Raw genomic sequence first — 72,089 nt, forward strand, 5'->3', positions numbered from 1 at the left:
AAAGTCTAAACTGAAGGGCTTCGGTTGTAGAAATGACCATTTCTTTATTATTGTTGAGATATTTACAATATTCGACGAGCGTTCTTGCTGCAACTGTCACGAGTATGGGGACTGCCCCGCGCACGTCACCTTCCCCTGGTCAAGAAACCTAGCGCGTAGCAGAACGGGCTCATGAAGCAGGAATCAGTTTCATGAAACTCAGTTTGTGAAACTTGGTTGGTTCTGGGAGGTTTTTCTTGGGAAAGGATTAGTTTGTAACAATTTTTTGAATCAATGTTCGACAATTTATTAATTTTTTATTGTAAATCAAAGTTCCCCATGACGAAAGCTTGCTGTTATACCAAAGCCGCTTATGTTTCAAACAATATATTCCGACCAAAAGTGCGATTGCAAAACCGGATTCGTATAGGATATGATAATTTATACCGGAACACCTACAGTTTTGACTAGTCCTATCAAGGGCATTGGGAAATCTGGAGCAATAGTCTTGGAACTCTTAAAGCCATATTTAGGAAAGGGCCATACGCTTTATGTAGACAACTTTTACTCAAGTCCCGCATTATTCAACCTATTACACGACAATCGCACAAATGCATGCGAGACAGCAACAAGAAGACGGCAAGGAATGCCCAAGATCGATGATAAATTGAAGAAAGGAGAAGCGCGTCATTAAAATTTTTTTTCATCTAATTGACATTTGTGTATGGAACGCGTACTGTCTTTATAAGCATAAAAGGAACGAAAACATATCCATGGTGCAGTTTCAATTGCACTTAATAAAACAAATGATTGATAAATATCATAATGATTATATAAATAATCAAAGGAGAAAAACTGATCAACCAATACGACTAACAGAGAGACACTTCCCATCATTATATAGCTCAGTTGCGGAGTTTGCAGTAAAAACGACAAACGATCTGATTCACGATATGAATGCAAAGACTGCAGTAATTTTTGATGTGTTTATAATTTTGTTTATAATCTTGTATATAATCATATAATCTGTATATAATTTTTATAAATTTTACTTATATAATTGATAGAATTTTATATAACTATCTCTTAATATTAAAGTTACAAACAACACTTGAAAAAAAGCAATGTTTTATTAAGCATAGATCATATATAAGGTTAAGAAAGCCTTCACACAAAGGAGGACCGATCATGTGCTATGTGCGCGTTTTCGGAGGGGCACCTCGTACAGCGGGAGTGTCGCTTGGGTCATGGATTAGGAGCCTAAAACGCGCCTAAAAGGGCCCAAACGCGACCAGAAGGAAGACTAGTTTCGAGTCATTCGTCTACGTGGAAACTCTAGCGAGATCGAGTCTTAATTCTCCTTCGAGCAAAACGATCTAGTAGGTAGTAGATATCAGATCAAAAGCCCCCGCCGATTCAGTGCGACAAACTGAGAGCGCTATAGAGTTCGCGAAACACTTATTCACATACATTTGTAATAAAACCAAAACATGTAATATATTAGTTTTTACCAGTTTATTTTGGTTACAAAACTCAATTATTTCCACTTCCTACTCCGAAGCAGTAGTTGGTATTAACCCACGAAGATATACATACCTTTACCGCTCAAGGTATATCTACAATTTTTCTTGCAAAAACTTATGAGGCATCCTAACTCCAATTTCCCCAAATCCTATCCTGATCTCTAGATAGCCACCCGTGCCCGGAATAAGCATTGGCTGGTCTACGCATCTCCCTTATAAAAATCCCAATCGCATCCAACCTCCGGCCACGAAAACCTGCCTGGCCCTAGGCTCGTTACAAAGACAAGGAGAATATTTGCCAAAGTCCAGACGCTTAATTTCAGTCACTTTCAATATCAGAAATACGAAAAAGTTGCCAAGTCAGCAACTGCAAGAAAAATAGAAGCAATAATTGTTGTATGTATTGTAAAAAGATCGTGTGTGGAAAATGCGCAACCAAAATCAGTATGTTTGTAAAAAATGTGCTCAATAAATATGATTGCCGTATACCGTTAATATTATTGTTAACATTTCCGTGATAATTTAAAAAAAAAAAGACTTCTAACTTATGCGTATTACTTTTTAAAATATGTATTTTTGTTCACCCATCAAACTGACGGGTGCTTGCACAGGTACATATACATATAAGATAAAATTTAATCAAGGAACAGATAGAGACTTAGGCTCGCAGAATTGCAGAAACAAAATATATATTTCAGCAAGATAATGCAGCTGTGCATATCGCTCGCATAGTAAACAATTATTTTGAAACAAAAAATGTAAAGGTTTTAAATTAGTCAGTAAGGTCTCCTGACCTAAGCATTATCGAGAATATTTGGCGAAATCTCAGCCAAACATCATATGAAGGTAGAATGCGGTATAATAGTGTCTGAATTGAAATCTACAATTTTAGAAGTTTGGAAAAGCTTAATATAATATATAGAATAATTGAATTGGTACTAAAACTTATGACGCTTATAAACAAACTATATTATTTCATTTCATTTTAATGTTTTTGTTATTTCATATTCAAAGTGTCTTATCATTTTGTCCACGAAAAACCTCGTTTTTTTTGTATAAATAACAAATGGTTCGAACGATTTATTTAATTTCTTCATATATTACGTTAAAACTAGTATCTTATTTTGTTGTGTACTCATTTTCCACGTATATCTACAAATAGGTGATATTATAACGCACTTGTTCGGGCCCACTTGAGACGCATCCGATCAGCCTATCTTTCGGATATTTGATCCCTTTTACCTGCGCTTATTACGTACGCCGTTATAATTGAGGGCCTTTCTGGAAAAAGGGCCCATGGATCTTTCCGGCAAACCGTTTCTAACTAACTGCCAAATGTTTAAAAATGTTCCCCTAAAATTTTATGTCAATATTCCAACAACTGAGATAACTGCAGTGCTGTTTGTTTATTGGTCTCTGTTCCGTAGCTCGGCAACTGTTCACACGCCCGGTTTTTGTTTCAGTCCGCGACGATGAAATTATCGTGTTACAGTATTTGCTCACTGTTAGTTGTTCGGTAGAATGTTAGTTGTAGAATTACAGTGAAAGTAGTGTACTGCAACGTATTAAATTATCAATAAGTAATTTTTGAGTTAATATTTTGTGATCTGAAGAAAGTGAAATGAAGTTGAACATAAGAAAAGGCAGAAAAATATACTGTGATAATAGTTATACGAAAGAAGTTAAAAGGAGAAGAACGAATGATGAATAATATATTAGAAGCAGTGGAATTATAGTAAGAAAAGAAATTCGCATCAATTGACTCTTGTTGTCAGAAAAAATGTTACTGCAAGTTAAACTCTGTTCAACAGGCGGATCTATTTAATATTTTTACAATGAACAAAGCAAAGAATTACAGGACAGCTATTTAGCACGATGTATGGAGAGAAAGAAAAAAAAAACTTTACCGCAAAATAACGGCAAATCCTAAGATCTATCGTAATAATACGTGGAAATATGAACTATTTATTGAAGGAGCTAAAATTGAAATTTGTCGTACAATCCTATGTAAGATTTTTCAAATGTCGATGAAAAGATTAAAAGGTATACAAGAAAAGATATTAGTACATGATACCTTTGAAAAAAAGCGAGAAACATAACCGGAATATGACCGATCACACAAAACTGAGGCACATGTTTGGAATTTAGTAAAGGAACATTTAAGAACGATTCCTACTTGGAAAGTAGGTAAAGTCAATATCAAAATATTATGTACTCAAAATATGCGGCTCGCTGGATATAAACTAGAACGTCCCAAATGTTTATAAACAACGAAAAACTGTTCCATACCAAGGTCGAAATGAAAGCATACTCTGTTAATATGTTTAGAAATTCCTCAGTATTTTTCATCATCTACCAACGATTGAAGATTACATTACAATATTATATAAATTTGTACCTATGGGACGCGGAAAAAAATTAAACGAGTTCGAAAAAAAGCAAATTCTGGAACTAAAACAGCAACAATTATCTGTAGCGAAAATATCGAAACTAATAAAAAGAAGCCGTAAAGTAATACATAATTTCTTAAAAAATGATGAGGATTATGGCAAAAGGAAAAGTACTAGTTGGCCGTCATCGTTATCCGATCGTGATAAGCGAGCAATTTTGCGTATAGCTTCCAACTCGCAGTTAACAACAAAGCAAATAATGGAAAAATCTGGTGTTAATGCGAGTGTTTCAAGTATGCGTCGAGTTCTACTATCATGCAAAAATATAAAGAGGCTAAAATTGAAGAAGAATGGGGAGAAGAAGGAGAATGAATAGTGTTCAATACATAAATTTAATCAAAGAACAAATAAATAATCATGCAGAGCGCATTTCTAGACTTAATTTCATCTTTCAACAAGATAATGCATTGGTACATACATCAAGATTGGTCCAATCATATTTTAATGAAAATAATATATCTGTTTTGCCGTGGCCTGCCCGCTCCCCGGACCTTAATATTATTGAAAATTGCTGGGTACAACACGTACAAGAATTAAAAAATGCGATTGTACACGAATGTGATATCTTAAATCAAAATTATATACGAAATCTTTATAAATCGATACCAAATCGTATAGTGGAAGTAATAGAAAACCATGGGGGATGTACCTATTATTAAATAAGTATATAAGTAATTATTGTTAGTTAAAATTTATGTTGATTATTAGTTTCTTATTGTATACATGTGCTATCATTTCGCTCTTAAAAAATATATATATACATTGCAAACTTTTTCTAAATTCGACCCTGACCGTCCTTTCGAGTCAAATCGACGAATGTACGACGCTAAAATAATTTTGGCCACGGATCGCTTATTCATTATACAACGGTTGACCGGTCGTTCCCGCGTTTCAAGCCCCTACGAGGATTTGCACGCGTCGAAATCGATCGTGGCCCGAAATTCGCTGCCCCCTTAGAATTGAACGATAGCATCAAAATCGATCCTCAGTGTTCTATGCGATTTATAATAATATTATGAATAACATCGAGAGAGTCGAGAATAGCCCGTAAGCTCGTGGCACGGTGATATTCGACTCGAAATTTGGCCACGATGCAATATCGTCGAGAAACGGTTGCTCGTGTCGATTACCGACGTAGAAGACACGTGCTTTCCGTTTCGCGAGCTCTCTCGAGACACCAAATGCCTATCGCACCGAATAATTATTCCAGCCGAGAGAAAGTTACCGAGCCACAGAAATGTGGCTGACAATGAGACATACCAAAAGACTCACCAGAAATTTCCAACTATGAATACAGCCTCTGGTCCGTATACTAGTCCTGATGTATCTTCAGGACCGCCGTATGAACTAACGTGGTATCAAATTCTCACTGTTACTAATTACTGATTACTGATTACTGATTACTAATTACTAATTACTGATTACTAATTACTAATTCCTAATTCCTAATTCCTAATTACTAATTACTAATTACTAATTACTAATTACTAATATCCATCAACTACTCGACACTATGTCCCACGAGACAATGATCCTCGTTTTCAGCGGCTCGATCCCACGGCCAGAAGCGACGCACCCCCTCTGCCGTAACTCGGAGCTCGGTACGGCGCACAAACCCTACGCGCACCTGGTGTTGCTCAGGACTGCACCATTCGGTTCTTGGCCCCTAATAATCCCGATTCCGCGAAATATTTCATTTATGCCTTAATTGAGCAAGATATATTTCTCAGAAAATTGTCAGAAAATATATTTATCGCATATTTGTTGGGAAAGAATGTTGAAAACAAATTCAATAGACTCAATAAATGAAAAAGAAGTTTAACTTCTTAAGATTTATAAAATACAGAAACTATCTTTTTAAATTTCTAATAATAATGAGTTTTTTCCGTGATTTTATTGAAAGACTTACAAATCACGTTACAAATAAAAATGAAAAAGATACAGAAATCACACATACCAAAACAAAAAAATAAACTATAATATATATAAAACTCGACCAAATTATACAAAAACAATAAATAATCGACTGCCTAAGTATATTTCTTCATTTAAAGTAATTCAGTAATTCAAACAATTTTCGTCTTGTTTCTATTACTGTGCACCGTAATTGGATTAATGTATTTGTTTTCTGCGTGCGTTGATTAGTGAGCCCTCTGATGGCAAACTACGTGTTACATTTAACGTTACTTTTATGATTCGTAAAATATGAATACGCTACACATGATTATGTATACTCAAACATGTATAATAAATTATGATACCTACAGGCCGTACAATTTTCGAAGTTCAGTATTTACCTAGAGCTAATCACAGTAATTATATTAGTCCACAGAAATCGACGCACAGTAACCAGATGAATGTGCAGAAATTGACACATGATAACTAGAAAAGGCTCAGTAACCATCACACAGTAATTAACTTTTCATTTTCAAAAGGACACAGTAACTCGATCGAAAACTGTTTCTTATATTTTGATAAAATAAATCAAGATAAGATTCGTATTTATATTTTTATAAATAATCAATATATATCTTCAATGTTTTATATAACAAGTACGATATAGGTAAGAAAAATCTTTAATCTGTCGAGAACTCCGGCCGTCACTTTAATGAGCATAGTAATTGACACATTTATCTTATCCGAGTATCACACGGAACTAAAAAATAACAGTTATGAAACCTATATAATATTGGTTGTAAAGAATCAATTCAAACTTTTGAATGAGACATTTTCGGTTCTCCATAATTCTTTCACGAATCTAAACCGATATATCATAACTGTTTTCAACCTCTTATTTATGACGGAATATTGTAAAGTTTGCAAAGAATGTAAAAGTTTGAATTTCCATTCGTGCGTGATTCTCTATCTGCTTACATTCTATATCGTTGGTCAGTCGCTGGGTCTTTGACTAGACTCTACACGATGTTCGGCAACGCGATTGTTCGATGTGGCAGAAGTTATTCGATGATTTACAGTTGCACACAAAAGTGTTCGTCCAGCAGAATCAAATATGTTCAATTCAATTTTATTAGTATTTACATATCGTTATTTCAGAATGTGTTTTGACAATTAAAGAACATTTCTTAGTCATCAAAACTGTATAGGAGTAAATAAACACGAACCTTTTTTCTTTGAGTAAATAGAACATATTTATTATATGGTAGAAATATTAGGTAATAAAAGTCTACGAATAGTTGCGGGATAAATTGCGTAAATACTCTATTATTGAAACAAATGACAAACTGAAACATCTGAATACTGAATATTAACCGTAGGATACCTTAATAACCGATTATCAAGGAGTGCAATAAGTTCAATTAGAAAATTAGTTTGCAAATATGAGTCGCAATAAAAAATGAAGAGAAACGATCATTGAAGAGCGGGAAATGATCATTAATTTATTTAAAAAATAAAAATCGTTAAGGGAAATTGCAAGCATGGTTGGGAAATCACATTCCATAATACATTGTAAGAAAATACAAAGAAGAAGGATGTATCGTTAATAAAAGCTGTGTACGGGAAGAATCAAGAAATTAGAAACTAAAGAAAGAAATTTTATTTTAAGAAAAATAAAAGCGGAACCTACTACAAGTGCAACAAGTATTGCAAAAGAATTACGAGAAATCAATGGAATTGATGTACATGCTGAAACGATTCGTCGTACATTACATCGAAATAATTCTCATGCGTATTCGCAAAACGTAGATCGTTCATAAGTGAAACTAATCGTAAGAAACGATTGCAATTTCCAAAAAGTATGTTGGTAAACCGACGTCGTTTTGGGAAGTGTACGAACACTTTTGTGAGCAACTATATGTATGTATATATTTCAGCAAGATAATGCAGTTATATATACCGCTCGTGTAGTAAAAAATTATTTTCGTTTTAAATTAGCCAGCAAGGTCTCCTGACTTATGCATTATAGAGAATGTTTATGGGAATCTCAGCCGAACGTTATATGAAGGAAAGCGCTCGCCAGAGCAACTCGTGCAAGAAACTCGCAGATGAACATCCGCCTTAACTTTTGTCGCCGTGAATGAACACGTTGCTGAGCGTCGAACCTCTAACTTCAGAGACCCAGCGACTGACCAAAAGCATGCAATCTAAGCAGATGGGGAATCTAGCATTATTTACAATTCTAATTTTTTTAGTTTTAATACGAACTATATTTTTGATGCAAATAGATTGTAGAGATTATCTTGATGAAAATGATTCCACACGACATCGTTCTGACTATCTTCAATAATATTACAATTTTTATCACTACACATTACGTATAAGTAAACAATGTTCAATTACACTCAAGTTTGGACTCATTTTCATTGACAAAAGCTCCTCAATTAATTCATAACATTTTAAATTACAGTGCATTAAAAATGTAAAAGTTTAAATTTACATTCGTGTTTGGTTCTCCGTTTGAATTGTATGCCTTTCGTCAGTCATTGGTTCTTTGATATTCGAGACTGAAATCGAACCTTTCAAGCCACTCAACACCCTGCAACACGTTTATTCGAGCTGACCTTCGAATAAAAGGTACATACAGATAAAAGACGAAAATTTTATTCGACGCTACGACTACAGAAGGTATAAACCTTCCTCGCATACATTCTTGTCCAACAAAATTATTTATTCGATACTCGGTGAATAAAAAAGCTCTTTATTTTTATCTTTTATTCGTTATTTGAAATTTTTATTTAGATAAACATCTTGTCCACCTGTGTTAGACTGCAGTCGCAGTGACCGACTTAGTCTAATGGACCACAGTTTGACAAAATATTTACGTAAATAAAAATTTTGAATAACGCATATGTAATAAAAGAATTTGTATTCATTATTCGAAGCGCATTTATTCGTCGCATGGAACACAATTCTCATCTTTCAGTAATTTGAATTGATATTTTTCATAAAAAATGAAAATCTAAATATCATTGTACAAACTACTATTTATTCTACATTTATGATTCATGCATGTAACATTTTATGTAATATGTACAATGTTTTGTATGTAAGTAATGCCCAACTCTGCTAGGCCGATGTTTGCTCTTCGCTATTTCGATCATCTACAATTTTCAGTTTTTTCATTTATGTAACAAACTCACCCTTGCAACGTGCAACACGATTCGTTTTAGAAATATTAATACAATAAAGAATCGTTTTACTGTTAGTGAGCCTTTTACCCTCATTGACGGTAGCTCATGAAACATCTTCATGTCAAATATAATGTATATATGTACCTTCGAAAAGATTGGCCGCGCTCATTCCGCAGGCAACAAGCAACGTCATTTTTCTTGCTTCCTGGTCAATTTCACATTTACTTTAGATGAGAGGGAAGCCGTAGCGAGGTAACGTCGTTTATATACGGTGGCATTAAAAATATCCGAATGCGTTTCGAAAACAAATGAGTTATTACGGTTTATTATTTAGACTTCGGTACTTCGTAAGAATCTCGATGTATGAGCCGGCTCCGCCTGCTCGCGTATACGTGTTCCTATCTGCATTGTCTCTTCTCGCGTCATAGTCATTTCTCCGACAGCTTGATTTTTCTCGTTGGGCCAACGAAAATGAGAAAAGAACCTCCACGTGCACTTGAGGGTGCCTTTCCCCGAACCGTATTCGAGGACGAGAGCATTAGCTAGAAATTACGCTACAAGACAAAGTTTCTTTCTACCATTCTCACCGTAAACGAATGTTTCCAAGATATGGCATAGTATACGGTGTACCTCGTCACATTTTATTTCTTTCGCGAAATCATTTCCAAAGAAGCGCCCACCTCTGATATGCTACTGAATTTTGTCTGTTTCTTTTCGTCGCAAAGTGTGAAGCAGTAATGCAAAGAGTGTCCGATGTCACGTGGAATGCCGCATGTACGAATTTACGAAACAATCTAATATATTCAGAACACTGTTTGCAATACAGGGTGTCCCAAAAATGTTTCGTAATCCGGAAATGGAAGGTTCCTGGGGTCATTTGAAATAACTTTTTCCTTAGCGAAAAAGCAATCAGCGATTTCGTTTACGAGTTATTAACGAAAAACACTGACTAATCAGAGATGAGCTCGCTGCTAGGCCACTAAGTGGCCGAGCCAATCAGCGGAACTGGGTTTCGAACTTTGCTCGCCTCCCGTTATCTAAGCTCCGCTCTCATTGATCAGTGTTTTTTGTTAAAAACTCGTAAACAAAGCTGCGGATTGCAATTTCGCTAAGAAATGCGAGACATTTTTGAGGCACCCTGTATATTGTAGGGTTTTTTCCCGGTATGAAAGGTAAAATGATTAAGAGCTAATGTCGTCAAATACTGAATAAATAGGACAGATGTCCGCAGAGTGTTTGGGCAGCTTCGAGAGACCTGAGTTTATTTCTCGAAGGCTGCGTAGCTGATATATAAAGCGCGCGCGCGTGCGAGAGAGAGAGAGGATGAGTGAGACAGAGTATGTGCAAGAGAGAGAATGGTACGATAATGAAAGGAAGAGATCGGCGAGGGTAGCCTGTGACCGAGTGAATTCCTGCGTGTCGTTGCCGTTGTCGAGATCATAGTCGTTATTGTTGTCGTGGTTGTCGCCGTTGTTGAAATCATTGTTGTTGTTTTCATTGTTGTAATTGTTCGTGAGGCTGATCGAATCAGTTGATGATGTTATGAGTTATAACGAATTAAAGATGGCAAAAATCGCAGTTTTATCACGACTATGACCAAAAACTGGAAGAGATCTACAGTTTCTTAAATCTTTCAACGCTTGTAGCTCGACTTGTAGCTCGATCTACGAGAGGCATTTTTTTAAATTTTTGTTATAGGCTCGAATAAAAAAGTTAAAAAAACAAGTTTTTTTATATTTTTTTTGTCATTCCAAGTAATAGCAAAATATAAAAAAAGCATTTTGGTCATCGTCTGGTAGACTAATTCCGCTATCATTTGAACAAAATTCAAGTAACTTAGTTCAGTTTTCAAAAAGTTATTGCGTTTCGAAAGGTGTTCGAACACTTTTGTGGCCCACTCTATGTATTGAGTTCGCAAGAAAGTACTTTCGGTTTGCACCAGTAGATAGTGTTATGTTCGTATCGTCATTCTTCTGTTAAGGTTATAATATTTTTGTTTTCAGATTTGGTAGTTGACACTTTTAGGTTACTATAGAAACAAATTTCGTGTGGTTTTCTTTACAACTAATAGTTTGCAATCAATTTTAACATGGAGTGCAAAAATGAACATTTGCGACACATTTTACTTTTTTATTTTCATAAAGGCAAGAATGGCAAGGCTCACAAAGAGATATGCGAAGTTTATGGCGTCGATTGCTTAACAGAACGCACGTGTCAGAATTGGTTCAACAAATTTTGTTCTGAAGATTTTTCACTTGAAGATGAACAACGTTCTGATCTACCTTCTGAAGTTTACGATGATAAAATCAAAGACATAATTGAATCGAATCGTTATATAACTGTACGGGAAATTGCAAAGAGGTTAAATGCATCGCACACAACTATGTGTTTTTAACATAGGATGTCTTGGACTTGTTAAAAAGCTCGATATTTGGATTCTGTATGAATTGAAAAAAATTCACTTAACGCAACGAATCAATATTTGCGATATGCATTTTAAACTTAACGCAATCGACCCTTTTTTGAAACGAATTATCACTGGTGATGAAAAATGGATCATTTACGATAACATTAATCCAAATAGTTCATGGTTCAAACGTAATGAACCAGTATAAACCATATCGAATGCTGTGAATTCCATCAGAAAAAGATTATGCTGTCAATTTGATGGGACTATAAAGGTGTTGTGTATTTTGAGCTGCTTCCAAGCAACCAAACGATCAACTCAGATGTTTACTGCCAACAAACTTATGAAATTGGAGGAGGCAATCAAAGTGAAAAGGCCAGAATTGGCAAATCGCAAAGGAATCGTGTTCCACGACGACAATGCGAGGTCTCACACATCTTTAGCAACACGTACAAATTTATTGGAGCTTGGTTGGGTAGTGATGTCGCATCCTCCATATAGCCCCGATCTTGCACCATCGGGGATTATCATTTATATCGAAGTTTGCAAAACTTTTTAAATGTTAAAAATTCCAATAAGAACGATAACCTTAAATCGCACTTGATTGAATTTTTTACTGATAAGGACCAGAAGTTTTATGAATGCGGAATCATGAAGTTACCAGAAAGATGGCAAACGAAAATGGTCATCGAACGGAATGGAAAGTATTTAACCGATTAAAGTTCAATTCTTGTATAGAAAAAATTGAGTTTTATTTCATATTAAAATACCGAAATTACTTTCCTGCCAAATCAATATTATTCTCGGGGAATGGTCTTATCTTTAATACTCGGCAAAATCAATATTTCGTCGATTCTTTTGTTGTGTCATTACTTTTAACCACAGTTTCAAATACAAAAGAAGCAGAAAGAATTGTGTAATATAATAGAAAGGACCTAGCGTTAATTGCGTTAAACATGGTTCTCCGAAAGAAATAAGATCCGGCGAATAAGCTGAGTACTTCTCGGTACTGATAGTTCTTTTCGGCTGTAATTGTCTCCCCAGTTCGAAGGAATGAGTATTGAATTACTCCAGTCACATTCCACCAAACTGTTATTAAAATTTTCCGTGGATTCACAGACGTTTTTGGTCTTCCACGCGGTTCATTTTGTAGGGAAAAATCACAAGACCGAAAGTTTTCAAACCAACGCTGCACTTTTCGATCGTTAACAGTATTCTCCCTAAGCCTGGTGTCTATTGCGTGCAGCTTTTGCAGCATTATTACCAAGTTTATACTCATATAAAAAAATTACACACACACACACATGCGCGCGCGCGCGAATACCGGTTGAATTCATATCCTTACGAAATTCAAAACAAATAATAAAATGGAACACTTTTGAGCAAGTCTTCTTTGTTGAAATGTGACTTTGGCAATGCACGATAAGGGCTATAAACGAGATTATGTCAATAACAAAAGCATAACGAAAACAGGGAAACAAACGTTTACATGTTATGAAAATCCGATATTTCATATGCACTAACCTAATATTTATTGAATAACACAGTTTGGAAATATGTCCTTCTATCCCGCATGATATTATACAGGAAGAACTTACTAAGCACAGTATCCGACTGTCATCCCAGATCAATTTTATTAGGGCAGGTATAAATGACCCTGCATACTCCCACATATTAAACTTCCGTAGGCAATGTTTTATTCACTGAGAAGATGTTGAAAACTTACCTGAAGCTTATCTGCTTCCTATGCAAGGAGGAGGGGCCCTTAGCCAAATTTTACGAAAACACAGATGCCTGTCATCAGACACTGAATAATATTCCATTGCGGCAAGATCCCATAGCTCTGCCAAATAATGCATCATTGAATGTGAATGCGATTCAAGCTGTGGATAAAGTTTCATCGGCCCAAGATTAAATCTTTTTTCGTCGGTAAATAAAATGAAATTGTGAAACAACGACGACAATAATGATTTGGGCCGGAATTGGTTACAGAGGCAAAATTGATATGAATTTCATTAATGGAAAAATGAACAGTAAAATGTATATAGATTTAACATCTAAACAAGTACACAAACATGCAGATAGGATCATAAAAGGAAATTTTATCTTTCAGCATGACAATGCTGCCGTGCATCAAGCTAAAATTGTAAAAGCATATTTTACGAATCAAAATATTGCAGTTTTGCCATGGCCTGCACGCTCTCCCAACTTAGACATAATGAAGAATTGTTAGGGTGAATTAGCACATGCCGTATACAAGTATGCAAGACAATATAATAATAATCACGAATTAAAAGAATCCATCGTGAAAGAAAGGGACAATTTATTCCAAGAGACAATAAAAAAACTGTTCAAATGATTACCAAATGGAATAATTGAAGTCATTGAGAATAAAGGCAGTTATACTAATTACTACTTTTAATGTAAACTGTGTTTCTAAAATAAATTTATATGTGGATTTTGTAAATGTGCTATTATTTCGACCCTTGTGTTTACACGTTATTTCGACGAACTACGGATGTCAGCGAGAACGATTTTGTTTACTAACATGTTCCTTCCTTTTGTGTCATAACCTTTAAATACTTGTAACGAACAGAGGATCTTCCCACGAATTTTTTATATTTCTTTCTGAAGGCATACGCCAGGCTGGCGCCAGCCTGGCTTCGCCAGCTTTGCTCCCAAAAAGATGCCTTTAACAAAACAGGAGCTCGCACCGCTTATTTTGAAACTTAATTCTAAATACTAAATACTAAATACTAAATACTAAATACTAAATACTGAAATGATTGAATGATAAGATGATGATGAGGTAGGGTGGTGATGTTATTTACACGATGGTGGATGAGATGAGAATGAGGTGGAGTTGCGATGATTTTATTTACATATAGGATAGATGTAAAGATGAGGTTGGGGGGAGAGCGAGGATGAAGTGAAATGAAATGAAGTTGATGACTTATTAGATAACTTATGAACTAGTTCGATTCTTAGGAACTGTCGCGTCAAGATCGTCGTGATGATTTACAATTAATCGCCATTGTACATGATTCTTTGTCAGTGTTAGGAGTGGCCGTTCAATAACAGTAATAACAATTGCACTTGCTCACTCCGCAGGTAACCGTAGTGATTTAAATCTATCGGCTATCCACCAGTATTTCTTATAATCTAATCTTTCCGTTTCTATGAGATCTTTATGCGAGATAGTTGCGCTGTATCGGTACCCTAGTTCAAGTGTAATTGGATCATGCTCCTGTTGAGAGGGTTTCTCGGATGTAAATGTCACATCCGGGTGTGCTATAGAGAATATTAGGCTATTGTTCGTGACGTGTTTTGTATTGGCAAAATAGTTTCGTGTTATTTTGATTATGAAATTATCAATTCTATGGATGTTAGCTTTATTGTATATGGTTTCATTATTTATGTGTCTTGTATAGTTTGAGTGTGCTAATCTGTATAATCCCAGGCAAGCTCTGAGGCTTCGCCTTTCGAAGATGCGTATTTCTTCCATTATAGAGACAGCGATATTGTACCATATCTCGCAGCCATACGTTATGATGGGCCTAATTAGGAGTTGGTAGCAGATTAATTTTGCTCTCCGGCTAAGTGTGCGGGAGTGGAATAGCCTTGCGCACCCGCCGGAAGCTTTTCTCGCTTTTTGATGCTGTGTTTGTGGGTGATTGTTTAATAGGAATCTACTATCTATAGCTAGGCCTAGATATTTGACTGTTCCTTTATGTGGGATTTTGGCACCAGTTTGTGGGTTGCCTATGAGATGAAACGACTTATAGTTCTTGAGTTGATAACATATTGCTCCATTAAGGATGGGCCTGAATAATATGGTTTCGCATTTCTCTGTATTTACTTTTAGTTTCCAGGATTTGTAATAAGTAAAGATACTATTGATTGCGTTTTGGAGGACTGCTTGCACCTTTTGGGGGTTTGTCCCTGCGTGGTATACTATCAGGTCATCAGTGTAAGCTATCATGGAGCATTTTGTTCGCTCCGGGCCAAATAAATTCTGGACGTCACTCGTGAATATATTAAATAGGATTGGTGAATTTATGGTGCCTTGTTGAAAGCCACAGAAGTTTTAAATGGGCGTGAAAGAGTATCGTTGGGTAAACTTACTCTAAAAGATCTGCCTCTTATCATATTTTTTATTAATTTAATTAGGATCAGCGGAAATTCTTTGCGTTTTAGTTTGTAAATCAATCTATATAACCAGACTGTATCAAAAGCTTTCTCGAGATCAACTAAACAGGCACCTATGCAGGAACCACTGCTCAGGGCAAGATTGACGTCGGAGGATAATTTGTTAATCGCGTGAATTGTGGATATTGATTCTCGGGAATTAAGCTTTTGCTATTGCAGATATCTAGAGTCCTGTCGTTGATGATGGGTTTGTAGACTTTCCTATGTTCTGTCTGGATAAGAAGGATCTTTGCCTTTTTTAGCAATGGAGATAATCTTAGCATAGATAGTCTTCCAGGAATGTGCTGAGGTTTAAGAAGTTGTTGAATAGGATTGTGGATGCCCGTGTGATATAGTTGGGGAGCTTTTTTAAAACAAAGTTTGGAATTTGGTCGTTCCCAGCCGATTTTTTATTGTTCAGTTTTTTGAATTTGTTTCTTACTTCATGAAAATTTGTGAAGTATGTTGGCATAGTGTCTGGTTGTAAAGGGGTTAAGGCCGAATTTGTTTCGGTGAAGAAGGCTACGGTGTTAGGAATAATCTTGGAAAAGTTAATCTGCACGGAAAAGTGTGCAAAATAATATTCCATTTTGTTTCGTTCCGGAGCTCTTTGGAACTCAAAAAATATTCCTTGTGAATTGTAAAAAATGGTTACAATTCCTATTAATGAATTCAGCATTATTATTCTTTTAAATTATAAACATTATTCTTTAATACAAAGTGTCATTCTTATCAAAAAATCGTGTTAAATATTTTAAAAAAGAATCAAAGTAAAAATATTGAGTAGTATTGTCACAGAATATCACATTAAAGAGAACCAATTTTGGTCGTGAAAAATACTGATTTAAAAATATCCAGGTTTCAATGTTTATTACTCTTATAATATTTATTAAATTTTGTTCATTTCTTCACTTCCGAAGTCCATAGACATTTAAGAAGCAAAGCTTTATATTTTAGGTAAAGTGAGAAGAGAAAATTGTTATCAATTGGTGAGAAGATCATTGGCAACTTTCATCAAGATTGAATTGAAAATCTTAAGGAAGACTGCATGCGGCGCCGGACGCGAACGCAGGCTCGCGGATCGCCTCCTACTATGTATTTGTATATAACGGTCAATACAAAATTAACATCGTTGTATAAAATAATTCGTAAATATAAGTGTTAAAAAGAATATTGTAAGAAATAAACGACAATTTTGTGTAGACAGTATTTAAAAATAATTTTCTACCTTTACGTGTTTCTTCTCGCGATCCTGTTTAATTTAATTGTCCCAACTACAGCGTGTTTCAAAAGATATGAAACTTTCCCTCTCATTTTTCTACGCGTAAGTAAAAATTTTTTAAAAATCGCTGTTAACCCGTAGTTTATAACAAAATTTTTAAATGTACGTTTTGTAGATTTCGTTAACTGATATGCATGTTGAAAATTTCATCGAAATCGATTAACATTGTTATGAGATACAAACAATGAAATATAACAAAGATCGCAGTTTTTTAGAACTTTCGACCAGTAATTCTCAGAAATCTCGTGATTTTTACATCTTTTTATGTCCATAGCTTGTCTCTGCGTTAACCGATTTCGATTAAATATTCAGCATGAATCTAAGTTACCGAGATTTACAAAATCCATTTTTTAAATTTTCGTTATAGGCTCAGATAAAAAAGTTGAAAAAATCCATCAATTTTTAATTTTTTTATTAACATTTAAAAACAGTTTTTTAGCTATCTTCGAGTAATTTCTCCAACACCTCAAAATAATTTCGATCGCTTAGCCAATTATAAAGAAGTAATTTCGTTTTAAGAAGTGTTTCAATATTTTCGTGATCCATCGTCTCATATTATATATGCTAAATATTCATTTAGCATACGAATATTAGCATATCATGGTAATCTTGTACTTCGTGCGAAGGAAGATATTCTGACTTGTTTCTTACAAGTACAATTAGCGATAAAAAGATAGCATGCTTTAAAGATAAGTAATTTCTATGTCTTTAATATTACATTCAACGTTTTCTTTTTATACAAACTTGCAAAAGACCACTATAAACACACACAAATGAAATATAATTAAATTCCGCTAGTACAAACAATTTTATTTGAAGAAATAGAATTTTTATGGGAATATGGTGCGACATACTGATGGCACATTCAACTAAAAAAAAATTATATATAGCAATGAATCAACGAATGATATTTAATGCTTAATATTTTGTGGCTCCTACTTTACATTTATTAACAGACATCATTATCTTTGGCAAAGATTTATAGACTTTTTTTAATAGTTCTTTGTTTTAGTTGCTCCCACTCATTTTGAATACGGTTTTTCCATACCGCAAGGTTTTGAAATCGTCTGCTGTTGAGGACTGTATCTCTCTATACGAACCACATTATGGACAAAGCTGGGTAGGTAAATTAATTACAAGCGTTTCTCTGACGACACGTGAATCTATTTGACAGATGACTAACGATGGAAAAGTACACTGAAGTATGTAGTATAAACGCATGTAGTAGAAAGGATTATAGTATCTTCAACGATGACACTTGGATGTATTGTTTTATTAGTAACTAAAGTGGCGCCAATATATGTACCTGCTAATTTTAGCGATTGTTAGGCCTTGGGTAAAAATATAACTGGAACCTTTACTATGGAGCTTTCGAATGATCGAAATTGGAATTTTCCTCGTCATATAAGGTATTCGCGACAAATTCGATCAGCATTTTTCTAACAAACGATAAGTGTATGAATAAAACGAAAGAGGAAAAGTTTAATATTTCATATGCTCAATAAGATGTATGATAGCGATTTTTTATTCGTACAATATTTTTCGAGAAACGAAGGTGGTCTTCAATTCTTTAAATTGAATGATATACATTTTTTTATTCGACATGGAAGCGGTTGTCAAGTCAAATTCAAACATTTTACACACCATGGCCTTTAAGGTCACACAAGGTCAGAAATGAAGAAAATATATTGAAAAATGCTGAATATTGTGCTTACTACTGTGTTGTTTCGACGTATTAATAATACACTTCTGAGCTCTTTCGGTTACGTTCCTAGTATGTACAGTATTTTGTGCAAGAATCAGTGACAATTTCTCATATCCTTGAAACTGTCGCTCTAAGAAAAGTAGTCTATTCAATCAAGTCTATTTAATGTCAAAAATAAGAACCTATGTTAATTCCAAATTGTACCTGAAAATATGTTTCCTTCCTAATTTTTGGATTTTTAGTTTTTCACAAATGAGCATTATAAAAATTGCTCATCGTGGTATTGTCAAAACTTGATTCATCAGTTCACAAAATTTTTCTATAAAAATTACAATTTTTATATTATTTATTATAATACACAGACCTTGAATTGTCTGATATTTAAGCGGTTTATAGTCATACAATGAATCGATGAAATGGAATATAGTCTGGATAGTCTGGCCATTTTTCTTGTGGTTGCACATGGATCTTCTTGAAAATCCGAAAGTACTTCCAAATGTTTGCTTTCGAGAAGTTTCAGTCGAGTACAACTTTTTCTTTGCAACGAATGCCTTCCTTATTAAAACGCTTGTAAATATTGACAAATTAATTTTTACTTGCTTGTAATTTATCCGGATATCTTTGTTTGTACATCAATTTACTTCGCCTCTTACTTTTATTACACTCAAAATAATGTTTAACATATTTATTTGATCTTATTTTAAATAATGATATATAGCTATAAATATTATTGAACACTTTAAACGTGATATTCTTCGCTATATCATGCACAAATTACAGCTGAAACTACGCAATCAGGATAACGCTTACGTCTGTAATACGGAAAATATAAATAAATATTGAAATAGTTAATACAAATCACATTGAACATGATATGTAGTAGCCAAGTAGTCAATTCAATACAGTAGTAAGCACAATATTCAGCATTTTTCAATTTATTTTCTTTATTCCTGATATGCGTAACCTTAAAGGTCATAGTGTGTGACATGTTTGAATTTGGCTTGACAACCGCTTTCATGCTGAGTAAACCATCGTTTCTAAAAAAATATTGCTCGTACAAAAAATCGGTATCATTTTTCTTATTTGTCGCGAAACTAAATTTAACGCGAACATTCTGTATAAGGCAACTTTGCAAAGAGCAACGAACAATAATAATTATCAATATCCTTGATTCCGCAGGAGTTGGGGGATATAGAAAATAGTCAGGAGAAAGTTATAACCTGACCGAAGGCCTAACGTCCACTGAAATTCGCAAGCACTTTGTAAATACCGATGCACTTATATACCTCAATATGGACGGTTGCTGATAAAAAAAGAACAAGTCAAATATTTGTCCAAGAACTAAACCTGTCATAAGTTTCAATAATTTCTACAGATTTCGATGAAATTTCCAGCATGCTAATCAGTTATTGGAATGTATAAAATTCATTGTTGTAAATTAAGAAAAAATTTAAGAATGCAATTTTACAGTTATTTTCTGTCGTTATAAATGTTTGTAATTTCTGCAAAATTTTTTTGACTCTTATTTCAATTTTTTAAAATTAACATCTTAAAAGAAGTCCGAACATTTGTGAACGCCATCGCATACATTGCAATCCTATGAGAAGCTTATGTAGCTTACTACTTCTTTCGTCCTTTCCTAATTTGTTGGTATCTCGATGTTGTGAGCCGTTCTTGTTCTGTTTACCTATCGCGTGCACGCGTTTTCATCTGTTGTCACAAATTGTCTGCTAGCCATTTCTCTAACAGCTTAAACCTTCTCGTCGGATACTTGAAGGTTCCATAAAATAACATTTCCCCGAACCGCTGTCAAACAAGAAAGGAGTGTCTCAAAACTACGCTGCAGGACACAGTTTTTTTTACCATTGTCATCTTAAACGAAAGTTTCGAGGATATTACACAGCATATGGTGTAACTCGACGTATTTTATTTCCTTTCATGAAACCATGTTTAAGTAAACGCTAGACCTTTTCTGATATATTATAGAATTTTGTCTGTTTCCTTTGTGTTAGAAATTGTGGTATAAAATAATAAGGAAGAAGAATGATTGATGATATACATTTTTTTTTCATAGGAATAAAAGCCGAGAACATCAAAGACCCAGCGACTGACAAAAGGCATATAATATAATCTAAGGTTGATGGGGAATCAAGCATTAGTGACAATTCTAATTTTTATGGTTTTAATACGAATCATATTTTTAATTCGGATTACGTATCTTCAATAGTATTACAATTTTATCGCATATCATTACGTATTAGTAAAAAATGTTCGATTACACTTGAGTTTGAACTCATTTTCATTGGGAAAAGCTCCTCAATTAATTCATAATACTTTAAATTTCAGTATATTAAAAATGTAAAAGTTTAAATTTTCATTCTTGCGTGGTTCCCCGTTTGCTTACATTGTATGCCTTTCGTCAGTCACTGGTTCTTTGATATTCGAGACTGAAGTCGAGCCTCTCAAGCCACTCGTCCCGGCAACACGTTTATTCGAGCTGACCTTCGAATAAAAAAGACACATAGACATAAAATATGAAAATTGTATTCGACACTACGAATAAATGCGCTTTGAATAAAAAAAGGTTCATTACTCGTCGGATAAATTCTTGTCGAATGAAATTATTTATTCGGTACTCGTCGAATAAAAATACTTTTTTTATCCGAATGTTCAAATAACAAATCAAATTTTGTATCTTTTATTCGTTATTCAATATTTTTATTTAAATAAACATTTAGATAAACAACAACGTCGGTCGTTGCTAAAAAATCATTGAGTAAAGATCCAATGCACTTCCACTTCCAATACATACATTTCTTATTCAATGTGTATTTATGCCTGGTGTCGAATAAAATTTTTATGTTTCATCTCTATCTTCATTTAAAGGTTACCAATAAATCATCGAATAACTTTTGCTAGATCGAACGAACGAGTTTCTAAACATCGCCTAGAGTCCCCAATGTCAAAGACCCAGCGACTGACCAACGGCATATAATGTAAGCAGATAGAGAATCACAAATGGAGACACACAAATGGAAATTCAAACTTTTACATTCTTCAATATTCCGTCACAAATAAGAGGTTGGAAACATTTATGATATATCGACTTCGGTTCGTGAAAAAATTATGGAGAACAGATAAAGTCTCATTCAAAAGTTTGGTTTATTTAGAACCGATAGTACGCGGGTTTCATAATTGTTATTTTCCACTTCTGTGTGATAAACAGATGAGGTAAATGTGTTATTTATTGTGTTCATTAAAGCGACGTCCGAAGTTTTCGACGGATTAAAAATTTGTTTACCTGTATCTCACTTCTTAAAACATTTAAAATATATATTGATGTTCATTATATAAATACGAATTTAATCGTAATTGAAATATATGATCAGATCACAGATCAGTCACAGATCAATTCGATTAACTCCACTTTTTGAAGTATTTTAAATTTAAGTGTCGAAGCATTTTGTTCAGTCATAATTTTTTTTATTTGTAATAAATTTCCCAAATAATATAGAGTAACATCATTAAATAACAAAATTTGTTGGTCACCGAATAATAAATTATTTATTTCAGCCAATAACAATTACACCAAGGCTATTCTACCTTATTCGTTCTACGCGTTTTTATATGAAAAACTACATTTGTATTTATACATTATACAATGTTTATTTCAATTTTTATTTTAGAGAGAATTTGGAAAAACAATGTACATATTTCATCACAATTCGCCACTTTCTGTTCCATAGAGTTAATCGACTTGGCTAGTAAACGGCTCATATAAAGAACACAAAATATTTAAGAAAATATGAAATTTAATTTTCGATCGTGTTATCGTGCCCTTAAAAAATGAAAAATTAATTACTATGTGTTAGTTACTGAGCCTATTCTAGTTGTCATGTGTCAATTTCTGCACACTCATCCAGTTATTGTGTGTCGATTTCTGTGCACGGATATAATTTTACTGTAATCAGCTCTAGGTAAATACTGAACTTTGAAAATTGTATGGCCTGTAGGTATCATAATTTATTATATGTGTTTCAGTATACACATAATCACGTGAAGCGAATTCACATTTCACGGACAAAAAATAGTAACATTAAATGTAACACGTAGTTTGCCATAAGAGTGACCAACGTACGCATAAAGAAAGACATTAATCCAGTTACAGTGCACAATACTATAAATAATTAAAAGCACATTACTATAAATAAAAAAGAAATATTTAGATACTCGATTGTTTATTATTTTTCTGTAATTTGGTCGAGTTTTATGTATATTATAGTTTATTTTTTTGTTCTGAAAGGTATGATTTTTGCACCTTTTTCATCTTTATTTGCAACGTAATTTGTAAGTCTTTCAACAAAATCAAGGCAAGAACACTTTATCATTAGAAATTTAAAAAGATAATTTCTGTATTTTATAGATCTTAAGAAGTTAAACTTCCTTTTCATTTATCGAGTCTACCAAATTTGTTTTCATGATTCTTTTCTGACAAATACGCGAATCCTATATTGTTCAATTAATACATAAACTAAAATTTTTTGAAATTGTGACATGCAGCATTCCTTTACGCGCGGAATCGGAGTCGTTAGGGGCCCGGAGCCGAGAGTCGAATGGCGCGGCCCTGAGCAACGCCGGGTGCGCGTAGAGTTTGTGCTTTGTACCGAGACGCGAGTTACGAGAGTGGAGAAGGTCTCGTTTCTGGCTAGGGAATCGATCCGCTGAAAACTAGGATCACTGTCGCGTAGATCGTAGCGTTGGGTATTTGGTTCGAGTTTGCGTAAGGGTGAGAATTCGATATGAGGTTAGTTCATACCGAGAAAGGTAGTCGTTGGAAATCATAGGGTAACATTCGATATAATAAAGGCAATACTGGCAATACATGACACCGGCCGATCCTGAAGATACATACATGAGGACTAGTGTACCGACCAGGGGCTATATTCATAGTTGGAAATTTCTCTCTCTAGTCAGTTTTTAGGTAAGTCTCATTCTCCTTATAAATTTCTTTGTTTACGTTTTGGTGGCTCGGCTGGAGCAATTATTTGGTGCGATAGACGTATAGCGACTCGAAAAAGCACGTGAAGCGGGACACACGTGGCTTCCACATCGGTAATCGATGCGGGGAATCGGTTCTCGCAGATATTGCGTCACGGTCATACTTCGGGTCGAATATCACCATGCCACTAGCCAAGTGGCTTCGGGTATTCGATCTTCATAAAAATATCGATTCTCGGAATTGATTCACCAAAAAATCGAATCTCGGAAAATCAATACAATGAATTGAATTTGTAGCTTTCAGCGCAAAGTTGTATAAACATTGAAATCGTTAAATTTGCAAATATATAATTTATACCTGAAACAAGGGAAAAGAAAGAATTAAATGGAATTTTAATGTTATCTTTATCGTTATTTATTAGCCATTTATTTAGCGACAAAGCATTAAAAAACAACAAATTTTGTAGATTTTTCGGTGATATTTTGTTGCGTTCGTTAACTATTATATTACCAGCCATTGAAAATAGTGTCTCAGATAGAACAGGATCTTTACTGTATTTAATAATCGAGTGCTTCAAACAATATATGTGCATAACGACCGTAAACTATCCGAACTGTTTCTATTTTGTTGTGGAGTTTGTGATTGTTTCTTTTCCATTAAAATATCCATATTTATAGCGACAATTCTATCATTAATTTGTTTAATTGCGAAAATGCTAGTGGGTTGTTAAAACGTTGGCATTTAAACTGAGTGTCTAGAAGTGTAGACGTTGCTAAAATAGCAACTTGTTCAATGGTACGAAATCTTTTAATCAAGCTTTTTGAAAGAGTTTTAAATGATTCTTTAGCAGTGGTTGAACTTAACACAGTTTGCAGCGAATTAATGCTTTGTTTTAAACATTTATTAACTATCTTAATGATCACATATGGGTGACACTAATTTTTTACCAATTTTGAAAATTCATTTTCGTTGTTATATGTTCGAACGAAATGAATTTGACTAGGATGTTCCGGATGCGAAGAAGTTGCTTTGACTTTGGGGGAATTTTAGTGGTTGATCGTTGGCGCTGAACGTGTTAATTAGTTTTTTTGCAAGTTGACAATTGTCAGCTGACAGCATCAAAAACGAACCGGGAAACTTTAACAGACATGAACTTATATTACTGAAGAGATGAATAAATTGTTACAACTTGCAATACAATCGAACTATCGAATCCAAAGGGAAACATTAAATCCTTTGAGTTATAGAAATTTTGAGTAAGAGAGTTTTAATAAACGAAGATTCGAGATAGAGAGCTTTTGCTTTACTACACTCTTTATAGATTGCTGATCAATGGCATTATCTATTGAGGTTAATTCAGAGAATACATTTTCCTCAATATCTTTAGATCTTTTGCCAAAACTGCATAGAACATTGACTGCTGCCCTGGCTTGTTTAGTTATTACTGATTGCCCGTATGGAACTAACTCTCTTCTTCATTAACATCTTCAACTACGTCACCATCTAATGTACCTTGGTCAACAAATTCAGTAATTCCTGAATCTGTCAATAATTTAATGATAGAAACTTGATCATATCACAATGTACGAAATCCTGAAAGATTACGTTTTTGATGTTATAGTGAGACGAAATTTATTCCTATTCGACTTCCAAGTTATTACTCGTAGGAAGTGCGAATTGTTGTTCGTAATTTTCTTCCGTATCAAAGGAAAATCTACATGTTTTAAAGCAACTGGTAATTGTTTCTTCTCTATTACATTCCTGCATGATTTATCCACTATTCTCATTGCTTGTAGGATGGTGATGGAGGTCTTCTTCCCTTTATCTATGTCTGTTATGATAGTTTCTACAGCCTCTTTCCTGTACAGAGTTTAAAAATTTTTAATAATTTCTTGGTTTAGTGCTAATTTCTTTCTAGAGGCTTGCAAGACTGCGTTCCGCTTTTCTTACAATGTTTCTTATAATTTTTCTTCACAATGTGTAAGCTTATATTGTTAACTTATATTATTTACTTATACAACTCGTGGCAAAAGTTTCCGATCAAGCTGGTTGATACAAAATTTTACGAAAAACTGTCGTGTTTGGGGACATTAAAATGTTGTGTACAATTAATTTTTTGTGTATAATTAAAATCGATCAGGAATGTGGGGGATAATAATCAACCACAAAATAACACAATCTTGCACGGAAAAAAGTTTCCGATCAGGGAAAAACTTGGAAATAAGTTTCCGATCGAAGGTGTAATTAATATTTTGTAACATTGTCCTGTGCTCGAATAACAGCTTTAATACGCCGTAGCATTAATGTGATTAAGTTTCTGCAATCTAATAGTGAAATTTCTTGATTTGGCCTGTCTTTATGGCCTGTCGAAATTCATCTTTACTTTGTGGCTTTAAGGTCGGGACTATTCGCGGGCTATTGTATTGTTTTGATGTTATTTTGTAGTAAATAATTCTTCACTATTTTACTGTGGTGGCAGCTAGCGTTGTCGTCTTGAAAGGTAAAGTCGGCAGAATCTCCAAACATATTTTCTATGCTTTGGATTAAAATATGTTCCAAGATATGAATGTATGTTTCTGAATTAACATCGTGATAAAGGATACACAATTTTCCCACTACTTTCGCTAATATACAGCTCCATATCATGTGTTAATGTGGAAATTTTTCTTGATAGTTTAAACAATCTTCATTAAACTTTTCATTTGTTCTTCTCCAAACAAATGTTCCTGCATCATCTCCAAGGCATACACGTGACTCGTCACTGAATATTATTTTCGACCAGACGTCTAATGTCCAATTCCTACATTCTTTACACTATTGCAAGCGTTTCTTTCTCTGTGCCTTTGTAAGCAAGGGTTTTGTTTTAGTTTTTCGATATATGAAAACTGTATTGTTTAATCGATTCTTAACTGTATGATCCGAGACATTTGTTATCCATTGTTTAGTTAATTGTTTTGAAGTGGTTCTTCTCATATTCTTTAGAATATTACGTAGTTTTCTATCGTCTCGTTTAGTAGTTCCACGAGGATGTGACGTAAACTTTCACACTTAGATATATGAAAAACTTTATTTCATTCAAGCGGGTTACGCTTGAATGTATAATACAGTAAATGGACACAGTACAAAATAATAACGACGGACAGCAATTCGGTGTGTATGGGTCAAGACCCTGATTCCAACTCAATGGCCTGTCTTTGATGTGCGGTGATTTTATACGCCCTCTTATCTCGCTCCACGTGGATCGTAGTCGGCTGCTCCTTTAACCGGATGTTGATATAATGACGTAACGGGGTGCGTAGGGTGTCACACCATCCTGCTCCACTTGGGGCACCTGCTTATCTCGCTCCACGTGGGGCAGCTTCTTATCTTGCTCCAGGTGGATCGTAGTCGGCTTGACCTTAACCGGATGTTATTATAATGGTGTAACGGGCCGCGTAGCCTGTCACAAGGACGACCAGAATTCTTACGATTTGAAAAACTTCCTATCTCATCGTATTTCTTCTTTGTATTCTTCTGTGTATTCCCCTCCTTGAGAAGCTCAATTATTCTTCTTTTTATGTTGTTTGAATATAATTTACACGTGATGGCATAATGCACACTTCTGACTTGCTTGTTCACTACGTGAAACACTACTAACTAATTAATGCATAACATGTAAGAGCGTTTGTTTACATTTTCGCAGATTCGTCTTGTGTTTATAATTAACTATCGACGCTTCTAGCATTGTTGAAACTAACTATTTCAGTCATAATCGGAAACTTATTTCCAAGACTTTCCCTGATCGGAACATTTTTTCTGTGCAAGATTTTGTTTTCCCTCTATATCGTCAGTGAAAATAAATGAAAGTTTGTGTTATTTTGTGGTTAATTATTTCTTATAAAACTCCACTACATTCCTGATCGATTTTAATTATACACAATAACATTTTAATGTCCCCAAACACGACAGTTTTTCGTAAAATTTTGTATCAACCTGTTTGATCGTAAACTTTCTGCCACAGCTTTTTGCCAACTTCGCTTTATGGGTATGTCTTAATTTTATTTTTAGATATCTAAAACTATCTTTTGAATTGTATAACTTTTATTACCTGATAAGTTTTATACTTATTATTGGGATTATGGAATGAAAATGAATATGATTCTAATACTTTGCTTAAAAGGACTTTATTTATTCTCTTTAATGAGAGAAGGTATATGAGCGAAACCGATCGAGCGATCAAACTCTACTGACTGTCCGGTAAGAAGAAACGCTTGTTTTATACCCTTTTTGGGTTCGTCGTGTCCACCAATCAGAGACGTTTTATTTGTCGCGTCTTACATTGTATACGTGACGGTTAGGGCACGAAGTACATCAAAAGGTACCGGCGATGATGTATCGCGGCATCTAATATATATAGATTACGTCACCGTCGCTGCCCGCTGACGGAGCCGACGAAATGTAAACCGATATCTTAACTGAAGATATTTTACTAAGTAAACTATAGATTAATTTTTGTTCGAGGCTAAAATTTCAACACGCCCCCTCAAAAATTAAACAAGAAAGAAATACTTGATTTATATGTAACAAAAAATATGTATGTCTAATATTCTTATATTTATTAACTAGATATGATATACCTTCTCTCTTCTGGGGAAATACAATATGGTCCAACATTTGTTGCTGAGGGTCAAGGGAAACCCAGAAAAACCTGACCAGACCATTTACTTCTTATAATAATTGAACACAAAAAAATTATATTATTGTACGCCCATTCCAACTCTCATTTGGATGAACTTCTGTCCTGGAAGTGGCTTGGTCAGCATATCTGCCAATTGGTGACCTGTTGGAATATATTTTAATATTATCACTTTATTCTCTACCTGCTCTCTGGTGAAGTGATATTTAATATCGATATGTTTTGATCTTTTGTGACCAGTTGGATTGTTTGCAATACTAATACAACCATTATTGTCTTCATAGATTACTATGGATTCTGACATATTTACTTTGATACTGATTGCTAAAGATTTTAACCATAATGCTTCTTTAACTGCTTCAAACAAAGCCATGTATTCAGCCTCAGTTGAAGAAGCCGCGACTGATGATTGCTTTTTCGTATTCCAACTAATTGTACATTTTTCAAACAATTTAAATATATATCCTGTTGTGCTTTTTCTATCGCACATATCGTCTCCACCCCAATCTGAATCAGCATACCCTGTCAAGATGTTATCATATGTACCTCTTGTGTACGTTAGCTTGATGTCTGTCGTGCCTTTCAAATATCTTAAAACTCTTTTAAGACATATCCATAATTCCTTATTCCTTTTATTTGTATATCTGCTCAAAATGCTCACAGCTACACATAGATCAGGTCGCGTACAGATCATAATATACATCAAACAACCAATAACATTTCGACAAGGTGCCTCATATTGTTCGTCTGAATTCAGGGCTTCATAACTAAGCTTACTTTCAAGTGGAGTATTTATGGATTTACAATTATCCATATTAAATTTCTTTAATACTTTTCTAATATAAGTACTTTGGTCTAGAGTTATATTTTCTCCAGTCTTTTCAATTCTAATACCAAGAACCAATTTAATTTGACCAAGGTCCAGCATTGAAAACCTGTTCATTAAGTAATCTTTGAAGCTATTCATTGTTACGATATTTGCTGTCGTAATTACCAAATCATCGACATATAAAATTACATAGATATTTTTAGAAATATCTTTTTTATCTAAAACATAAATACAGTGATCAACTGGGGAATTCTGAAAATCTATTTCTTTAAGAGCCTTTTCGAATTCTTCAAACCAACATCTTGCTGCTTGTTTCAATCCATATAAGGCTTTATTTAATTTACAAACTTGATTCTGTTTGCTTTCAATTCCCTCAGGTACTCTCATATAAATTTCCTCTTTTAATATACCGTTCAAAAACGCGGTTTTTACATCCATATGATGGATTAATAGATTATATTGATTAGCATAAGCAATTATAAATCTGAAACTTGAAATCCTTGCAACCGGAGCAAAGGTTTCATTATAATCTACTAAATACCTTTGGCTAAACCCTTTTGCAACCAACCGAGCTTTATATCTTAATGGATTTCCAAATTCATCATCTTTTATCGTAAATACCCATTTACAATCTACTATATTTCTATTGCTAGGCCTTGATACTAATGTCCAAGTTTTATTTAGCATAAGAGGATTAATTTCTTTTCTAATAGCTTGTTCCCATTGTTCCCTATCATTTCTGTTATTTATTTCCTGATATGATGCAGGGATTTCACAAACTACCGATTGTGCACACATCATATAATCAATCGGCATGTCCTCCTCATCATATGAAATGTGCGGTTTCCTTTTAATCCTATCACTCCTTCTTGGTTCTGATAACATTCTTTTATTGCTATTTTTACTATCTGTATTTGTATTTTTATGAGAAGAAGATCTATCTACTGTCATTTCCATATTACCATTATGGAATTTTTCATTGATTCTGTTCGGATTTATACTCTCTAGTTTATCTGTTTTCCCTTCAACAGACTTACTAGATTCACCCACTGATTTTGACTTTACGTCAGAAACATCAGTTTTACTTTCGATATTTTCCGAACTTGAACCATCTGATTTCCCATTATCAGATTTCTTTAATTCCTTTATTGAATTTGACATTACGTCAGAAATTTCAATTTTATTTTCCGAACTTGAACTATCTGATTTCCCATTATCAGATTTCATCAAGTCCTTTATTGAATTTGACATTACGTCAGAAATTTCAATTTTATTTTCCGAACTTGAACTATCTGATTTCCCATTATCAGATTTCTTTAATTCCTTTATTGAATTTGACATTACGTCAGAAATTTCAATTTTATTTTCCGAACTTGAACTATCTGATTTTCCATTATCAGATTTCTTCAAGTCCTTTATTGAATTTGACATTACGTCAGAAATTTCAATTTTATTTTCCGAACTTGAACTATCTGATTTCCCATTATCAGATTTCATCAAGTCCTTTATTGAATTTGACATTACGTCAGAAATTTCAATTTTATTTTGAGATTTTTCACAACTAATCTCTTTAATATTCACTACCGACCTTGACTTTAGGAAATTAACTTCGTCAAATATTGCAACGAAATACTTTTCCTTTTTTTTTTTACTTTTTTTTTTTTCACGTCCCACACTCTATACCCGTTTGTTTCATAGCCTACTAGTATTCCTTTCCATGACTTTTCGTTAAATTTGGATTTACTAGTTTTATCATGCACATATACTGTAGAACCAAATATTCTTAAATACTCTATTTGTGGTTTTTTTTTTTTTTACTATGCCATAATTCAAACGGTGTTTTATTTTGTTTCAATCCCCTCGTTGGAGATTTATTTATTAAATATGTAGCAGTAAGAACGGCGTCACCCCAAAAACTCTTATCTAAACTTGCACCGGCTATCATTGCTCGGGCCTTTTCTGTGATCGTCCTGTTCATTCTTTCTGCTACACCATTTAATTATGGGGTTCGTGGAACAGTCAAGTGATAACTTATACCCTTATCTATACAATAGTTCTTCATCTCATTCGATAGATATTCTCTACCGTTATCACAGTACAAATTAACCAGTCTCAAATTAAAATGAGATTTACATTTTGCAACATAATCTTTAAAAACATTAAAAGGTTCTGATCTGTGTTCCATTAAATATGTAACACAATAATGAGTGTACTCATCTATAAATGTTGCAAAATAATTTTTGTTATTTATTGTGGAAGGAGTGATTGGACCGCACACGTCCGAATGTACTATTAACAAAGGTCTTTTTATATGATTTTTATCTTTTTTCCTTTTAAATGGCAATCGTGCTTGTTTCCCATTAATGCAAGCTTCGCATAGGTTATTATTTGGTATTATTTTATTTACCAATTCTACATCGCTAATCATTCCTTTATTTCTTAACTCTAGGAATTTACCTTTTCCAATATGTCCTAAACGCTCATGCCATAGTTTAAAATCACCTTTGATAATACTGTACATTTAGACTGAGTTCACTTGTTCATGCATTATTTTAAAATCTATTGTAACAAGATTGTTCGAGGACTTACCCCTGATGATCACCTTACCGGATTTAAAAAATCTGTACACCTTGTTTATCAAATACAATCGTATTACCCATACTTTGCATCTTCGATACAGAGAGCAAATTATATGGTACTTCCGGCGAATATAGGACGTCCTTCAATTCTCCTGCGACTCCTGTGTCACTGATTACGTTCAGTGCGCCCCTTTTTGTTGCCGTGATGTACTCTCCAGATTTTGCCACCGATATCCTAGTAGGTGTCTTCAGCTCCTCGAAACGTGTTGCCAAGTCCTTCCTATTGATAATATGGTCGGACGCTCCTGAATCCAATAAAAATTGAATCCATTCTCTTCCATCTTTACTGCATTCCACATGTCCTGCCATGAATGCAAATCCATCTGTGTTTGCAGCATTTGTATTTTGCTGCACATACTGCACTGTTTGTAATGTTCTCCTTTCATTATTTTTTTTGTTTAATTGCCTGGAGAATCTTTACACTCGTATCGGCATTCTCATTTAACAATTTCACCTCATGATCCAATAGTCTGGTTTTTTTACGAATGCAATACTTAAGTTGTCTTCAGCTGCTTTCAATTCAGTGATTAGGTCGTCAAAGGTCGTGAAGTGTCTCATCAATTAGGTATCACTTTGCAATTTCAAGCTCAGTAATTTCTTCCGCAGAGCCAGTTGAGTGGCGAGACTTTTTCGCTCGTACAAATTGTCCAAATTCTTGAAGATTTCTCTCGCATTGATTTCTGGTTTCACGAAACATAGTAACGAGTCTGCCAGATACTCTGTAATTATGCCTTTAACAGTTCGGTCCGCTATATCCCACTTCTCCGTTTTATTCTGTGGTGGTTCATCGTCGATTACGTGTATAATGTTTAATTCTGCCAGCACAGCACGTACACGGAATTTCCAGACACTGTAACGTTCACCATCGAACACTTTAATGTTTCGTTTTATACCCGCACTTTCCATTGTTCTCTTTGCACAGTCCTTTTACACTTAACAAAGTTAATTAAAAAAAACGTTGCCTGGGCCCATAACCTGTTGGGATTATGGAATGAAAATGAATATGATTCTAATACTTTGCTTAAAAGGACTTTATTTACTCTCTTTAATGAGAGAAGGTATATGAGCGAAACCGATCGAGCGATCAAACTCTACTGACTGTCCGGTAAGAAGAAACGCTTCTTTTATACCCTTTTTAGGTTCGTCGTGTCCACCAATCAGAGACGTTTTATTTGTCGCGTCTTACATTGTATACGTGACGGTTAGGGCACGAAGTACATCAAAAGGTACCGGCGATGATGTATCGCGGCATCTAATATATATAGATTACGTCACCGTCGCTGCCCGCTGACGGAGCCGACGAAATGTAAACCGATATCTTAACTGAAGATATTTTACTAAGTAAACTATAGATTAATTTTTGTTCGAGGCTAAAATTTCAACACTTATCATTTAACTTAAACTCGCTAAATTTTTAATTCTATTTTATCACAATTTCTTAATTAATTTACACTTACATTTAGTGTTGATATTGCTTTTTAAATACTGTAATTAGAAACTGTCTGTTTCATTATTTTATTTCTATATCTTTTATCTTGTTATAACTTATCTATAAATTCTTTTTACTTTTTGTGTAAATCTTTGGTTATGTTTTACTTTTTTCTTATTATTAGTTCTTTTCTTTCTATATAAATCTTTGAAAATATTAACTTTATATAAGCTTTTATAAATTTTTGTCTTTCCAATGTTATTAGTCTTAACAAGTCTATCTATTTTTACATTTTTGTACAGATTACAAAATATCGTACATCAAAACAGTCTCTGCAATTTTGTGTGTGTCTTTTTCAGTCTTAAGTATATTTAATTCGAATTACTTATCCAAATTTGATGTTATTTATTTTGTTTCCTCATTGAAATCCCTCAACCTGTCTATCAGGGCCGTAAGCCAAAATCTAGAAAGAATTTTATTGTAACATTGTTGATTTTATGTTTGTTTACTGCTATTAACGCGTTAAACGACCAGCGTGAATCGGTAGAGATTCTGCCGGCGCCACGAAGCAAAAAAAAAAATTAACAAAAGACTATAATGTACTGCCTGAGTGTCCAGAGTCACCCCAATTATGTTTACAATGTTTTAACGAATTCCATCGTAACTAATAAAATATTATAATATCTTAAAAACAAATTTAAACGTAAATATAATTTGTTAGTATAAGTATATTTTATATTTTATTATCTTATTTTATTATTAGTATTATATAAGTATATTTTTAATGTTTCTTTTTGTTTACTTTATAATAAAATGACTATAAACTACCTCCAAAATCCTGGTTTAACCGTTTGCATCCCAGGGGTTATTCAGACAACACTGTTGAATTTTGGAAGTTTCTAGGCGTTGAATTTTGAAACACCGTAAATTAATAACATTGAAACTCACGCTCTTGTGTTTCTGAGCGGGTTATGCGACTGACAAGGCCTCCTGCGTCAACCTCTGGAGAGCCCGTGCGGTCGAACGCAGAAACCAAATCTCCCCTCAAAGAAATATTCGCACGAATCAAAACAGCCATTATGTACAGTCGTCGCGGAATGTATGTTGACACATTTCAAAAATGCAATTTTCTGTTTTAAATCAAGAATTTAGGAGTTAATATATATATTATAGTACGCAGAATATATATTGTAGTCGGCCGTTGTTCACCACCGAGGTGTGAGAGTGCATCCCACACAGTAAAAGATGGTCGGATCCACCTTGACTTTGCATTGGATAACCCGTGCTTCCTCGAAACCCATCAATTGTAAGAGTTGAATTTCGGAGGTCTGTATTACCGGCTTGTAGTCGGTATTGCTGTTGTGATGTTTATTGTGGGCCCGCCGCAGTCATTTCCGATCAGGACTGATCACTGCTGGATGATGGAGAAGACGAAGAGATATGATTCTGAAAAATCCAAAGAATTTCATGTATTGTATAATTTATTACAGAATTTTACAAAAATAGAAGAAACTAGTCATGCAACTGATAATTTTCCAAATGATAATCAAGCCATAGTAATACAATTGTCAGTAATAACTAACGATAAGATTGTAGAAGATAATCCACACAAAAAATAGTAATACTGAAAATATTATTGTATCAGATGTATAAACGACTGATACAACTGAAGAAATTTAATCCATTGATGGAAATAATAATAACAATATGATATACAGGGTATCCCAAAAATGTCTCGCAAACCGAAAGTGGCGGGTTTCTCAGGTCATTCGAAGCAACTTTTTCCTTTACAAAAATTTTCTCCGAAGCACCGTTAACGAGTTATTAACGAAAAACAGCAATTTCACTTCAATCGAGTGCACGCTATTATTTGTACAACTAGATGTATGTAGACAGAACATTCAAAAAATTAAAAACTTTTTATTCATTATTAATAACATAAGGATCTGATACATTCGTAACTGTAACGATATTTAAACCTCCTGCACGTTTCATCAGTTTTATTAATTTTGTTTTAATAAATGATAATTTATTATCTTCTTGATGTTGAGATAACGAACGAAATTTTCATTTTTGATAATATATCGTTGCAATAGTATAATCATATCATAGAATCGTTTCAACCATTACTTTTTTAATGATTCACAATACTTTAGTGTTTTAGTTTTATTTTCATATTTGTTAATGCATTCTAGATTATGCTTTACTCCATATATCCAAGACAAAATATCTCCAAAGAGAACCTCTTTCTCATCTTGTAGCATATTTAAGCAATGCGGTGTTGATTACCCATAGCTTCGGCCCTGTCGGACAGAGAGAAGCGAGCAGCGAAGCACGTGGCGGCAAAACATCGTGTACATATTGCCGACGAACATTTTCACGACCTACTCGAAATATACATCGTTCTGACACCTCTATCGGGCCGTTTCTTCTTCAGAAATGTCTACAGAATCCGATCTTGGGTAGAGTTTTCGTGCCGAACAAAGAACTTTTCGTAAAAATACAAAAATATTGCGGAGAAACTGCGCACGTCGACACTTTTTTAAACTTTGACATCAATTTATTGCTACTTAGGACCAAAAACAATTAATAAATTGCATGCCACTATATTCGGGAAACTCTCCTCTATCTTTTAACACCAATTAGAACTTTCTGATGTTTTTACTTTTCATGCAATACCTCATTTTTGTCGAAAATTTTGGGTTTTTACAAAAGTTCGTTTATTTAAAAAACTGAGTGTGATGGAGCAATTCGGTTTTCGGATTCTTGTTCAGAGAGTGAAGCTCTACAAGAATTTAATAGTGGCTATAGGAACCCAAAAATCATGCCGAACAGTGTTACCGGGCCACATCGTTGATCGATGTGGTGACTCTCGATAATAATGCCGTATCGTTTATGTTCGACGAAATACGCTACGAATTGTACGGAGTGGAAATTGATCGATCAATATCAGTCTGTCTTTTCACTCATAGGAGAGAAAGTGGGAGGCAAGTCCTTATCTGGCTTCATTACAAGTATGCATTGCCACGAATGAGTCAGTCGATTCATCATCGCCTGTCGATACAGTACATGAATTCATAGGTTGTGGACAATAAAGTTGTCTGAACTAATTCGGAATTTGTCACAATCATCCTGACGAATCACAAGTGGGATTGCACAGGACAGAAACAGCAGCATAGTAAGTTTATCATCTGTGCTGCAATAGTTTGGACAATCTAAGATAATATAATGTACATTAGTCTAGTGGTAATTAGTAATTAGTGCAAGTTAGAGTCCGAAAAAAAATTGAGATGAGTAAGAAATCGCATCACAATAAGACGAATGAAAGCGTGGTCGAGCGTATCCAACGGTTCGTAGAGAGGCAACCGCGAGGATTGCAATGCGAGCCATCGCGAACTCGTTCACGATCGCCGATAGAACAGCAGGCGTCCGGGAAAACATCAGATATTGAGAACCGCTTGGAGAAAATAGAACAGTTCATGACAAATATGGCCAATACGTCATATAATCATACGTCTCAGCGTCCCCGATCGCTTAGATATGATTATGTCGAAAACGAAAAATTAATTCCCATTTTCGATCCTGCAAGGGATGATATAGAGATAGAAAAATGGATCGAAATTGTCGACGAAGTGTCCAATCGTTTGAAATGGGACGATTCAAAGATTAAGTATGTACTTGGCACGTGTCTGCGTGGTATGTCCAGGCATTTCTATAACAAGCGCACACACTATTGCCACACTTGGGCCGAGATGAAATTGTTACTACTGAGGGAGTTCCAAAAGACGGTTCCATTCCACGTTCTTTTCAAGAAATGTGCCCTGTACGAGGCACTACCAGGGCAAAGTTTGGAAGATTATTGCTCCCAAAAACTGGCAATGTTACGTCGCTTGGATATTCCGATCCCGGAAAAATACCTAATTGATATGGTGATCGGAGGCATCTGGGATGATGCGTTGTTGCGTTTCATCCGTTCGAAACAATTCATCGATACCGACGAACTATATACGTTTTTGAAATCAATAAAACACACGTCAAACGGAGAGTCTTCCAAAGAACACACTCCAGGCACCTCTAATAATCCTAAGTATCAAAAGAAGAGCCTAGAATAAAGAAGGTAAATACTGTTTCCAATTTCAAATCTAATAAGAGTCACTATGATTATTTGTATCAATAGAGAATAAGTAAATCGGCATCAATATGGTCAATGATACGAATAGTGCTCGTACGTTATTACATTCTTCGGTAGCTAACAAATTTGTTATTGCAACGTGACTAGTCACCGAGGCATTTCGAGAGTTCGCTGTGATCATAATTAAAATTCAGAATGTTACTGCGAACATTAATCTTTACGTAGTTCCCGACGTATATATGTGACATAAAGTCATCGTCGAACGAGTCTTTCTATTGCAAAAACAGATAGAGATGATAAAACGAGATAATCGCGTAATATTTAAAAAAATTTCTACACTCGAATGTGGTCAGATATCGGCAGAAATGGATATCGTTGTTTGTGATATTATCGCGATTGACGAATCTCGCAGTTATACATCTTCATAAATGCACGATTTGGGGAAAACGGATGCAACTGCGATCGAAATCAAATACATGTCGGAAGAGCGAGTATGAAGGTTAGCAGGGCCGAAAATGTATGCGAAATGATTCACGATCTGTTAGGTAACAGTATTAACCCTTAGCACTCCGAACCATTCTGGACGTTGGCTACCAGCTACTCAGCGCCACTTTTCGGCAGAAACGGGCACTTACAGACCCTCGTATTATTTAGTATGGTTTTGGAACTAACTAACATATTATAATGATATTGGACTTATATGAATTGGCTGAAATCGAGAAATTTGCAAAAAAATCAATATTTTATTTTTTATAATCTTGTTTTGTTGTTGTAATCGCTATCTATGCGAACTCTTGTGGCGTCGCATTCCTCTACCTGAGCGCGGCCGCTAGCAATAAAACAAGTATCGTTCCTAATCCTCAAAATTCCCTAAAAAGCACGCACCCCTAATAAAACAATTCTCCTCACATCTGGACACCTCGACCCGCGCGGGACTTTCCCAACTTTCTCTTTTCCTACGAAAGTCCATCTATTCCTTTCTTCCCTTCCAGTATAAAACAGACAAACGCGCAACTCCAAAAGCTCAGTCTGTCCGAAGTCGCTAGTCCTACGACACCACGCTAGTTGCGCCCGCGCTCATCGATAGCAATTCAATAAACTGTATTCATAGTAGCCTTAAACACGCTCTCCGATTCCCTTACCTTCCCTTCAGTGCTAAAATTGGTGACCCCGACGTGATTTGAAGCGAATCTGACGATACGCCAACGCGATCGAAAAAAGTAACGTGTCCACCATAGTACGCGAATTGCCTTCGAACATAAAGAAAATGAACGGGAACAACTTCCTCGGCAACCTCGGCACGGCCAATGGCACTCCAACAACTACAGGCAACTCTAGCGCTGTGAACCCTACACACATCGACCGCGTCGCCGTTCGGATTCCTCCGTTTTGGCACAATGACCCGGAGATGTGGTTTTGCCAGGTGGAAGGACAGTTCGCTGCAGCCGGGATCGTCGCGGATGAGACGAAGTACCACTACATTGTGGGGAACCTGGAATCGAAGGTCGCCCAAGATGTCCGCGACATCATCACAAATCCGCCACCCTCAGATAAGTACGCCAAATTAAAAAACGAACTTATCAAGCGTCTCAGCGCGACACAGGAGCAAAAGCTGCGGCAGCTCCTAGAGCACGAAGAGTTAGGGGACCGCAAGCCTTCGCAGTTCTTGCGTCATTTAAGAAGCTTGGCCGGCAACACGGTACAAGACGAGATTTTAAAGCCACTGTGGCTCTCGCGCCTGCCGAGTCAGTCACAATTCGTGCTCGCGCCGCAGAACGACCTTTCGGTGGACAAACTCGCGGAGCTCGCCGATAGACTGACGGAAATCCCGACGACGCGAGGCCAAATCAACGAGGTACAGCAAGTGCCGCAGACCCTCGACACGTGCTCGCTCATCGAACGGCTAACGATATCGTTCAACACCAAGCTTTGCGAGATGGCGAACACGATGTGGCAGGAAATCGCGGCGATATCGCGACAACAAGACCAGCGTGGGAATCACCGAAATACGCGCTCACGCCCGCGTTCGCGTTCGCGATCAAGATGGCAGCAGAGACCCGACGGACCGTGTTACTATCATTCGAGGTTCGGAAAGGACGCGCACAAGTGCGCTCAGCCTTGTTCCTTCTCCTCGGGAAACTCTCAGGGACCTCGTTAATGGCGGCGAGCGACTCCTGCCCGACCTCGCGCCGCCTATACGTCACCGACGCCGTGACCAAAGTGCAATACCTGATCGACACGGGCGCCGACGTCTCCGTATACCCACGAAAACGCGTTCGCGGTCCGCGAGAAAAGTCGGAATACGAACTGTATGCTGCGAATAATTCGGTGATCACTACCTACGGCACGATCCCGATCGACCTCAACCTCGGATTGCGTCGCCAGTTCTCATGGAACTTCATCATCGCGAACGTCGAAAAACCGATCATCGGCACCGACTTCTTGTACCACTTTGGTTTGCTAGCCGACATTCGCAACAATAGGCTAGTCGACAGTACAACGTCGTTAATTTCGCTCGGGAAACCCGCAGGAGACGAGGTGAGCAGTATCAAAGTCATCGTTGGTACGTCGAAATACCACGAACTGCTCTTGCGTTATCCCGAAATTACGCGACCGAAAGGTTCACTTGCGATGAGGGATATCAACCACTCCACTCGGCATCACATCCGTACGACGCCCGGACCACCGGTATCCTGCAAGCCCAGAAGACTTGCGCCGGAGAAGTTGAACGAGGCCAAACGCCAATTCAACGAGATGATCCGCGCCGGCATCGCACGACCATCGGACAGCCCGTGGGCCTCGCCTCTGCACATGGTCCAGAAAAAGAACAGCGAGTGGAGAATATGCGGAGACTACCGACCCCTCAACGCCCGAACCATACACGACAACTACGCGCCACCCAACATCGAAGATTCGACGCAGAATCTCCACGGAAAGAAAATTTTTTCCAAAATCGATTTCGTGAGCGCGTTTAACCAAATTCCGGTCGCCGAAGAACACATTCCGAAAACAGCGATAATAACGCCATTCGGCCTCATCGAGATGTTGGTCATGACGTTCGGCCTTCGCAACGCGGGACAAACGTTCCAGAGGTTCGTCGACTCCGAATTTCGCGATCTCGACCCGGCATATCCCGATTCAAGATTCAAATCCGTCCTCATCAAGTATATAGACGACTTCCTGCTGGCTTCAGACGATGAAGAACAACACTACGAGGACCTGCAAGCACTTTTCGAAAGAATAAAACAGCTCGGCCTTGTGATCAACCCAGCGAAGTGCGAATTCGGCGTTTCCCGGATGGATTTCCTCGGATACAACCTATCGGAAGCAGGTATACGCCCTCCGGAAGAAAAGGTCGAAGCCATAAGGCAGTATCCAAGGCCGCGTACTGTAAAGCAGCTTCGCCGCTTCCTCGGGGTAATCAACTTTTACCGGCGTCTAATCCCTCACGCAGCGCAGACACAGTCACCGCTAAATGACTTACTGCGTGGGAACGTTAAAGGCAAAATGCCGATAACATGGACTCCGGAAGCCGAAGCTGCCTTCGAAAAGTGCAAGAAGGACTTGATCGAGGCAACCCTGCTCGCCCACCCGAAGAACGACGCACCACTCGCCGTTGTCACCGACGCCTCGGACACCGCAATCGGCGCAGTTCTGCAGCAGCTAATCGAGAAGGAATGGCAGCCCCTAACGTTCTTCTCGAGAAAGCTTAGCTCCGCCGAACAAAAGTACGCAACGTACGACCGCGAGTTACTCGCAATATACGCGGCGGTGAAACATTTCAAGCATATGGTCGAAGGAAAAATCTTCACGATTTTTACCGATCATAAGCCACTCACATATGCTTTTCACCAAAAGCCCGAGAAGTGTTCACCCCGCCAAACACGTCATCTGGATTTGATCAGCCAGTACTCCACCGACATCCGACACGTAGCCGGAAAGGATAACATCGTAGCCGACGCGTTATCCAGAGTTGACGCACTCACAGCAACGATCAATTTCGACCGATTAGCCGAATCGCAGCAAGATGATCGCGAGCTGCGATCGTTCCTCGAAGACACCGTCAGCGGACTCGAGCTGAAACAAATTGTCGTACCTGGATCTCAAGCGCCAGTGTATTGCGACTCCCTGCACCAGCTAGCTCATCCAGGCATCAAGGCATCGGTGAAGCTTACGACGCAAAGGTACGTGTGGCCCTCCATTAAAGCAGACTGTACGAGATGGGCACGAAGTTGTATTCCGTGCCAAAGATCAAAAATCTCGCGCCACACATCGGCACCAGTCGGCCTGTTCACACTGCCCTCAGCTCGGTTCGAGCACATACACATCGACATCGTCGGACCACTTCCCATGTCCGAAGGATTTAAATATCTGCTCACCTGCGTCGACCGTTTCACCCGATGGCCGGAGGCATGGCCCTTGGAGAACATCGAAGCAACAACAGTTGCTCGCGCCCTATTCACCGGTTGGATTTCCCGATTCGGCACACCGCTCAGAATTACATCGGATCAAGGACGACAGTTCGAGTCACACCTATTCAAAGAGTTGAACGCTTTGTTAGGTACGACTCATCTCCGCACGAGCGCATACCACCCCGCAGCCAACGGACTCGTCGAGCGCCTGCACCGCCAACTCAAGGGCGCTATCAAAAGTCACGAGGAGGAGCGTTGGACACAGGCACTACCAGCAGTATTGTTAGGCATACGATCTGCCTGGCGAGACGACCTCAGCGCAACCTCCGCAGAACTCGTATACGGAGAAAACATCCGGCTCCCTGGCGAATTTCTCGCACCTCAAAATTCGAACCAGCAACCGACGAACCAATTCACCTCCGACCTGAAGAACAAGTTCGCGCATCTTCGCCCAACAAACGGCACAAGGCATGGCCGGAGATCCGTCTTCATTTTCAAAGATTTAGCATCCTGCCACCAAGTGTTCGTCCGGAACGATGCCGTCAAAACGCCGTTACAAAGGCCATACGAAGGACCGTATCGTGTCGTAAAAAGGCACGAACGGAACTTCATCATTGCTATAAAAGGAAGAAACGTCAACGTGACGATCGACCGATTGAAACCAGCCTACATCATGCACGAAGATAGCGAACAAATACAACAAACTCCAGATCCACACAACACACAGACGCCACACACAGCCACCAGCAGGAACGGAACAGAAAATCCCGAATCACCAGCGACAAATCAACGACGGTCCAACCGAAAAGTTAAATTTCCAGATCATTACGGCCTACCAATCAGCAGCGAACATATCTTCGATTAACTTCGCCCACATTCTCTCCGCTACACCTTCGACAGGAGACATACAATTTAATTTCATCCTTGATCCTCGGAACCAACATTGTAAAATACTCAGAGTACACAAACAACATTTTTCTTGCACAAAAACACTAACGGGGGAGTACTGTGGCGTCGCATTCCTCTACCTGAGCGCGGCCGCTAGCAATAAAACAAGTATCGTTCCTAATCCTCAAAATTCCCTAAAAAGCACGCACCCCTAATAAAACAATTCTCCTCACATCTGGACACCTCGACCCGCACGGGACTTTCCCAACTTTCTCTTTTCCTACGAAAGTCCATCTATTCCTTTCTTCCCTTCCAGTATAAAACAGACAAACGCGCAACTCCAAAAGCTCAGTCTGTCCGAAGTCGCTAGTCCTACGACACCACGCTAGTCGCGCCCGCGCTCATCGATAGCAATTCAATAAACTGTATTCATAGTAGCCTTAAACACGCTCTCCGATTCCCTTACCTTCCCTTCAGTGCTAAACTCTTTCTCTCGTCGCCTTGTTGCTTGGATGATATCACTATCACTGCTATCAAAACGGTAGACTAACTGTAGAAGAAAACCTTCTACAGTTAGTCTTTCTAACATATCTGTATAAACGTCTATCTGGAGCTCATCTTCACTACTACTTGTGTCATGAGACTCATTCGTGTTTGAACGTTTTGCCATTGTTCTAATAAAAAATATGAATAAATACATAGGTTGAAAATTTCTAATTGTTATTACTAACTCACAAGACGATATTTACCAAAAAAACTTTTCTGATTTTCTCACTCGTTAGATCTATACCGTTCGACGCTTCAAACCAGACTGAGTTCAGCTTTGAAAATCTTTTCCTCCAGATTTAGACTTGCTATATTTATGATTATACAGTGCGTGCTATGTTCGCATACCGACCTTTCTTCTACAAACTTGCCTTAGCGCTCTTTTCAAGTGGCGCCTTTGAAGTGCTCGGACCGTCGTGAGCACGCCTCTCACGTTCTTGTCAAAACCCGCTGACATTTCTTGTATATATCTTCTTAGTAATTTTACTATATTTTGATTTGATTTCGTGTGCTATTTCAAAAGAAAACTTCAGGGAAACATGCATGTCTCAGAAAGTTGCGCTGAAATAACCATGTCCCACGAGAGAGGACATCCGAATGATATGCTAGAATTACGATGTCCCACGAGAGAGGACAGCGGAGTGCAAAGGGTTAAGTTCCATTTAGCGATATCCAAGAGTGATATTGGTCTCTTTATCTGTATTCGTTTTCTTATTTGTAGAAAGATACATGTAGGGTATAATGACAGAATTTACTGAACATCTGATCTACACCTTTCGTTCAGTTCCTTTCTCACCACCGTACTAAACTAAAAGAAAAATGGGATTCTATTTACTCAGAATATTTAAAGAAAATTATTTATAACATGCTACGTTGAGATCGGCATAGGATCTCTGTGGGTTTGTGCCAGCTACTGCTTCGAAGTAGGAATAAGTGTCTGAATAAATGTTTCACAGACTCTATCGCGCTCTTAATTTATCGCACTGAATCGGCGGGGGCTTCTGATCTGGTATCTATTACCAATTCCATTGTTTTGCTCGAAAGAGAATTAAAACTCGATCTCGCTAGAGTTTCCATATCGACGACTAACTCGAAACTAGTCCGCTTCTGGTCGCGTTTGGGCCCTTTATATACCCAGATTTTCTTTGGGAAATGGTAGTGGTGATGTTCCTATGTGGTCGGATTCCAGAACGTTCGTCGTCGTACCCCTTGAAGGTACTTGTCACGTGAATGCAAGCCGTTGGTGCACATTGGGCAGCACAACGGCACAGCCGTTGGTGTAACATTGTGATTTAAAGGCGATTTTATGCAAATCGATTATAAAATATGTGTTCTTTTACATAATAAATATTCACATTTAAAATTGTTTAATTATATTGCATTCACTTTGATTTCCGTTGTCCGATTTCATCCGAGAAACCGTTTATCCGAATAGATTTGCGCAAATTTAATTCTATTTATTGACGTTTCGCTTTCGGCTGTACTTGCAAATTTTGAAACTTTTTCCTGCATAAAATAATCGCACGAAATAAAATGTAGATATATTAGTAGCACATACATGTTTTATCATTTATTGAATAATACGAACTTGGAACACGTGTACTGGAATACACGTGAACACGTGCATTAAACATTGCATGAATCCAAACACATGTATAATAATTACACGCGTACACGTGAAATAGAGATCTATAAATTATATCATACATGTTTCGCTTTGTACGCAGGGAAGGCAATAATGGAGGGGAACGGCCACGCTCCGACCTCCAGTGACGACCTGGGTGTTGTGGCCAAGCGAGATAGTGGAAGTACTACATGTTGAAGTACATAGCTAGCACGCCACCCCGAAAGAGGCAGGGAACACGTCAAGGCAGAAGATAAATGGAAGGCCGGACCATGTTGCCACCCCCATGCGATACTTAAAGAATTGTGTTGTGTCAATTCATTCAAAAAATGATGAAATTTCAAATTATGCTACAGTTTCACTTGAAAATTACAAATATAAATGTTATTTGATATCTTAACGATGTTTTATGTTGTGCTGACCTACCTTGTTTGTTCCGCTTCATTTATTTTATCATCAGAATGATATAACGTTTACTTTATTCTCGACATCAATAATTGAAATTCACTGATCTTGTCATTGCCTTTAACTGTCCAAAAATATATACATATCTGGCATGTTATTCATTTCTATTCGATCGGAATGAAACTCGCCGAAATATTTTTACACGACACACTCACAGCATTTTTTAGAGACAGTATAATAAAACGAACACAATCATCGAATTTCGCATCGGTACCATTGATCGGTATCAATTCGGCAACCGAACAACGAATTGTCTCCAGGGCGAGTTCACACCACCCACGCATATAGAACCCCATCTTGTACGCGGCGAGACGACAGTAGGACGGCGGAAGTGGAGTCCTCGAAACATCGATGTTGACAAGGATTTTTGGCGTCGTGGTCGTCTTTGGGTTATCTGGCCCGTGTGTGATCGCAGTCCCTTCTCTTTATCCGTGTACGGAATTGTGTGGTAGCCAGCATTACGTAAAATAGACGTCTTTACGACGCGAACAGCCAATAGCGTCCATTCGAGGAGCTGGTACGGTACTTGGCAGGCTCCTGCAAACTCAGCCATACTCCGCGCACGCAATTATATATTAATCATTTTATTTATTAAAAATTTCCGATCCACTCAAACGGAGTGCGAATTCATACGAAGAAGTGATGTCGCAAAACTGCAACGCCACAACTTATACTTGGAATGCTTAAGACAATATAGCTTTGTAGCTCTTAATAGACTGTTTGTATTAAAAGAACAATGTGGTCTGTGGATGCGTTAAAATAATTAAGAATGTAAAATATTTCATTTAATAATTTCATTTAACAACAACGTTGAGAGAGTGGCAGTGATTACAATGACATTTAACATTGGTTAGAAAAACGCAAAGATTCTTTGTTGTTGTATTTGAGCTTCGAGCAGGCACTTTAAACGCACTTGCCTTGAATTGGCGAATTTTTGATGGCATGTTTTGATCAAAACAAGCTATATGCTAGTAATGCTAGTATCCAAGGGATACAACATGAAATTCACAGTGTAGATGGCGGAGATAAATTTATATATTAATTGGCATCACTTGACAAATTGAGTGTTTCCTCGAGACTTGGTCAAAAAGAGTTTACCTAAAATAAATAAAAAATAAAGTAAATATGAATTTAATGTCTCAGTATTACATTTACATAAAGAAACGTACAAAAATGTATTTTAAAACTAAATCTTGTAAATTTTAGATATACTATTTAAAAGAAATTGTTAAAATTTAAATAACTAAATTTATTTTCTTTCCTTTTGTATCAAGGTTTATTAAAATTTAAATACAAATTTATAGATCTCGAAAATTGAAATGTTAATTGTACAAACATTTTGTATGTAACGAAATAGTTATTAATATTAAATTAGATATCTAACAGCTGCCTCTTTCCACGTCTTCGATAAAATATTTTATTATTTCTCAACATATGGATTAATACCATTCGTAAATACGTTGGACGGAGTGGTCGAGAATGCTATGAGACGATCGATTTTATTATTTGAAGCTCATCTACAAATTTAATTTCGCATAGCGTGTTTTAGATTGCGCACTAATCAAACGGATGCCTGGAAATAATAAGGCAACAAGCATGGTACAGTGAAACAAGTTACATCATTCGTAAGTGTAACCTTTTTCAGATGCAATTGTGTTATTTATGCAATTGCACTTACTGTTTTTCCCCTTTGTCTTTGACCACGAGGACAGCACTATCTCAGTAGTGAATTTTCAGTCGATCAGAGCAAAGAAAATTTCCATTTCGACCCTCGCTAACAGATCAAGGTGCGGCCTGGAGGTGTGCAGGAGTAGGATGCATTACATAATTGAATTTTAGTTCCAAAAAATTATATTAGCCCAGTTGGCAATTGAAACACTGGTCTAAAATCGCGCACAGGAATGGGTTCTACTCCTGCACACCTCCAGGTCGCAGGTTGATTCATTAGCGAGGGTCGAAATGGAAATTTTCTTTGCTCCGATTGGCTGACGATTAATTACTGAAATAGGATTCACTGCGGATTGGATACATAGTAAAATAGTGGGTTACTTAAAGAGTAAGAAAAGCCTGCAGGAGTAGATCCCATTACTGTACGTATTAGAATTAGCCCTCTGATGGTCACGCAAAGTTATCCAATGTTCTTGCTTTTTACTACGAACTTCGAAGAAGTTTTCAAACCGTGGAAGTGTTCGAACAGTTCAAAGTTATAACCTTACAACTTACGGCTAATGTTAAAACTTTATAAATCGGTGCCGTATCTTTTTTTGGCAAGATATATCGGATCTAAAAGAGACGAGAAGGATTGTCTCCCTACAATAAAATTTATGAATTTAATTCCAATGTATGGGGTCAAAATTGTGATATGATGAATGACTTGTTGAATTATGCATTTACAGGAGCATATCGTAAGTGGGAGGGTTGTCATCCTCTAAGTTTATTCGATGCACCTGTTACAAAGCAATGCATAGAAGAAAAAGTTATATAAAAATTAAACAAACTCTAGAAAGAGAAGCAAAAAAGGGCAGTGCATTAATTATTTGGACAGATTGTGATCGTGAAGGAGAGAATATTGGGTTTGAAATTATTCAAGTCTGTCAAGCAGTTAAACCTAATATACATGTATATAGGTAATCGCATAAACACCCAAGTTGGTTTAATATATTATATGTATTATATATATTATATGTATTATAAGATCTGTGTGATCCAGATGAAGCGGTCAGCAATGCTGTTGATGTCCGTAGTGAACTGGACCTGAGAATAGGTATACAACAAGAATGTTTCATTAGAGTACAAGTAAGTGTTTGTTATAATATAGCATTTAAACATAGTAATGTTTCTAGGTGCTGCTAGATTTCAAACATCGAGACTGCAAAAAGTATTTCCCAGAAATCTTGCTGATATGCTTATCACTTATGGCAGTTGTCCCAAACTTTAGGATTTGTAGTTGAAAGATATTTAGCTGTAGAAAGGTTCAAATCAGAGCCATATTGGAAGATGAAAGTGATAGATACTCGTGATGAGATTTCAGTGGAATTCAGATGGGTGAGAGGGAGATGGTTTGAAAAATTACTGTGTGAAATTCTGCTGGAAACAAACATGTTTAGAAGAACCCAACGCCAGAGTAGAAAAAGTAACAAGTAAGCCTAAGAGCAAGTGGAGACCACTACCATTGGACACAGTTGTAAGTATAAAATATTTGTTGAGATAAAAGTGACAAGACATTAATGAATACCTGGGATCTAAATAAACTTAGGAACTTGAGAAACAAGGATCTAGAAAACTTCACTTAAGTGCTAAAGAAACTATGAAAACAACAGCAGAAAAATTATACAGTCAAAGTTTAATTAGTTATCCATGTACAGAAACGAATATATTTCCAAATGAATTGAATCTTGTACCTTTAGTAAATCAGCAAATTGATAGTTCTGATTGGGGTAGTTACGCACAGAAATTACTTCAGGAAGAATTAAATCCTCGACAAGGGAAAAAAAGTGATCAAGCCCATCCTCCCATACATCCGATAAAATTCAAAAATGATTTATAAGGTGAAGTTCATTGTTTATACAATTTATAACAGTTTTATGACATTTTGGTCAACATTTTATGACAGGTAATGAAACAAAAGTTTACGAATTTGTGGTCCGACATTTTTTGGCTTGTTTATCTAAGAACGCAATAGGACAAGAAACAATAATAGAAATTGATATAGCAGGCGAAAAGTTTATTGCCAATGGTTTACAAATTACTGAACGAAATTATTTAGATGTGTTTTTTCACGTTTTCTCGGTGAGATCAAACAGTGAAACTGTTTGATCTACGGAGGTCGTAAGTCTCCGATTCAAATTTATATGACACCGAGTCTGCGTGATTCCGTATGACTCTTTCAAGTGATATGGATGATAGGTTGATGTAGAATGGTTTTAACACTTAGGTGACTAATTGTATTTGGTTTAAAATGAATTGAGTTGAACTGACACTGACTGATCGATCTGACAAGTGACAACTGATCAAGAGAAGAATCGGTTTCGAGTTTTTATACAGTTTCGTGGATAGAAAACTCGAAATTCGTTGGTCAGTGACGCGATGGAAGGGGACGTAGAGTGACGTAGCACGCAGTGCCGCAGGTAGCAAGAAACCCTGGGCGGGCGACCGAAGCGGTGCGTGCTAGCGACCCTGTCATAAAAAATGCTGGCGATGAAGGTGTGCATTGTTCATAAAGGCAGAAATGACTTTATTGCCGGAAAGAATATGGCTCGTAAACATAAGTTTAGAAATGGCAAGAAAGAAGACTATGGCTCTACGAAATTGAAAGTCCAACGAACGTGACCCTCTGTTGATTTCACGTCGTTCGTTGAAAGACTGTCAATTTGTCTTGCTGAGCCGAAGATTTCCCGTTAATAAATGTTTTTCAGGAATAAAAGAAAAGGTCATTCGTCCCGAACAAAGTTAGTCGGATGCAGCACGAAAATTTTGTTGAAGGACGGAACAAGATGCATATATATATATGAAAAATGGAGCGACAAAGAAATTCTTGTATACCAAGAAGGACAGATTTTTAGATCTACCAGTATCAACATGGTACAAGAAGAAACGTCTCCGCCGCAATTATTAACTGAAGCCGACTTGATTACTTTAATGGACAAATTTGGTATTGGTACAGATACTACACATGCTGAACATATAGATACAATAAAAGCACGTCGATAGGTATCAAGGTATCATATAGAATTTTATTTTTCAGATATTTGTGAAATGATGATTATACGTGATTTTGTCATTGTATTTGTAATACGTGTTTTAGGAAGATTATTCTATACATGCGCCAAACCAACAGGTACGGGTTGTGATTTTTTTCTGTGGGCGGCAGACGATGCGCAACAAATGCAAAATAATTCAAATGAAAACACAAGCCACGTGACAGCTAATTTCTAATATAAGCGTCAATAATGTATATTTTTGTAGCGGCCAGTCGGCGCGCACAAGAAAAGATTTATTTCTCGTGCAAACGACTAGCATATTTATGACTCTCCTTCGAAAAGGCTATCTTTGAGTAAGCTGTTTCCTGTCCGGATGGCAATAAGTCAGTAGAGTTTTTTTACCTGATTCTCGATAGTCAACGAGACCGTCATAAATAAGCGGAAATTCCGAAGGGCACGCAAAACGGACCCGAACGCCGGACGTCCGAGCGCAACAGCCCTGAGGAAAACCCAGGCTGTTACATCATAAAAAACGCACCCACTCCGATCACCACGCGGTCCCAAAACAGGACGCGCTCAGGGCGTAAGGGACAAGGCGGTGAGAAGGAGATGGACAACGCTGATTGGGAAAACCCATTCGCGGGTCAACCAATCACGGGGTGTCCAGAGCCCTTGCCGGGGGCAAACAAGATAATATAAAAAGAGCAGTAGTGAGACGCTCGCTCTCATACCTCTCATACCTCTCATACTTCTCATACCTCTCATACTTCTCATACCTCTCATACTTCTCATACCTCTCATACTTCTCATACCTCTGATACCTCTCATACCTCTCTTGCTTCGACGACACGCTATTCCGAAAGTGATTCTACGCGACTTATCCAATAAAGTTAGTAATTACACCGCACGCACCAGTTTTTTACCAGAACACCCCATAACTAAATTTTCTATTTTAAAATTGTTGAAATTATAAAGATTATTTGATAGAAAATGATTGGATAAATTTCGTAATTCCAGCATACATTATAATAAGAATAATTATTAGGATTAATATTATTATTATACATACGTATATACAGTAGTATGATTTTTCCAATGAAAACATTACATCTTAATTTTCAGTATATAGATGAAATAACTACAAGATCGTGACTGTTAATGAATAAAATGGATAAATGATTGAATCACCGAAACTTTTAAACTCGAAACTTTTCTACTCCAAAACTTTTAAGCGTTCAAATAGCTTTCTGACTCATTTTGTTCTTGAATATGTATTATCTTTCGTTTCAAAGTGAAAACTATAACTCGCGGGCAAAATTTCACAAACTTTAGCTGCTTGTTTAAGTTCTAAGGTCAATATTTAAAAACTAAATCAATTTCTGTTTCTTTTAAGAGAGCGAGGGGAAAGGGGAGAGAGAGAGAGAGAGAGAGAGAGAGAGAGAGAGAGAGAGAGAGGGAAAGAAACAGGGGAAGATTGAGAACGATAAAAAGAAGAAAGCTAAAACGAATTTCTTGTCAGGTCGCATTATAATAGCAAAGAAGAACATACAATAAATTTAAGATATAAACAGCATGTTTATATTTTATCTTTAATTGCCAAATATGCAAAAAGATATTTTCAGGTTTCTACAATGTTACAATTTTTTATCTGAAAAACGCAGCAGATCTATTATTTACATTTACATTAACATTACTATTCCTTGCTCAATTGTACTTACATACTTACATATTTACATACATTAAAACTATCGAGCAATAAAGACGACTAGTTCATATTTCCGTCTAAAAATAACAAGGTTTATCAAGACGTTACGTAAAATATAAAATGATCTTAAAGTATCTAAACTCATGAAGCTTGGGAACTTATTGTATTGAATCATAATCACATATAACGTGGTGTTACATCACACAACATTTTTCGAATTCATGACTGTATCGTTTCATCAGTTGTTCCATAACATATTATTAAAGATCTTTCGTAGTTATACACACGAATATGTAGATTTATATATTAACGAAATTTAATATACAACGAAAATAGTATGAAAAATAACATATGTTTATGTCGTCTATTTAATGGCACGATAGAGCATCATGCCGATGCAAGTACAAAGTTTACATTCCAATTATTTGCCGTAAAAGATGGGACGATAAGGTTAAACGAATGTTCTTCCACTAAGCACTTACTGTTAGCCTGAGTTAATAGCAGAACGTCGGTGACACTACTTAAGCTTCGCATTAAGCCGTGAAGCGACATATAAATAGAGTGTTTAATGCCAAAGAGAATAGCTTCGACAGAAGCTAGTTATTTAGCCAAACGAATCAACATTGTTATGAACTTTGCATCGTAGAATTTAACCTTGACACGTTATAAATTAAAAATGAGGTATCGAATTTTTATGTACTTTGTAGTACAGTATGTGCTATGGGCACATTGAAAAACACCAATACAGAGTAAATATAAATTAGAATATCACGAAATAATTAAGAATAAATGATCTCAGTAATTGATATAACAACATTACTGCCGTAATGTATAAGAGTGAGATTTTAAAATGTTTTTCACTCTCGTATCGGATTTAAAAAGTTCTTAATTGCAAACTTCGTTAGTCGAATAGCTTGGCGTTGGTCGTTCGAGCTTCAACTTCAGCCGGAACAGTTTTAGGCCGTCTCAAATACGAATGTTTTGCGCTTCGAAATCGAGTTCATGAATTCCTATTACCCTAATTCGTATACAAACAGAAAGTGTATACATTTTACATGTCAGCAGTGCTCCATTTATAGGCTACTTCTTGAAGAGCCGTCTTAGCGTTTTGCGCTTCGAACCACTTTTTCTCGTAGCCATTGCTCCTGTCGACGCCGTCCCAACGGTATCCAGGTTTGATACCGAATCGATTTGGCATGAAAGATCCCTCGTAAGTTGGTCGATCTGAATCGATAACAAGCATATTTAATAAGTCAGAGTTTTTGAATTGGATTACAAAGGATATAAAAAGAGAAACAAAAACAAATTTTATTAAGTCTAGTTTTCCTTGGTTAAATTTTCTAAAATATTTGAAACGCGAATTCCAAACGCCGTTGACTGAGGATTAAGATATGTGAAAATGTGTTTGTTGTACCTGGTTTTCTCTTTCCCTCCTCAATCTGCTTCTGTTTAATATATTCTAACATCGGATCGCCTTCTCTTTCTTGATCTCTGAGTCTTCTATCCAAATCGGCATCGTCTGCATATCTTGCAAGTGGCTTACTCATTTCGTAGAGATCGTCTTTTAATTTTTCTTCGCGATCTTCGACTTGTTTCAACCTGAAGAGTGATCATTTTTTTTAATATGAACATTATATCTTTTAATAGAGTTCTATCTTTAAAATTCGAATTAGATTTACTTACCCCTTCCCCCACACTTAGCATACTTTTCATTCAATTCTGTTTGTCTGTTCTGTTTCTCGCGCTCCTCTGCTGCTTCTGCTTCTAAATTACGTTTTCTACCCGTTTTAGAATCTTGTAGAATTGCAGCCTGACCAACGCCAGTGACTTCTTTGCTAAGCTAACAAATTAAAATCGAACGTTTTATGCTAATTAGAATATATCGTACAGATAGAAATAGAAAAAGAAAAATAGATAAATACCTTGCTAAAGTGTACAGCTTCTCTTTTTTTATGGGCTTCTGTTTCCTCTCGTAATGCCCTTGCATCTTGCAATCCAGCTTTCTTTCCATCTAATGTTTGACTTAAATCAGAATCGTCATTCCTAGATTTAGATTTTCTAGGTGGACTTAAATCAGGATCATAGTTCTTAGATTTAGACATTCTAGGTGGACTTAAATCAGAATCATAGCCTTTATTATGATTTTGTCTTGGTGGATTCATATCAGATTCAGATATTTTCTTTTTTCGTCTTGTATGTTTTTCGTAAACTGTAAACATTATGAAAAAAATAGGAGAAATTATTGTTTACATTTATTTTCTTGTTTTTTTAAGTGTTACGTATTGATATAATTTAAAAAATAACTATGCAGTGTGGACAAATTGTGGTAGCGAAATTAATTTTTGCCTTATACCACAGGCTTGCGAGGAAAGTATTCCATTACTATGAAAATGTTGAATTTTTTTTATGATGGAGGGACTAATCTACTCGACAATAACAAGAATGCTTTTTTATAAATTTTGCTATTGCTTGAAATGACAGAACAGAATAAAAAGGCTCTTATTTTTTAACTTTTTTATACGAGCCTATAACGAAAATTGAAAAAAAAAGCGTTTTGTAGAACTTGCCAAATTATGCACATGCCGGAAATTTCATCAAAATTGGTTGGCCTTGACACAAGCTGAAAACAATTAAAGGTCGGGAAAATCATAGTTTTGTCCCGACTTTTGACACTTTCAGTCAATAACTATCAGAAATCTGCAATTTTTGAAATCTTTCAACGCTTGTAACTTGACTTTAAGTTACAAAGATCTACGAAAGACGTTTTTTGAATTTTCATTCTAGGTTTAGATGAAAAAGTTAAAAAACGAAATTTTTTAAATTTTATTTTGTCTTTTCAAGTAATAGCAAAACTGTAAAAGACTATTTTAGACATTGTCTGGTAGGCTAGTCTTTCTATTATTTAAGAAAAATTCAAGCCGTTTAGTCCCGCTTTAAAAGAGTTATTCCATTTTAGGAGCTGTCCGAATATTAATAAAATTCAGTGTACTTTGGTTACGTAACCTTTAGCTGCGATAACGATATGATAGGCCAGATAAATAAACATGAATCGAATATTTGGGCGAAATTGATGCCTGAATAATCGTTTCATGATTGATATATGCACTTTCGAAAAAAACTTGTGAGACAAAATTTTTACATTCGTTTGCGTACAATCCGAATATGCAGCAAAAAATACCAGATTCCGTTTAAAAATACTGATTTTCGGTCTGAAAATCCTATTTCCAGTCGGTATCGAAAGTTGCAACTATCACTATTTGATATAGCGTACTCGAATTAGCTATTTCAATTTTTTTCGTTTTCAATAAAAATCACTCCCTTCGATTTTGATAGGTGTGGTCGGGTGGTGTAGATCACTCTACATAACTGCGAAAGCTTTTTTATTTTGATTATTTAATAAAATCAAAGAGAGAGAGAGAGAGAGAGAGAGAGAGAGAGAGAGAGAGAGAGAGTGTGGTAAAGTGTACAGTTGGTGATATTTTGCTTTAATTTCCGGTCTCAAGGTCATTTCAAGATCATAGTGTCCTATGTCATTAAACTTGTCTTGGCATAAAACTCGGCATTAAATTTGTCTCATGTTTAAAGAAACATCGATGACCTTCGAATGACCTACAAAAAAGACGTTAATTAGAAAATCTGTTGGTCTCGTCATATTGACCTCTTCGAATCGTTTCATTTCACTTATACAAGTATCTACCTAACAAATACTCGCTTGTTTGATTCATTAGATCGAACATTGCGAGAAGCTAGTGGACAAATGACCCGGTCGTTTTGTGCATCATGTGCATGCACTTCCCGTTCACATCACTTCCCGTTTTCCGCTTCTTTACATCCATTTTACAAATAAAATATGTGTACCTACTGTATTGTACGCAGGACGTAATAATTTATTCGGTCAACAGAATACGAATCTATAAAATTGTTTTTGTTATTTTCGTGCACAATTTTTAATAAATTACATTGAAAAGAGCAACTAAAATGAATCATTTTATGCGAGTATTTTTCAATTCATTGCAATCGAAATAAGTTATTTCTAATAATAGTAAGTAATATATAAAATTATTATTGCTCGTAATAATGTCTTAAATAGGTCATTAATAGAGCACTTTTTAATTAGTGAATTAGTTGATAATTATGTAGGAATCTGAGATATTTATTATCCACCTATCCACCTTGCCCTTCCTCATCTGGCCAACATGTACCCCGCCGGGCGGCCTGACGCTTCCCCCCACTCTTCTCGCTGGGACTGTATCAGGTAGCCGTACAGGAACCAATTCTTCACGTAAGGTGATAGTAGAAAAGAGTTACGACCACCCCGGTAGTCTAGCTAGGTAGTCTCGGTGGGAAGAATGGGGAAGCGAAGGACCGCCTGGCGGTTGTGTCAGCGTGACGGGGAAGGACAAGGGGCTCCTACTGTCAACGCTGGTCCCGATCTATTCGACCGGTTGACTCATTTTCTCCTACAATTAGAACACATCGGAGATAACATTGGTAGCATGCATTTTAAATATGTATGTACTTCGACTTCTTTTTATTCTTGTGAAGCATTTAATTGCTTTGTAGGTGATTGCAGCGAATATAATCATTGTTCCTACATAGAACAACGCATTATTGTCACCATCATCAAGGAAGTTATCATAACATATTACGATAACACATTATCTACAGTTGTGTTTTGTTTATCTATGTGTTCTCATTTGCGTGCAACCAGGACATAAAAACTGACACGAAGAAAATCGTTTGACTAGATCATGTTTCAAGAAAAGGATATTAATCAATACATATGAATCATGATGAAGTCTTATTTTTAGTTGTACTACCCAACCTGGCCACTATTTTATTAAATTAGGATTCATATCGAACTTATCTTTCTCTTTAACAATATTATGGTATTTTTATTGAGAATTATAATTATAGTAATAATATATGCTTTATTATAATATTTTGTCAGACACACCAAACGTACCGAAACGAAACGAAACCGAATATAATCGATGGAAACAACAATCATGTATGACACATGAATAAACTGACAAATAATGATTTTTGTGACCCCAACTTTTGTCATTACATATTTCGTTGAAATATTATGTTCTCGTGTATTAAATATTATAAATTGAATATTTAGACTTTTGTTCGTGTACACAATACCATGTAAAAGCTTGGAAACCATTGAATCAAATAAAATGATTATGTTTTCTGCACATCGGAAAGATGACCTTTATTTTTAATGACTTTGAAATAAACTGTGATACTGTACTTATTAATTGTAAAAAGATATTTTTGTTTATCACTTTTAACCTGTTCTAAGAAACTTTTCTTACTAAAATTAAAATAAAGATAATTATTTATAATCGGAATTATGGAATTTGTTCTAGTATATTATAGGAGAAAGTAATATAAGATTCACTATATGATTTTTTACATAAAAGACAGTCACCACTAGAATGTGGTTAAGATACAAAATAGATTCTTGTTCAATCTAATTCATAAACTGAATTGGCTAAAATTATTTAAGAAAGAAGTAGAAGGGATTATCATTGTTAAATTATTTAATTAAATCGCTCCGAAACTTTCGGAGGGCGGTGTATGTTCCGGCTGATTGGCTCCGCTCGCGCAAAATTATCGTCTTTTGTTATTCTGTTTAGAAAAGAACTTGAGCAAAGAGTTTCAGAAAACGTAAATAAGGAAAAACTGGTTATTTATTTTGTTGTCTGCGGTCGATCTCGGTTCAGCGTGGTCGAAAATTAGGTTCGCTCCAAAACTCGGCAATAAAATGTCCTCAATGAAAGTTTTCGGAGGGAAACAAGTTGAAATGTCGAGGGTTTTAAAGTAATATCGTGCAGCTTTGAGATTGCAAGAACTCAGAGTTCAACATCTTCCAGGGCATAACATTTTTATATTACAGTTTTCCAAATTACTTGTTTATGTTGATATAAAGAGTAAAATAAACGTAGTGTAAAATTGATGTAAGTAACTTTCTCAAAGCAATGGGAATGAAAATCTGATTTTGTAAGTATCTCTGGTTATTTAGCATAGTTATTGTTAAATTATAATAAATTGTAATGTATTTACTATTACCTGACGAATACATCTTTTTCCAGTCGGAACAATGCTTTGAGCTATCTACAAAGCGTTTCATTAGTATGAAATATTTATTTTTAAAGCACTATTTTGGATAGAACATTATTTTTAAAGCATCATTTTGAATAAACCATTATTCTTAAGGCTTTTTTTGAATAAACCATTATTTTTGAAGCATTATTTTGAATGAAACATTATTTTTAAAGCATTATTTTGAATAAGACATAAATAAAATTCAAACAATTGTTAGCAATTCTATAATGCGAAGTTAAGTCAATAAGACACAGTACTCCGATAACTTCTGTTCCAAGTGGATGTGTACAGTTAGTTGTGTCTGCAACGCAATCACGCGAAAGTTTACCTACATCTTGTTGAATATAAATTTGTGTTAAGTTTAGAAGCTGTAGAACTTTAGAATTTTATTTCTCGTTAATACAGGCTAATTACATCTAAAGTTAGGTATCTGAATATTTTCATATATTCAAAAATATGACTTTAATAAACGTCTTATACGTAACTTGCTGGGAATGAATTTTTAATTTAAATGTAACTTTAATTTTTATATTGAAGATAACGTCATGGTCATGTCAATAACATCTGTGAATTATAAAATTCAGTATAATTAAGTTGTTATTAAAATATTGATTGTTTTGATGAGAATTCATTAATTTCTTTAAGTGACCTTGAAAACTGGGAAACGATGATTTTGTCACGAAAATACGTTTTACAGTGGATTAGCCTACCGTTCAAAATGTATACACAATATCTTTGACATTTAATAATTCAATAGTTATTATGAACGTAGGAATATAAGAGTAGTGGATCCTTTTCAAAATCAATCAATTGTTATATAGAACTAACTTTTTTGCCGAATATGTTATCAACCATACTACAGAAGATCCAATAGATGTTTTTGGAATCTCGGAGTCTTACTTCGCATTTCCTTCTCCATGTTGTCTCGCAATAGCTCGATAAACCTAATTTCGGTGATTTTTACATAAAATTAATAAGAAAGACCTCACACACACACACTCAACAGGATATACTCAAATCCCAAATCGATAGTGAAACTATGATCTGAAACTATGTTCACTTCCGTGAAACTATGTTTTTTTTATGAACATATGCATAAATTAAAATCTACCATATATCATACAAAAGTTTGAGAACAATTGATCAACCAAAGAAAATGCTGCTGAATATTTGGTTGTTGTTGTTGTTGTTGTTCTTTATAATTATTTACGTATTAGTAGTTTTTATAACTTTTACAACAAAGTCATCTAATAATAAACTTCTTGATTTTGTTTATTTACCGAGCCTGCGATCGTACATTTACATAGAATTATAAGAAACGAAACTAATCTACAGTTAATTAATATATATTATTATAATTGTTTACACGAACACGTATATAAATCAAAATCTAACATAGATCTTAGAAGAATAAAGTGAATAATTGTCATAATGCTTGAATAATATAAATATTGTTACGGCGACTTGTCCAAATCAAGTCGCTGTAATGTGAAACTGCCCTGTTGTGAGCAACTCCTTAAAGAAAGATAGAAGAGAGGGGTTGCCACGGAGGTGTTTTATCAACGGACAATCGGAGAGTCGGGATCGGACCGTCGAGCGATCAACACCATCTAATTCAAAGATCTCTAACATATTCTAATTCAGTTGTATTATAGTTCGTGTTCTCTATTGTAAATAAAATGCCGAGACGCGGGAGAAGTGTTGTAATTCGTAACATTGGGGGCTCGTCCGGGATCGAAGAATCGATCGAAAATGTCACGCCGGCATTGGAGATCCTGTTTTCAAACCTCCGACAAGAATTATGCGAGCAACTGCAGGAGCAGCAGAGGCAGTTCGAGGCGCGACTGGAAGCGCGAGGAACGGGAACAGGCTGCTGCGTCCGAACGAGAGGCTCGCATGGAAGAGAGGATAGCAAGGATCGAGAACCAATGCCAGGTGCTATCGGATTCATTGCGATATTCTCTCTTAAATTCTGCGGCATTCTCGTCTGTGGAACACTCGGAGGCGCGTGTAAATAGTGCGGGCGCTGCTGTAAATAATGTTAATAGTGTATATAACGCGAGTGTACCTTTTGCTCCGAGTGTTCCTGTATTTGCTTCACAGTCGGTGCCATCCTTGCCTGCGTGTCGTGAATCTACACGCTTCGAAACTGGATTAGGATATTCCGTGAAGCCGACACGTTATGACGGTTCCACGTCATGGGATGAGTACCGAATTCAATTTGAAATGGTCGCGAATGTAAATGACTGGGACGAAGCAAAGAAAGCTGCGGCTTTAATTGCTTCGTTGGATGGTCCGGCTCGAGGAGTACTGACTTCTCTTCCCGCCGATAAGTATTTCGACTTCAAAGAAATAGTTTCGGCAATCGAGTTTCGGTTTGGTCAAAAAAACTTTTCGAAGCTAAATTACGTTCTTTTTCAAAATTATAAACAGCGGCAAGGGGAGTCAATTTCTGCATTGGCCACGGAGATTGAGAGGCTGGCGCAATGTCCTTTCTCTGAATGTCCAATGGATGTTCGGGATCGCTTGGCCGCATCTCAGTTTGTGACGGCGTTGGCCAATGAAGAGATGAAGAGAATGTTGAGATATGAAAGTCTTACATCTCTTAGAGCTACGGTGACCAGAGCTCTAGAGATGGAAGCTCTCAATAAATTAAGCTCTCAAAAAACACAAACGATTGAACGGAATTTAAAACGTCCCTTTACTTCCGAGGGAATGCTGGAACGTGCGGCTGAACGGCATTCTGAACGAGTGGTTGGACATCAACGGGAGTTGCCGCATTGCTGGAGCTGTGGAAAAAAGGGCCACCTCCAGCGGGATTGTTTAAAGAAAATAAGGAAGGAGACTTCGCAGGGAAACTTCAAGAAGTCGGTATAATGGGGGATAGTCCGACTTCATCTTCCGTTTTTCCCCCTGTCGTGCTGCGTTTGGAACCTATTCAGCGAGGGATTTTCTTCGTCGAAGGCATCGTTGGAGCGAAGAAAAGGAAAATCATCTTGGACACGGGCTCATCGGTTAACCTTCTACGGGAAACTTATGCTACAAGGCAGAATAGTTCGGCGAGCATGACAGGAGTGAAGATTTTTTTCAGTCTCCGGTCAGAGATTACCGATTTTTGGTAAAAAGCATCTACCTGTTTCTATTGGAGAAGTCGAGACCGAAGAAGAGTTCTTCTTCGTCAGTATGATGGAAGAATGCATTTTAGGAATCGAATTTCTTAAAAAGCATGCCTGTCAACTAGACTTTACAAACGAGGTTCTTCATTTGAAAGGAATGCAAGTGCCGTTGCTGAAGTATGGAGAAGATTCGGCTACGAAGGAGATAAAGAAAAACAGGAATACATTAGTACCGGATCATCTTCAGGATCTTCATCAGAGATGTTCTATAAACCTGTCCGCAGAGCAAAAGAAAACTTTTGCCGAGTTATTGACGGAATTTGCAGATGTTTTTGCGAAAGATTCCGAAGAGGTGGGAAAATGTGACGTAGTATGTCACAAGATAGATACCGGTGACAGTCTTCCCATAAAACAGGCACCCCGACGATTACCTCTTCATCGACGTTCAGAAGTAGATGAATTATTGTCGAAAATGGAACGACAAGGAGTCATAGAAAAGTCTCAAAGCCCCTGGTCTTCACCCGTGGTATTGGTCAAGAAGAAGGACGGGTCCATCAGATTTTGCGTGGATTACAGGCGTCTGAACAATATCACCAAGAAAGATTCGTACCCCCTTCCAAGGATAGAAGATACGCTGGACGCTTTGGATGGCTCCTGTTGGTTCTCGACTATCGACTTACAAAGTGGATATTGGCAGATATCCATGGATCCTGTACATAAGGAAAAGACTGCCTTTTGTGTGGGTACTGGATTATGGCAGTTCAAAGTCATGCCATTTGGTCTTTGTAACGCACCAGCTACCTTTGAACGTCTAATGGACAACATCTTAAGACGCTTAAACTGGAAGATTTGTTTGGTATACCTCGACGACATCATAATTTTCGGTAGAAATTTTGAAGAGGAAGTACAACGTCTGCGGAAGGTACTTGCTCGCCTAAGGAAAGCTTGCTTGCTGATGAGCCCGAAGAAGTGTAATTTCTTCTGCAAAGAAGTGAAATATCTTGGACACGTAGTATCCGAGATGGGTGTACAAACTGATCCTGAAAAATTGGATGCAGTAAAGAATTGGCCGGTGCCGAAGAATAAGACCGAGTTGAAGAGTTTCCTGGGTCTTTGCACTTATTATCGGAAGTTTGTTAAAAATTTCGCCGATATTGCGAAGCCCTTACATCGTTTGACCGAGAACGAGAAAATCTTCGTGTGGACGGAAGAAGCGGAACATTCGTTCGAGGATTTAAAAAGGAAATTGATGGAGTCACCCATTCTTTCTTATCCGTCGGTTAATACAGAATTCATTTTGGACACGGATGCCTCAAATTTTGCAATTGGAGCAGTTCTTTCTCAAATTCAGCAAGGTCGGGAGAGAGTAATCGCCTACTTCTCCAAGACGCTAGGAAAAGCTGAGAAGAATTATTGCGTTACTCGGAAGGAACTATTAGCGATAGTGAAATCTATTGAACATTTTCATCATTACCTTTATGGGCGTAGATTCCTTCTGAGGACCGATCACGCTGCTTTACGTTGGTTGCTGTCTTTCAAGAATCCGGAAGGACAGGTAGCACGTTGGATCGAGCGGATTCAGGGATATGACTTTGAGGTGAAACACCGGGAAGGAAGACTCCATCAGAACGCGGACGGTCTTTCTCGCAGGCCTTGCGAATCGCAGGATTGTGCGCGATGCAAGCGCCTGGAGGAGAAGACGGAAGAAAATGGAGACGTAGTTCTGCGGACACTCTGCGAAACATTTGATTTTGAAGAGTGGAGGAGAAAACAGGAGGAGGATGAAGAAATTGGTTTCATCCTGTCAAGAAAAAAAGAGGGTAGCAGGCCCGATTGGCAGGAGATTTCGGACAGGAATACGAGAATTAAATATCTCGTATCAATCTGGGATTCCTTGGAAGTGTACGAGGATCTACTGTTTCGTAAGTGGGAATCCCCTGATGGAAAAAGTAACAAGTGGTTACTGATGGTTCCAAGAGAAATGGTAAGTTCGGTGATGACAGATTGTCATGATACACCGGCGGGTGGCCATTTCGGAGTGAACAAAACTCTGGACAGGGTACGTCGAAAGTTTTACTGGCCTGATAATCGCAAGGATGTGGAAGACTGGTGTCGTCGATGTAATACTTGTGTCGCAAGGAAAGGTCCCAGGGAGAGGGGACATGGACCTCTCAAGATTTATAATGTCGGGGCACCGTTTGAAAGGGTAGCGCTCGACATTGTGGGACCGTTTCCGAAGTCTGCGGCTGGTAACAAGTATTCGCTGGTCGTTGTGGATTATTTTACGAAATGGCCGGAGGTAGTTCCGTTGCCGGACCAGCGCGCGACGACTGTTGCGGAGGCCCTTCTTACAGAAGTTGTAAGTCGTCATGGCGTACCGTTGGAACTTCATTCGGATCAGGGGAGAAATTTTGAGTCGGCGGTCTTCAAGCGGTTGATGGTGCTGCTTGGTATTAAGAAGACTCGCACTACTCCTTTGCATCCACAATCTGATGGGCTCGTGGAGAGGTTGATTCGGACTCTGCTGCAGTATTTGTCAATGTTTGTAGCGGATCATCAACGGAATTGGGACGATTGGATACCGTTATTTTTACTATCCTATCGCTCAAGCAGACACGAGACAATGAAGAACACTCCATCGATGATTCTCACTGGTAGAGAGCTTCGACTTCCAATGGATCTTCAGAGAGGACTCCCGCCTGAATCAAGATATGAGGAGGACGAGTTTGTTCAGCAAACGCGTATCAGACTGGCTAAAATTCATGAATTTATTCGCCAGAGACTGAAAATTAGCGGAGACAAAATGAAATCTTGGTATGATGTTTACGCTAATTCAATTACGTTTGCTACAGGCGAGAAAGTATGGCTGTTCCAACCACGAAGGACGAAAGGAAAACGTTCCAAGTTGCAGTCCGCGTGGGAAGGTCCTTATGTGGTACAGGACCGCCTGAACGACATTATTTATCGTATAACTCGTTCTCCGAAGTCGAAACCGAAGATCGTACACGTTAACCGCTTGGCTCGCTACCACGCTGTACACAGAAACCTTTGACTGTCTCTCACCCAAGAAGAGGACGTTTCTTCGCAGAAGACGAGGGAGTGATCTGTGTACTGACACGCTGAGCTCTTTCCATTTGTGGAAGTAACGGTTCGATGGGGGAAGGAAGTTGTATCCTCTGGAAGATTACGTCCTCCCATTGGGGAGTGGGGACGTGTTCTCAGGAGGGTACACCCTTTCCTGACTGGTCCACAAAATGAGATGCACCGGATCCCATATTACTGCAGGTAGTATCCTGTGGTGATTGGAGGTGCATCCGGGGAAGAGTTTTGGTGATTGATCAGAGCAGGGAACTCCCGGGAAGTCTGCAAGTGAGAAGTTCTCAAAACTTCTTCAAGAAAGAAACGCTCAAGCCTCAAAACGAAGAATTAAGAGGAAGGGTGAGCGACAGAGATTAGAGCTGTACGCGTCGTAGAAGTACTGACGTTCTGCTCAAGGTTTTTTTTTGGTGGTTTTCCCTTGAGACGGAGGACAAATGTCAGGACGTAAACTGTCTGGAAAAGGCCACCTGGGTAACTAATTACATTCTTTCCTTGTTTACCTACTTTTCAGACAGAAGTACTTGCGGTGGAGGTTACCTGTCAGTTGTCCGATGGAACGATAGTTCGAGGTTATAGGACTGAAGCTGGCAGGATTAACGGTTCGATTGTCGTTGGTCAACACAAGTGAAATTTGCCGCGGCCGGGACGGCCGCTCATTCGGCGAGGAGGGCAATGTTACGGCGACTTGTCCAAATCAAGTCGCTGTAATGTGAAACTGCTCTGTTGTGAGCAACTCCTTAAAGAAAAATAGAAGAGAGGGATTGCCACGGAGGTGTTTTATCAACGGACAATCGGAGAGTCGGGATCGGACCGTCGAGCGATCAACACCATCTAATTCAAAGATCTCTCACATATTCTAATTCAGTTGTATTATAGTTCGTGTTCTCTATTGTAAATAAAATGCCGAGACGCGGGAGAAGTGTTGTAATTCGTAACAATATGTAGATATTTCGCCCACTGGCTTATATCTTCTTTGGTTTTCTTCTAGCTAACATAATTGCTCTATAAAGGTTTTATCACGTTTTGCTTTTGAGATCAACTTATTTCCTACTTGTCTAGTATTGCACATCAAGTATCTTGAAATCTGTGTCTATTGTCTAGCGGTTTGAATCCTTTGAGTCTGCGCGTATCAGTCTGTTCGTTTAGTAGTTCGTTTGCTAACATGTTTGGGTGAAGTTCGAGTTTGAGAGTGTATTTGTCGGTAAAGTTTTTAATTTCATTTTTGACGGTAGGTATCTGTAGGTCATTACGTATGTTATTATTCGTTATATACCATGGGGAGTTTGTTATTATGCGGAAAAGTTTTATCTGAAATCTCTCGAGGATCTCGATGTTGGACACGGAGGATGAGCCCCATAACTGTATACCATATGTCCATATCGGTTTTATGACGCATTTATAGATTATTATTTTGCTTGGAATTGACAATTTTGATTTGGGTCCTAATAGCCAGTACATTTTGCGCAATTGTGTGCCTAGTTGTTTCCTTTTTTGCCAGATGTGTTTCCTCCAATTTAGTCTTCGGTCCAGGTGTATGCCATGGTATTTCACTGATTCTGCTTGTGGAATTTGTTTGTTGTTTATTTTTACCGGTGGGCATATCTCTTTCCTGAGTGTAAAGGTTACATGGGTGGATTTGGTATCGTTCACATTTGTTCTCCATTTCAGCAGCCATGTTTGTATGGAGTCGAGGTTTTCTTGCACGTATTGAGATGCTGTTTTTGGATTGCTGTGCGATGCTAAGATTGCAGTATCATCAACAAAAGTGGCAGTAATTGTACGTGGGTTCTTTGGGAGATCCGCTATGAACAGAGTGTATAAAATGGGTCCTAATACGCTTCCTTGTGGCACGTCAGATTTAATCGGATGTATCTCACTTAATGCCTCGTTGTGTTTAACAAGGAAGTGCCTGTCTTCAAGGTATGATTTAAGGATGCAGTAAATATTGATTGGTAGAGTTTTCTTAATTTTGTATAACAGTCCTGCGTGCCATACTTTGTCAAACGCCTGGGTGATATCTAGGAACACTGCTGAGCAGTATTTTTTTTCTTCCAAACTTTGGTTTATTTCCCGAACTAAACGGTGTACCTGTTCAATTGTGGCATGTTTACCCCTGAATCCAAATTGATGTTGAGGTATTAGTTGTTTTTCTGTCATGTAATTGTTGATTCTTTTGGCTAGGAGTTTCTCCATAACTTTTGACATCTGTGGTAGTAAGTTGATCGGTCTCTCTATATGAGGTTACTTCTTCTGGGGTTTTACCTGGCTTCGGAATTAAGATAACTTGTGCGATCTTCCATTGCGCTGGGAAATAGTTCAGTCGGAGTACAGCATTAAACAGGACGGTTAAGTACCTAATGCATTTATCAGGAAGTTCCTTGAAGATTTTGCCCGTAATTAGGTCTATTCTTGGGGCTTCCTTTATGCTGATTTCTTTGTTTATGGTTTGTTTGACTTCAGTTATTTTGAATGGCTTATGTGGAGTTACTGTCTGCTGCTCTGCTTGCAAGTATTCATGTATTTCCTTCTCTTCTTCGTCTGTTATTTTCTGTGGGAAGGGTTTGAACACTTCCTTTAGGTGGTTTGCGAATGCTTCCGCCTTTTCTGGATTGCTGCGTGCCCAGATTCCATTAGCTGTTTTTATAGGAGAAATGGTGGTCTGAGGATTTTTCATTCTTTTTGTAGTCCTCCATAGGGAGTAATTTGTTTCCTTGGTAGGTGTTAATTTTTGGAGGTATTCTTCAATGGCTTTTTCTTTTTCCATTTTTATTAGCATTTTTAGTTCCCTAGTGACTCTATTGAATTTAGTTTTTTCTTTAGGGTTTCTAGTTTGTTGCCATTGTTTTCTTGTTTTCTGTTTTTTGAGTATGAGTGCCCTAATACTGTTAGAAATCTGGTTTGGAGTTTCATTGTTTGTATGTTTTGGTGTTGCTTCCCATGCTGCTTCTTGTATGTCGGTGATGAATTTCTCAATAGCGAGTTCGAGTTGTTCAGTTGTTTTTAAGGGTACGTTGCATGTGACTTTCGTTTGGAGAAATGTTTTGTATATGTCCCAGTCTGTTTTGTTATTATGTAGAGAGGGAGGATAACTGGGGGTTGTATGATTCTTGAGCTTATTTCAACTGTTAATGGCGTGTGATCGGATGAGAGGTCTAGGCTGCTTTTGATGCTCATATAGTGGCTGGCTATTCCTTTCACAACACACAAGTCGATCAGGTCAGGTGTTTTCCTTGGATCTGTGGGCCAGTAGGTAGGTTCGCCCGTTGATAGTGTATGGAAGTTATTGTCTTGTAGCGCAAGGTATAGCTGTTTTCCTCTGGGGGTGGGAGTCTGTGATCTTGAACCCCACCATGGATGTTTGGCATTATAGTCACACCTCCAGCAAGAAATCGAGAGCCTAATGTTTTGAAGTATTCGGTAAATTGTTCTTTTTTGATATTATATTTTGGTGGGCAGTATACTGCTGAGAGGGTTAGATTTCCATGCCAGTCTTCTATAGCTATATTGGTTGCTTGGATATGGTCTTCGCAGGTTTTGTGGATTTCGTGGTGTTTAATTTTATTTTTAATTATTACTGCAGTTCCACACCATGTGCTCCTCTATCAGGGTGTTGGGTATCGTATATTGTATATCTCGGAATTTTTAAGTAGCTTTTTTTGGTATAATGTGTTTCTCATATCAGCATGATGTCTATATCGTTGTTTATTAAGAACGTGCCGAGTTCCTGGCTTTTCCCCACCAGTCCATTTGCGTTCCAGATGCCGATTTTATATAAGTGGTTAGCCATCAATTAATTTTGGATATTACTGTGGTTAATAGGTTTATCATGGTGTTCATGCTGGAGAGTAACTGCATCATCATGCTTTCCAATTTTTGAGTGGCGGGATGAGTCGATTGGTTTGCTGGGGTGTTGTATTGTTGCTCTGTTTGTATTTGTGGGTGTGCAGTAGTTGTAGCTTGTGTGTATGTTCTGTCTTGCTGTACGTAACTTGTTTTCGGGGCTGTTTTTACGCTAGCTTCTGGATTCAGAGTGCGTTCTCTAAGTTTTGGGAACATTTTTTGGATTAGCTGCTTCCTTATTACACAGCCTTTGTAGCTAGCAGGGTGGTTCCCTCCACAGTTGTAGCACTTTTCTTGTTGAGTTTTCTCTTTCCATCTTGTGCAATAATTTTTGGTCTGGCCGTGTAATTGGCATCTTGTGCATTGCGGAATATCCCTTTTCTTGTAAGGCTGTTCTATATTGACTATTGTTTGTAGTATGTGTTTTGTATATTTGCGATTCTCTCTACTTTGTGACCCATCGCTTCTACTTCAGCTTGAATTTCTTCCTTGCTTGTTGATGGGTGAAGCCCTCTTATAACTATCTTGAAGTTCTTATGTTGCTTTTGTTGGTAGGTGTAAAATTGTGTTTCTCTTGCTTCTAGTTCTTTTGCTATTATGGTATAAGCTTCAGGGGTGCTAGGTTGTACTTTAATTTCCTTATTAGTGAGTGTTTTCATGGTGAATTTGTCCTTTGCTATTTTATTTAGCAGTTCTCTAAGTGGAGCTACGTATTCTACTCCGCTAATAAATATTGGGGGAGATTTTTGCTGTTTATTTTGTATAGTACCTGCCCCTTCGTTGTCCCTGGCAGTTGTGATGGCGTTTGTGTTGTTGCTATCTTCTGCTAGTAGCTGGTATCTATTTATGGTTTCGGGAACTCTACTTAGCCAGTAGTTAGGTTTTTGTTGTTTCGAATTGTTTTTACTTGGGCTTGTATTATGCCATGGGCGTTTCTTGTTATGGAATATATTCCAATCGCTTTGCTGCGTAGCGGTATTATTTGACTCTAGTGGATGTGTATGTGTGTGTTTGTCACTGGTGTTCAGTTGGCCCTGCAGCGACATTGATGGTTGTAGTACTGTGTACTCCATGTCGGCTTGATCATATTGTAGCATTCCTGTAGTAGTATGATGTGGTTGTAGTGTGTTCTGTTGGTGTTGGTGGTATGTTGGCTCCGGTTGTTGAAGTCCGTAATTTGGTTGGTAGCTGAGGTTTGTATTTGGCATTTTTTTTTTCTTTTTACTTTCGCTACCGTAGGTTAGTGCATGATTTCGGACGACCAATCGCAGTTGTTAGCGCTCGAGCGATTCAGCCAATCAGTACACGTCTCGCGTCGCTCCACCGACCAATGGTGGGACGCCACTATGACTCTCTTGGCAATGTCACTCGCAAGGTTAGGTTTCCGCACAATTTTTTTCACACTGTTTTCAAACACTCACTGGTTGAAAAATCTGAAATTTATACCCTAGAATGATCTCTTTGTTACACGCTACGCGTTGATGTATAGCACACGTGAATCAGACACTGATTTGAACATAATCTGTACCGAGGCTCTTGCACATCCTCAACACGTTCATGCCCCCGTAGGCGTTTTTTGTTTCTTTCCAAATTTAGATGGAAGGTTCGAAAAAGCAGACATGTAAAAGTCGTTGAGGGGGTCGTAAAACGAGATATTATCGAAGGGTCCATGCATTGAAAAAGGAATTCTGCGTTAAATTTGAACAACGGTTACGTGACATCGGAAGGGAACTGGCTGAAGAGTCTCTGAAGCCTAATCTGCGCGCGCGCGATCCCGGACTCTCCCCCGTCTGTAAAGATTTACGACCCAGTGTCGGCTAAAGAACAGGCCAACGACGACGATATCGAGATACTGTTTGAAAATGAAAATCAACACGACCCTGATTGGGATCCCGAATATTTTAATATAAATTTACTAAACATTTAATAACTTCGACAATTAAAGTTAATTTTGTTTTTGTTTTAATAAACCAGTACAATAGAGTCTTGGATGGGTGGTAAAACCATTTATTTCTTGATTCCCTTCAATGTCCCGAACCGCAACCGGTGTAAGCAGGCAGGTTCGAAACTGCAAACACACAATCCATTCATTCATTTATTCAATTCAACGATCGTAACAATATACAGTTACTCACAAAATTGATCATACACCTTCTAAAATGCAATAACGTTTTTAAAACTGGATTTGAACTGTTTTCAGATGATAGCGGAATTAGTCTACCAGACGATGATCAAAATGCTTTTTTTAAATTTTGCTATTACATGGAATGACAACAAAAGTAAAAAAATTCTTGTTTTTAACTCTTTTATCCGAGCCTATAACAAAAATTTAGAAAATGCATCTCGTAGATCTCAATAACTTATATGCGTGCTGAAAATTTTATCGAAATCGGTTAACACAGAGACGCGCTACAAGCGTTGAAAGATTTAATAAAAAAACTGCAGTTTCTGGTCAAAATCGTGACAAAACTGCGATTTTTGCCAGTTTTAATTGGTTATAACTCCTAACAACGTCAACCGATATCAATAAAATTTTCAGAACGCATATAAGTTATCGAGATCTATGAGAGGCATTTTTAAAATTTTTTCTTATAGGCTCAGATAAAAAAGTTAAAAAACGAGAGTTTTTTTATTTTTATTGTTATATTCCAAGTTTTTAAATTTAGAAAAAGTATTTTGGTCATCGTTTGGTAGACTCGTTCCACTATCATCTGCAAAAAGTTCAAGTCGCTTAATCCAGTTTTTAAAAAGTTATTGCGTTTTAAAAGGTGTATGATCAATTTTGTGAGTAACTGTACATCGTATTAAACCTTAAAATTGATATCGACTGTCGTGAACTATGCATATGTGAATACCCTTTAAAACGGAAAAGCCTTGTGTGTGTGATAGAAGGGCTAGTTTCTTAAATAATGTCTCTTAAAATTTTTGCAAATATTACAATTGGACGGAATAACAATAGCAACCGAGACCTTCTAACATCCCAAAAATATATATTCCAGATATTTGTCTAAAAGCGTTCACAGGTATTTGTCTACGGTTGTATTTAATTACCCAACATATGTTTACGCACGTTCAGGATATTATGTTCAAAGTCATACTTCACTATTCTTGTCACAAAGCTTTGTACCCTATAGAGTGAAACACAAAATCTTACTTTCATGACGTGCTGTGAAAGTTTGTGCTTTGTCTTGTTTAGAAAAAATAATAAATTACGCTGTAGTTTAGAAAAACTAATTAGCTGAAGAACGTACGTGACACTCAAAACTTACAACACCATTCAAGAACTTCGTGAAAACGACTAATCTCATCACCGTAGGATCGTTACGTACGGTATGCATTCGACGCCCCACTCATCTTACTCCACTTCTCAACTTTAAGCGTATCTACTTTGTGATTGGCTCGTGTTTCGTTACGTAGAATTCATTACAAGTGCAACCGTCTCTGCCATTACCATTTCTACGTCGCACTTGTCGTTACTCACATATATGAAAGTTAAGCTTTTTAGTGCGAATCGAGTATTCTATATACAGTAATGTCTCTCCAACTGACATAATTTCGTTATGTCATTACTGACGTGGTGATATTGCTACGGTTCTGTAATTTATCGATTTTCTCGCTATGCTGATACTAAGGTTCGACGCAGTCGGTGAACACGTGTGCTGCGACAGGCGCCGCAGTCCCTTTGACTCGAATTTCCGGAAGACAATGCAGAATACAATGACATAACTTTTTTAATTTTAAGATTTTAAAACTGATTTTTTTAAATATATTGCTGATCATTTTCTGATTAGGAAATAAGACCAAACATGATATAGTTTAGACCAATATTTCTGATTGAAATAAAATTAAACACGAATTAATTTCGATTACATTTATTTATTTAATACTTAATGTGTATATGTGATTATATAAGTAAAATACATTGTTATACATATTAATAATAACTGTACATTAACAAGCTCCATTGACATTGTGCATAATTAGATAAGTGCAAAATTATATTCTACATTAAATTGTTTTGTTGCGTATCGTCCTTGGAATTATCTAGTATCGTGGCCTACGGGCAAGCATTGTGTCGACGGACCGTGGATGGCTATGTGCGACTCTTTACCTGATTTTTGACCTGTTTTCTATAGGCTATTATCTCACGTTTTCGTGGAATTTTGCTGAATAGAACCATCGAGGCAAATTGACTTTTCTTTGGTAATAGTTTAATTGCTTTAAGAATATTGCCATTGTCACGCCGTAAA

At 36.9% G+C, this 72,089-nt stretch overlaps 3 protein-coding genes and 1 pseudogene across 3 annotated transcripts; 3 read left to right on the top strand and 1 right to left on the bottom strand.

The window, feature by feature from the left end:
• The first annotated feature begins 36,252 nt into the window (after window positions 1–36,252).
• LOC143263219 (uncharacterized) lies at window positions 36,253–45,197 on the top strand. The gene is made up of 2 exons (XM_076528345.1): window positions 36,253–37,312; window positions 44,901–45,197. Exon 1 carries the CDS (start codon window positions 36,486–36,488, stop codon window positions 37,305–37,307), a length of 822 nt encoding a protein of 273 aa, XP_076384460.1. The 5' UTR covers window positions 36,253–36,485; the 3' UTR covers window positions 37,308–37,312; window positions 44,901–45,197.
• On the top strand, window positions 38,595–39,485 carry LOC143263220 (uncharacterized). Its single transcript, XM_076528348.1, has one exon. The coding sequence runs from the start codon at window positions 38,595–38,597 to the stop codon at window positions 39,483–39,485; it is 891 nt and encodes a 296-aa protein (XP_076384463.1).
• Window positions 44,326–49,972, top strand: LOC117217733 (DNA topoisomerase 3-alpha-like; annotated as a pseudogene).
• A 1,498-nt stretch (window positions 49,973–51,470) lies between these two features.
• Window positions 51,471–54,490, bottom strand: LOC117217735 (BUD13 homolog). Its single transcript, XM_076528346.1, is given in 5 exon segments — window positions 51,471–52,891; window positions 53,082–53,266; window positions 53,351–53,361; window positions 53,364–53,507; window positions 53,590–54,490. Coding segments are annotated over 5 exon segments (810 nt in total). The 5' UTR covers window positions 53,887–54,490; the 3' UTR covers window positions 51,471–52,718.
• Between the last annotated feature and the right edge of the window lie 17,599 nt (window positions 54,491–72,089).

The sequence above is a fragment of the Megalopta genalis genome, unplaced genomic scaffold (genome assembly GCF_051020955.1).
Source record: "Megalopta genalis isolate 19385.01 unplaced genomic scaffold, iyMegGena1_principal scaffold0391, whole genome shotgun sequence".
NCBI lineage: Eukaryota > Metazoa > Arthropoda > Insecta > Hymenoptera > Halictidae > Megalopta > Megalopta genalis.

Coding starts and splice junctions, on each gene's coding strand:
- LOC143263219 (XM_076528345.1), top strand. CDS start 36,486: ATGAGTAAGAAATCGCATCACAATAAGACGAATGAAAGCGTGGTCGAG.
- LOC143263220 (XM_076528348.1), top strand. CDS start 38,595: ATGAACGGGAACAACTTCCTCGGCAACCTCGGCACGGCCAATGGCACT.